At 41.1% G+C, this 55630-nt stretch overlaps 4 protein-coding genes across 11 annotated transcripts in view; 3 read left to right on the forward strand and 1 right to left on the reverse strand.

Moving 5' to 3' along the window:
- tmem47 (transmembrane protein 47) overlaps positions 1 to 625 on the forward strand; it is a 10455-nt gene extending 9830 nt beyond the window's left edge. Inside the window, exon 3 of the mRNA XM_084067688.1 lies at positions 1 to 625. This exon is cut by the window's left edge and continues 2765 nt beyond it. The gene's annotated coding sequence lies outside the window, so the exon portion shown is untranslated.
- The window catches only part of tab3 (TGF-beta activated kinase 1 (MAP3K7) binding protein 3), a 10873-nt gene extending 90 nt beyond the window's left edge, over positions 1 to 10783 (reverse strand). The window contains exons 1-7 of one of the 5 annotated variants that reach the window (XM_084067684.1): positions 10604 to 10783; positions 9683 to 9851; positions 7802 to 9089; positions 4171 to 4331; positions 3307 to 3403; positions 3053 to 3139; positions 1 to 1322 (exon numbers count right to left, since the gene is read on the reverse strand). The exon at positions 1 to 1322 is cut by the window's left edge and continues 90 nt beyond it. In XM_084067684.1, the coding sequence (XP_083923810.1) occupies positions 1177 to 1322; positions 3053 to 3139; positions 3307 to 3403; positions 4171 to 4331; positions 7802 to 9089; positions 9683 to 9784 (1881 nt within the window). In that variant the 5' untranslated portion in view covers positions 9785 to 9851; positions 10604 to 10783 and the 3' untranslated portion in view covers positions 1 to 1176. Of the gene's footprint in view, positions 1323 to 3052; positions 3140 to 3306; positions 3404 to 4170; positions 4332 to 7794; positions 9090 to 9682; positions 9888 to 10432; positions 10519 to 10603 lie in introns of those variants that run through there. The other 4 variants (XM_084067685.1, XM_084067686.1, XM_084067687.1 and 1 more) reach the window with 4 other exon arrangements.
- An 8053-nt stretch (positions 10784 to 18836) lies between these two features.
- Positions 18837 to 33719, forward strand: nexn (nexilin (F actin binding protein); the record flags this gene model as incomplete). 4 transcript variants are annotated; one of them, XM_084067093.1, is made up of 15 exons in its annotated part: positions 18837 to 19054; positions 22218 to 22647; positions 23798 to 23995; positions 24796 to 24880; positions 25027 to 25175; positions 26885 to 27073; positions 27527 to 27715; positions 28510 to 28698; positions 28953 to 29144; positions 29706 to 29750; positions 30350 to 30547; positions 31174 to 31395; positions 31492 to 31680; positions 32338 to 32698; positions 32851 to 33719. In XM_084067093.1, exons 2-15 carry the CDS (start codon positions 22267 to 22269, stop codon positions 32862 to 32864), a joined length of 2601 nt encoding a protein of 866 aa, XP_083923219.1. In that variant the 5' UTR covers positions 18837 to 19054; positions 22218 to 22266. The 4 variants fall into 4 exon arrangements, with proteins under 4 accessions (XP_083923219.1, XP_083923217.1, XP_083923220.1 ...); XM_084067092.1 differs by having other exon boundaries at positions 18841 to 19054; positions 32335 to 32698; XM_084067091.1 differs by lacking the exon at positions 32851 to 33719 and having other exon boundaries at positions 18838 to 19054; positions 32335 to 32718.
- Positions 33720 to 34215: 496 nt separating this feature from the next.
- Positions 34216 to 50390, forward strand: mindy4 (MINDY lysine 48 deubiquitinase 4). Its single transcript, XM_084066438.1, has 18 exons — positions 34216 to 34476; positions 35553 to 35672; positions 36799 to 37022; positions 37427 to 37715; positions 38032 to 38270; positions 38438 to 38496; positions 39261 to 39370; positions 39609 to 39725; positions 39833 to 39924; positions 40133 to 40234; positions 41187 to 41250; positions 41747 to 41812; positions 42532 to 42599; positions 42945 to 43008; positions 43805 to 43966; positions 44442 to 44622; positions 47323 to 47401; positions 47726 to 50390. The coding sequence occupies exons 1-18, from the start codon at positions 34417 to 34419 to the stop codon at positions 47772 to 47774; spliced, it is 2145 nt and encodes a 714-aa protein (XP_083922564.1). The 5' UTR covers positions 34216 to 34416; the 3' UTR covers positions 47775 to 50390.
- The last annotated feature ends 5240 nt before the right edge of the window (positions 50391 to 55630 follow it).

Consider the following 55630-nt stretch of genomic DNA (forward strand, 5'->3'; position numbering starts at 1 on the left):
AATATGCATCAAAGTACCAGGAATATATTCATACGCGAGTCTCTTTAGTGTTCTTCATTCAATGAAAGGAGCTCTTATACAGAGCTAGATACAGTGTACAGTCTACATAATGTATTAGTCAGACCCTACATTACCATTGCATTCATGGTCCCACCGTCAAGAGGGAAATTCATCAACAGTTCCTGGTTAAGAGGGGAAGTGCCTCCATTTTTTGAGTTCAGGAATGGGCGCAGTTGTGTAAACAGGGCAGTCACTCATTCTGCATGGAATGTTCGCTCGGTAAACCAAAGTTCCTCCTCCCTCCACTTCATGATTCTCGTTCATTTAAACTGTTCTGAGGCCCCGCCCACCCGCTGTCCAGGTTGCAGCTCAATACTCCCTTTTTTTTTTATTTCCCACTTGCATCATCATGGGAACAGCGTTCCTCTGTCCTGGAAATGCGTTGCCATTTGCCAATGGAAACGGGTCAAAGTGCATGGAGGTTCCTCCAAGAAGTAGAAGGAAGCAGGGATGTAAGGGTGTGTGGGGGACATAGTGGCTCTTCCTCAGCAAGTAGGAGGGGCTTATACATAGATTAACAGAGGGGAAAGGGTTCTCTAGACATGGGCAGGGAGCTTGTTAAAAAGGGAAATGAGGAAGTGAGGAATTTAACCCATTAAGACCGGGAAGTTCGGGAAAGCATCTGTGTCATTTTAAGATTTCTTTGGCTATTCAAAAATAGCAGATATACAAGCTTGTAGCGCGGCACCGAGTGCCACGTATTTTTGAAAAATCGTGAACATTTGTGCAAATCTTTGCTTCTGGGGATTCTACAAATGTCTTCTAAATCCTAACAGTTGTTTTGAAAAAAACAAAAAAGAAACTGTTGCCATCATATCAGTGGTTCTCAAACCTTGAGACTCAAAGATTTGAGTTAAAAATGTATATATATTCAAAGATTTGCACACATTTTCAAAATTAGTAGATCTACAAGCTCATAGTGCGGCACTCGGTGACGTGCTATGAGCTTGTAAATCTGCTATTTTTGAATAGCCAAATAAACAAAAAATGACACAACAGATGCGTTCCCGGTCTTAATGGGTTAAAGGGTGGCTGGACATATTCTATCCGGTGGGACAGGGTAGGGGGACAGGGGAGGTGCAGAACGGAGCAGTGCAATGCAAGACAGCGCCAGGCTCAGGTACAGCGCGGCATCTCACACTGTTCACAGCGGTTGAGTGCAGGGTGGTTGAGGAAAGTGCAGCTTTCACAGTTCCACTGGGCGCCCTCGAAGTCTTCGTCCCTCTGGGGTGCTACCACCGGCTTGGAGGCCTGCTGCACTACTGAAAAAAACGAAAAGAACAAACATGAAGAAAAAAAAGAGAAAGACCTCCCTTTGTATTGTTATGATATATATTGTGTATTCATTTATATGAAGGGATCATTTATATTTTTATATGTCACCGGTTCCCAACCTTTTCTGGATCTCAAAAGCATTCGTGGGCCTACCCATCTGACCACTGGTCAGGTAGTTGGGCTGCGTGCATTTTCATGTTTATTTTAATGATCGATTGTGTTCCGGCTTGGATCAATGGACCTAGTGTAGTATATTTTAAGTTCTTATGTATCGGTATCACGTTGAAAACCTTTTTATATATTAAAGAAAAGGTCAGGGTATTTATTTGGTATTATCATTAAAATCTTAGTGCTATGCCAATTCTATGGGGGCCCACGTGCAATATCCTCAAGTCCCACAGGTTCCATCTCTGTTCTACGTTCTTCTTACGATAACTCAACAAAAGCCTATTAGACAATCATGAATAAATGAAAAAAGGACGTGTTAATCAGTTTGCTATGTCAAATACCACAGTGACAACTGGAATGCTATTACCTCAATGGTTAAATTAAACCACGGTTGTCATTCGAGAGACAAGCGTGAGGCATGCATTCAACCATCAGGCAATTAAGCTTGAATGTCGGCAGACACAGGAATCCAGCTAGGTTCCTCATCTGGTTTCCACGCCAATGAATTTGACATAGACATACCACGGCCACTTCGGTCTTTCAAATAGAAAAATGACCACAAATAACTCTACTGATGAAAGGTATTACAAAGAATCGAATCTAGCGAGGGAAACAATGCAATTCTGTGTAGGGAAGGAAAATGTTTGTCTTAATCGTCTGGTTTATTTTTATTCTTCTTCTTTTTTCTATAATTTTTGTTTGCAGACAATAGAAAATGCCGTGCATCCCAATTTTGTGAACCCAAGTTTTGTCGTTGTTTCTTTTATTATTTTATAATCTCGACAACCTACCCATTTACACTGAACTAAAATGGTAATGTTTTTCCTTCTCAACTTAAACTGGGAAATTATCAAATGTGGATAGACTCCATAGCACAGGGGTATTCAACTAGATTAGGCAGGGGGCCACAACTGTAAAATAATTTGGAGTCGGGGGCCACACAGCGCAAATGCACGCGCGCGCATGTGCATGTGCGCACACAATTTGCGCAAAATTTTTCGGGTCTAATTCGGGTCTAATTCGGTTCTATTTGACCAATATAAATCAACCTTTTTTCGGGTCTAATTCGGTTCTATTTAAGGTTCTAAGTTAAGTTCCAATGAAAGATGGCCTTTCAAGAACTAATGAAGGATAAATAATTTGTACTGTTTTAACTTTGATAACATAAATCAAAGTTAAAATAAATAATAATTATGAAAAAAAAAAAAAAAAAAAAAAAAAAAAAAATGTTTTTTTTTTTTTTTTTTGGAATATGGCCAGGGGCCACAAGGAAGCTCCTCGCGGGCCGCACGTGGCCCGCGGGCCGCCAGTTGAATATCTATGCCATAGCAGTTCCTTAATAGAATCGAGTTTCACTTCCCGACCCTAGTCAGCTACCAGCATGCCCCCAGACATAACAAAACAAAAAACATTACAGATGCGTTAAGCATAATTTATGCTTTGGCAACAAAAATCACATATTTTCAAAAAGAGTCAACTTTTTTTTCTAGTTGAAAATAAGTTACGTCTATTTCACCAAAACATGAATTAGGCTTTAGAAAGCTCTCACCTTTCTTTCCCGGCTTTGGCGGCATCACCGGCCCCGGCTTAATGTGATCATAGAAGTTGTTCATGGCTTTCGGGTCAAACAACTTCCCTGTAGATAAAAGCAAAAAGCAAATATCAGAGAGACAGTCTGATGAAGCCCCATCCATCACCTTGTTAAAACTGTCCACTTCCGGGCTCAGCTCTTACAAGATGTCGTGATATAAAGATCCGGCACACGCCTGTGGGGCCAGTGTGTGAGATTGTGTGTATATGTACCTTGTACTGACTGCAGTAGATCCATCTCCTTCAGGGTGCAGTCGATATCAATCTGAAGCTGTCTGTTCAGACCTCGCAATCGGGTCATCTCTTCAGGCTACCAAACAATGTATGCACGCACACACACACACACACACACACGAGCACATGCACACGCACACGCACACACACCACTTACAGTTAGACATAAATAGACAACCAAGTTTACTCATTCTTCCGGCTTGTTTGTTAAGACAAGGACATGTATGATTCAGTAGCGATGTGTAACCTGTGTCAATTAGTTTCAATGTTGACTGTGCATGTACAGTATGCGATTGTACGTGCTAGGCGTTACCCTACTGCTAACTGATGTGTTATGTGTACGTGAGTGCACACGCACACATGTCACTCCAGGTGCTATGGCTACACTGATTGTTTGGTGCACTCTCTCTTTGGTGCCTAGGTTCCCATATGCTTATACAAGAGCGCTCCCATGTGTACACTAGAGGGACTCTCCCCACTTGTAGTGGGGAGAGACCCTTGCATTATGAGGCAGACCCCTTGCCTTTGTAAACATGAGTGGCTGTTTTATACAGATTTGTTGTTTACAATGTAGCCTTATCAAGTGTCATCATCACAACATTCTGTTTCGGTCTAATTATTCATGTTTTTTTTTTCTCATTCGGTCAAACAACGAAAATGTGTTTTTATACTTCCGGCCAAATCATTTTGTCCACCTAACGTTCAGTGCCTCAATGTTTAAATTAAGCCACGGTTGTCATTCGAGAGAAAAGCGTGAGGCATGCATGTGTCATTTTGTCCACCTAACGTTCAGTGCATCCCGACAGTTTATATTTCTGCGTGTCTGCGTATGTGTGTATTCACCCGGGGGATGAGGCTGGTGGAGTTGACTCTTCTGAAGCGTCTCTGCAGAGCATCATACTCCATGTCGTTGACGTCGGCCTTCAGCTGCTCCAGCTTCTGTTTCTCCAGCAGTAGTTCCTTCAGGAGACGCTCCATCCTGGCTCTCTGGTGGAGCAGGAGGGCTGCATGGGTGACACACACACCAAAGCCTTGGTAAATACATGTGCAGTCAAAACACACGCACACACAGCCCAGAATTGCTGAGATTGAACCAGGAACCTTCTTGTCCCACACTACACGGCTGACTAGCTTACTTAATGAAAGAAACAGGAAAAAAAACGTCACGGATGTTTAACGAGAGAACCAGGTTTTGCTGCCTTCACAATACAGGCTAGTAACGGAATTGGGAGGTTGCCAAAAACAACATAAGGTCGGAACTGAACTAGCTGACTTAGCACAATAACTGGTGTGAAGGGTGTCTGTCTTAAGGCTTCCTTGTCCTGACTTCTTTTTCATTTTCCCTCCAACCAGCTTCACCCTCTTGTCCCCACCCCTACTCTCAACTTGACCTATACCTGACTTTACACCTGAACTATGGCAATCATTTCCGAATAGAAATGTCTGTTCTATACACTTATTTCTATGCTAGAACACAATACACCAGTGCAGTGGTGCTCCTGCAGGCTTTTCAAAATCACACTGGAGGAAAAGTAATTATAAAGAAAATGTCAAACTATCAAGCTAACTAACTAGTAGCTAGCTCAACTGTTAATTACACAGTTCTTTTTTTTACACGAGTAATTGCAAGTAGCCCCCCCAAGGAACCACCCCACCCAATTGACAGAACAGCTACAGTAGCTAGTCACTAAATGGTCCACGGGCAATTTGATGTTGTCTCTAGAAGGATTTCCGGCTTCATTTACTGTAATTATATCTGAGAAAATAAATAAATGTTTCTGCAAAGCCTGCACTTAAATGTCTTTTTTTATAGCGTGGCCAAAGGTCTAACAGCATTTATCAGTATGTATATCCCCTCACAGCTCAGTTCACTATATGCATAATGCTGAGGAACAGAACCACCTCCAGCCATAAACAAACAAACAGGTGGATGAATAGTTAGTTTTTGTGAGCATTTCTAACGATCTCCGTTTCCATTTTGGCAAGACAGACGTAGACCATCATACACAATGAGGGGAAGGTCTGTGCAACTGCAAAACAAATTTCCAAGGCTGAGTTATTCACTAAATTATTTTTCAAAATACTGTATCAACAATCTAGTCTGTTGCATACATATTACTATACCCAGCAGGGATACCATTCCAGCATTCACATCCCAAATGACAACACACTGAATCCATGTAATGTTTAGAAAAACAATGCAATAAGAGAAAATACTGTACATCGATATCTGATCTGGAAATCTTGTCAAATGTTTAAGGCATTCATTATAGTTTTTGTTACCATACCGGGAGGTGCAGCCCCATCAGCTGTATCCAATAGCCTGAGGGACTGCGCTTTAATTGCAAGATGGTTTTCGAAACAACAGCTGATTGAATAGGCTAACTTAGGATAGGTTAATGCTATTTCAAGGAGAGAAACTCTGCTCAGCTAAAATACTATTTGAACGATGTCTGTATTAATGTTGTGCAGATAGGCTTCATTTACAAACCACACACCTACAGTATCTATTACTTACCCATCAATAGCTTAAGTTTGAACAGGAAGTAGAAAAATACAATTTCACAGTTTTCCCATACATACCCTAGTCCTGCAATACAGAAAAGCTGCTCAAAGGTTACATTATAGAACTATAACATACCCTACACCAGGGGTCTTCAATGTTTTTCAGGCCAAGGACCCCTTAGCTGAGAGAGAGATGAGGCAGGGACCCCCACTACATGTTGTATACATTTTGTTGCAGATAGACTTGTTTGACAGCACTGTCAATGTGTAGCGTTATTTTGAATTCATGTTAATGTGTATTTTCAGACAATTAACGACTTAAACTCTCAATACTTAAAAAACGTATACTTGGTCTGTTTTCTTTTTTTCCCCTTCACCAAACCGCGTTGTGAGCTTGAAGATCTGCTATTTTCGGTTAATAGGGATTCTAGGGTTCAGTGGTTAATGTAAAAAAAAAAGAGAAATCCTATTACACAAAGATTTGGCTGTAGTAACTCTGGGGACCCCCCAGGGGTCCCGTACCCCCTGTTGAAGACCCCTGCCCTACAAGATCCCAGGTGAACTACAAGTCATGCCCATACTGACACACGTCCATCCACACATTGGAAACAGCCAGTTGCATGGCTCCATGCCCTGCTTGGTAGAGCTCAACCCTGCTACATGGCATGAGTATGCTTATTTTAAATGAGTGACTGCAGGAAACTTACCAGAAATAGTGGTAGCCGATCATCGACCATGATGGCGTTTTAACTCTATGCTAAGTCTGATGGCTTCGGATCCATCGTCTCAGTGTTCACTCACGTCTCCTCTCTATGAAACGGGTTATGAGTAGGCTACTTATGGGCTGCAGGGGGAAGCATTCTTATGCGTTTTGTGGAGTAATCACGGAGGGAAGGACATTTGTGTTAGTTTTGTAATTGACTGGGATTGCGTTACTTCCTTCCGTTTTCATTTCCTTGCATGGTAAATTCACCAGCACTTCCTCGTTTCATTGTGGAGTTATTATGGGAAGTTGGGTTTTTTCAGTTTCAGGGTAAACATCACTGGGGAAACACTGGAGGATAGTTAGACGTGAACCCCAAAGTAGAGTTTTTTGTTTATGTAACATGTAGATAGGTCCTTTGTGGGGGTTTAACATTACTAGAGAGGTTCAGGCCGCTATATAAAAGGTTAGGTTTGACTTCTGGTTGAACCACTACACTGGTATAGTATTAGTCTCATTGTATGTTAATCTAAACTGAGAGTACCTTCATTTGACAATGGTCTAGTCCCAGAATACTTTGATTTGTGGCACGTGATACAGTTACAACAATGTAGGAGCTAGATAAAGAATTATACTATATGCATGATCTGGGAACTACCGACACAATGAGTCCCTGAATGTCCAGACTGGGAAAACACAAAATTATTGTTGAGCCTTCTTGAGCTTTCTGGATGTGATGTGTTCCTAGTTCAATGTAATATCCATGACAGGAAAGCACCACTTTACAATGCAACCCTGTTTCCCGACATCCAAGGTTTCCACTTAAAACCTAAGGCAAAACAGCACCACCAATTAGATCCTGCAGGACGATAGATCTTTAGTGCCCTACTTCCATATTCACAGCCAACTACTTATTGCTATGGATACTATAACCAACATACAGCATTAAACAAACGCATCGCCATGGGTTGATTAATTCCTCTTCTGTGTTTGACATGGAAGCAAAGCGTTGGTATGAATGGAAAGTCTGTTCAATACATGTATTTCTATGATTAGATCAGAACCTGTGCGAATGTAGCCTATTTCAGTGATACAGTGTTACTGTGTGATGTCCACATGCATTGATTCATCTTATACTCAGTGTGTAGACACAACCACAAACTGAACGACTCCCAATGGAAAAACACTGCTAGCAGAGCAAGAATGAACACAAACACATGCGCGCGCACATACAAGACTGAGGAAGGGAAAACACTCACGCCCTACCTTGCGTGTAGGCATAGTCATCAGAGCCCGAGCTGGAGCGCCGTGGCATGCGCTGAAACTGGCTTGCGACATTCCCTGGCAGGGCGGAGATGGGAAGGATGGGAGGCGGGGCAGCGTTGTGCTCCCCCTGATCCACTATGTTGAGGAGGGATTCTGCCTCAGCCACAGGCGGGGAGCTGAGTGGCCTCTGCACCTGTCCTCCCGGGGAAACCTTGATTTTGATGTAGGCCGACTGGCCCTGCTGTGGCGAGGAGGACGGCCGCGGCCGCGCCGGGCACTGGTGCAGGTACATGCCTGGGTGGAACGCTGCCGGAGTCGGGGGTCCGCTCATGCTGATGGCCCTTGAGGGCGAGCTTGGCGAGGGGCTGGAGGCCATATAGAGCGTGCCCTGCGGATGGGCGCTGTGCACGGGGGAGTTGCTGCGTGGCCGCGGGCCCTCCAGGGTGATCTCGATCTGGTTTTTGAGGGAGCTCTTGGTCGAGAGGTAGGGCCTATAGAGGGGAGGCTGCTGCTGGGGCTGTTGCTGGTGGTGGTAGGGCATGCTGGGGACGGTTGGCGAGCTAATGGGGTGGAAAACATACTGCTGGTGCTGAGGCTGTGGCTGTGGCTGTTGGGGTTGATGCTGTGGCTGGACCTGATGTTGTGGCTGGACCTGATGCTGGGGGGAGCTATAAGGGGAGCCGTATGTGGGAGTGCTATAGGGGGACTGCTGATGCTGATAAACTGGCGTCCCAGATGAAGGCCAGGGGGGCGGCTGCGGGCTCTGCGAGGGTGAGGGTCGAATGTATAGGGTGGTGTTTCCACTGTTGGCATAGTGCCCGGGGGGGATTTGCAGGGCCTGGGGTGCATTGGGTATATTCTGGGACAAGGTTACCGTTATTGGGTTCATAGTGTAGCGAGGGATGGGGCAGTAGGTGGGGGACATGCCCTGCATGGTGGGGGGAGGGGTGGGCGTGCTGGCAGAGCGGCTCTGATCGTTCATAAAGAAGGGGTTATAGCTCGGAGAGGGGGCCATGGTGGCAGGGGCCGATAGTGGCTCTGGGAAATTGGGCCGCTGCGGTTCAATGTGACCATCACTGGAGCTGTGCACAAGAGAGCGCCCAGCCCCGCCCGCTGCCCCTCCATTGGCCTTGCCTGGCTCTGTGGGTGGGTAGTGTCCCAGACTGATGTGCAGCATGTGGTTCCGACTCAGCCGCACCTCTTCTGGACTGTGGTGGAACTCCCCATAGAGGTATCTGTGACTCTCCTGAGCCAGCAGGCGGCAGCAGAGATCCAGGTTATTGTTGTTCTGAGAGAGATGGGACAGACACAGGCTCAGTCACACGATTTATACCAGTGCGAGTGTTACATACAGATTGCTCATGTGGCTGTCTACAAATGGTCTTCCCATGAAGCCTACCTGAAAGGACAGGAAAAATCTTGGATTGCCAGAGTCAGATGAATACAATAGGCAAAATATCACAACCAAAAGAGCAACTCTCTATTCCAACAGCTGCCTTGACAGGTTATGGTGCCGACTGCTTCTCTGTGAGACAGAGATGCTATAGGGACAGAAATATTTATTGCTTCCTTTGTCTTGGCACTGTGGTTTTGACCCTTGGACTCCTTGCTGCTGAAAAGTTGTGATGTTGGCATTTTGAGGAAATGAAGGTTAAATCAACATCTTCACTCATTGGCCTATAAATTGTTCTGGATAAGAGCTTTGGCTCAGTGTGTAAAAGGCAGCGAGAGACCAATGCCTGACGTATAGTATACTTACACGCTGAGTTGTGCAACAAAAATAGCAGATGTACAAGCTTGGTCGGCTATGTTCGGTGCACGACACTTGGCGTGCAACTACCTATACATTGCACTTAAAAAGTGTACTGTGTGTCTGTGTACCTGCAGAAGGCACTGGGAGACGACTCCCTCTGGAATCTCAGGGAAGCGCTGTTTGAGGTCCTGCAGGATGTGATAGTCTAGCTGAGGGCCTCCCTGCGCCATCCTGAGCCCAGACAGAGAGTCAACAAGCCCACAGCTGCAAATGCTGCACCAACTGACCTCTCATCCCCTGAAGACACCGAGACAGACAGATCATACTGGAACCCTAGTAGTGTCATGAAATGCTTACATCAGTGCTATGGTTAGTCCTGCCATCCAGACTATACTAAAGTGTCAGTTATCAATGTGGCAGTGGTTATTAAAGGGGGTTATTAAAACAGGTGTTTTAAACGTGTCTATATGCTGTCTTCAAGAAAAGATCTATCATCATGTAGTCAGTCAACAAAAGAAAACAAACCCATAGCCGCACAGGAACACACAGTTTATCAAACGCCACAAATCAACACTGCAGTGACACTGTCAACAATCCTCAATAATATACGATTGCTGAGATTGCCGCTGTCATTCTAATGTCTGTCAAATGTGATCTGTTTGTTTAGCCATAATGCTGCTGCTGCACCAAGCAACGACGACATGCCATCGCTAGCAGCAGGTTAGCAGAAGCTTAGCCTATGGATCATATGAGAAGGTACAATCAGATCAAGTCATTTTGCCCCTGCTGTTGCTGCTGGTATACATTCCCACGCTACAAGCTACTGTAGTAGACAGACATGGGAGCAGGCTAGAATAGAAGTGATTAACTTAACTCACCATCTGAGATCTGACTGCCAGCTAACTTAGCTAAAGCTAACATTTAGCTTCCTCCTGTATATTGGCTGGTCAGCTGTCACTGTTTTTAGTGTTTAGGAGTTGATGGATTAGCCAATCTAGCCAGCTAGCCCAAGCTAAAGTTAGCCACCACTACGGCTCAATTCAACTTACCATGGGTTTAGCATCTCAGGCTGTCTCACACCATACCAGAGTTTAGCAGGGCGCTGTCTGGCTGTTCCTGAGGCTGATATACTGACGTGTATTAGGAGGTTTCTGTTGATTAAAACGCTAGTTTCGCATTCCAGAGGCAGGCCCTCCAGGCAGGCTCTCTATCGCGATACTGTCTGCTTGTTAAGGGAGCAGGAAGTTGTCCAAATACGACACTGTCAACACTGCGCATGTTTGTGTATGAAGGCGCAGCCTCAATCCACTGTTACAGTAATCACTTCATAAAATAGATAACACAGCATGCCTCTGATTACAATGGCAGACGAAGACAAATTGATCAGCAGTGGTGTAAAGTAACTAAGTACATTTACTCAAGTACTGTACTGAAGTACAATTTTGAGGTACTTTTACTTTACTGGAGTATTTCCAATTTTTAGTACTTCTACTCCACTACATCTCAGAGAAATCATCATCATTTGAAAACTTGTGAAATGAGACTTTCTGCATAATTACTACTTTGTACTTTAAGTATATTTTGATACCAAAACTTTTTTACTTTTAATTAAAGGTAGGGTAAGTGATATTTTTTAGTTAAAACTAAAAGTATTTTGTTAAAAGGTTAAAGCACTATATTCTGATAGTAATCATTGCTATAGACTGTTTATTCAGCAACAGGAGTCTCCCCGTCTCTCCAGCTCTTTAATAAACAGAAAATACATTTTTCGGTAGGTGTCAAAATCTCAGCCAATCAGGAGAAAGTACCCATTTTAAGCTTCATTTGTATAGTGTTCCAGTTCCAATTTTGCCTGCTCATTTCTTACTCTGTATCCTGATTGAGTTATCTATCCTGATTGGATAAACTTGGAAATGAAACTGAAACTGAAACGAAAATGCATTTTCTGTTTAATAAAGAGCTGGAGAGACAAGGAGACTCCTTTTACTGAACAAACACTCTATAGCAATGAGTACTATCAGAATATAGAGCTATTTAACACTTATTTTAACCAACGCAAATCACTTACCCTATACCTTTAAGTACATTTTGAATTCCGGACTTTTACTTGTGACAGATTATTTCTACATTGCAGTAATTTTACTGAAGTAAACAATGTGAGTACTTTTTCCACCACTGATCTGTACTGCTGTAATGGCAGACAAAGACACATTGATCAGTATCACGTTATAACGTGAAAGGTGTATTGTTATAACAATGTTTTCATGGTATAAGATATTTTCATGTTATGACATACAACCTTAAGTTTGTCTTGTTATAACATTATATTCACTTTCACGATAACATGATATAACTGATTGCCATGATCTCGCATAATTAATTAAAAACACGTTTGGCTGCTAAACACATTTCCAAATGTAAACTTCATTACTTTTATAAAATTAGTGAATATGTGTGAATCAAATAGGCCTATATTAGTCAAATGGGCCAAGTATTCCATGAAACTTTGTAGCCTACTTTACTATAGATAGTTTCTTGGGCATGGCTGGATATATATATGTTTTCATCATGGTACATTGTACTCTCACGTGCTTAGATGGATGGATGGATGGATGGATGGGTGGCCCTCTACACCTGGGTTGGTCAGGTGTGCATAGATGCATAATAGACTATTGCAGAGATCTGCAAACCTTTTGACATGCATGTTTTTATTTTCTTGATAGTCAGTGTGCCAAATCAACAAGTTTAATTATGATACCACATCAAAATATATTTCAAACATATTTTGATTGTCCATATATGCATAACAACCTTCATTTGTTCTTATTCTCCTTATTCTTTTGAACTATTTTCTTTCACATCAGGATGTAATGATCATTAGATTCAGCGCATGAAGCCACGTATCTCCCAGACTCCCTCCCCAGAGTTCAGAGTTTGAATGAATGTAGAATTATGTGCAGGATGTAATTTGCATAGAGATGTGAAGGGACTTAATTTAATTGACCCTCTCTCACACACTTATGCCAGTGATCACCCACCCCTGTGCCAATGTTGGCACCCGTGTCTAAGGTTGCCTACCCCTGGACTATAGTGTAGTATAGAATGGTGTAGGCCACCAGTAGGTGGAAATAGAGGCGTAGGTATTGTATGCATTCTATCATTATGAGAATAGAGCAGGGAGGGGAAAAAAATCAAACATTAAATAAGCATGTCAAAAAGAACATCATTTATTTTACATGTAGCGTGTACGTTGCCTCACAATCTGGGAAGTCAAGTGAAGTAAAACTGTATTATATCCCATTATCACAAAACATGTCCCAAAGGGCTGTACATAAAACAAAACAAAAAAACAATAATAAGTTACAAGAATTAAAACAAATGCAGTGCAATGCAGATACATATGCACATGCAAATATGCACACATACACAAAAACAAATTAGGCGATTGAAGATAACTGACAATAGACTGGATGACTGAAAGCTAGCTTGGTTCAGACTAGACTGAGCTAGGCTCTCAGATATGGATATGGATATGATTCCAGAGATGAGGGGCTTGAAAGGAGAAAGCCACCTACTGTTATTTTATTCATTTTTGGGATGGTTAGGAGACCGGTATTGATCCATCCAGTCTGTGTTGATATATTAGTTGCCTCATAAAGCAAACATGTGTAATTAAGGTGAAATAAAGAACAGGATAGTTTCTATTTGAATTTAATACTTCGCATTACAAGGATGAAGCTCAAAAGACCCATGTATTCTTCAAGTGATATTTGTGCATCACATTCGCTGCACCATATCCATGTGGTCTGTGTTCTTCCAGGCTGTCCAAATGTAATGCTGTTTTTAGTAGAGAAAGTGGTGTTCTTGTACAAACATGCTGTTACATAAGTGTCCTCTACTACCGCATAATGGAAATAATGCTGAAAAAAAACCATACAATCTCTCTCACACGCATAGTTAATTGATATGTAATATATGGGGTCAGTTGTAACATTTCTGCCAACCAAAGGTGTTTGGTTGGCACAAATAGTTAACAGACAAAATAGCTATTGTCAAAGATATTAGTGGTTTAGAATATTTGGCTGCTGAGATTTACTCAAAAATGCAATTCACCCAATTCTCCCTACCACTTAGATTTTTATTGTTAAAATAGGATCAACAGGCTTGTGTTCATGTGGACATATCCAAGCTAAGGCCTGACAAAATGTCCTGTCTGTATTCACTAGGGGGCAGTGGGAGTTAATTATGCATTAGCATTCCTACTATAAACAATGGCAGGAAGGAACTTCCATTGGCCTCTGCAGTGCAGTGTTTTGTATGGTGTGGCATAGGAAGGGTGATAGCATGTAATAGTAATGTAATAGTTTAAGTTTAACAGAGAGACGGTATATCCCAGACATTAGCCCATAATGTGTAAATAAGTATATAAACTCTTGCTAGACCAGAGCAAATGGTACTGATAGTTAATGTTGAATTGTGCCACATGTTTAAAACATTAGAAATATTGCGGTTGTACTGTATGCCAACCAGTTGCCGTTTACATGTCTGTTTAGACTCATATAGTATATGTAGGGAAGACTTTGAAGGAATTTAAAGAATGTGTTTTCAGTCAGTCACAGTGACCTTGACCTTTGACCACCTACTTCTAATCAGTTCCTCCAGTTCGTCCAAGTGGACATTTGTGCCAAATATCATGAAATTCCCTCAAGGCGTTACTGAGATATTGAGATTGGGATGGGGGGACAGGCGGACGGACAGGCGGACGGACAGATGGACGGAGGGAGGGACGTAGGAACAGACAGTCCGAAAACATAATGCCTCTGGCCACTGCTGGCTGGCCTCCGGCCACTGGCTGTGCGCCGGCGGAGGCATAATAATAAAGATTAGTCAGGAATCTCAGTCGTTACAGTGGCATAGATAAGGGGTTTTAGGTCACCAAGGCAGCAGTCATCTAGAAGTGGTAGAGTGTGCAGCGAAGTGCCAGTCTGTGACCCAAATCAGATGTGGATGATGGAAAAGTCAAAGTACTCCAGCAGGCAGTGTGGGCACACAGTCAGGTCTCACTCGTCAGAGGTCCTTAATATAGCCAGCGTCAGTTAACTGATAGCACAGCACTGACATAAGGTGTCAGTAAGTGTAGATAGAGAATAAGGAAACTGGGCCTTTTCACTGTTGGGACCACATTCTGCTCCTGGCAAAAAAAGGGGGAAAAGGTGTTTTTTTATCAACAGTATTTTAACTTTGCTAATCATGAAAAGTCAAAGAAGAAACTAACATCAATCCGATACACCACTACTTGCTGGTTACTTATTACCCTCTTCAAGAACCAAAACCACTTTGATAAGCATTCATCTCTTTACCCTTTCCACGTGGTTGCTTCACTGGTGGGGTTTTCCTCTGATTGCAACCCTGAAAGCTGAGCCCTTTATAAACCACAGCTGGGAACTTGGGATATGGATCTGAGGTCATGGAAGTTGTAGTCTTTATCTGTGTAGTTCAAGACGGGGTGAATGGCAAATAATAAACCACACAGAACTCAGTTTATACATTTCACTTTTCATATTTACATGCAGCAGGTTCACAAAACTGTCTAGCATTTTGGCAGCTGCAGCAGAGAAGAATAAGCAGGCTATAATAGAATATTAAGAAAAGTCCATGCAACACCACTGAAAAGAAATCACTACGCTTTAATTATGATGTATCGATCCGTTCAGTCTTCATCAGACCCATGCTTGGAATGGTAAATCAATTAGAGAATATAGTATATCTGAGCTATATGGCAGGTTATTCATTGCTAGAGTTAAATATATAATATTTTGATTATGGCAAGTTGCCATTCTTCACAAAACACCCATTGCTGGACACGAAAACACAGCTTTGTCTGTTCTTCTTTTAGTCTACTTTGCAGTTTGCCGTGCACCTGAAACAACTGCACCATCGCCACCTTAGTCAATGCAGCTGCTAGGAAGGGGAGGATCTCTAAAGTTCACTGGTTAGATTGGAACTCACAAACCACAGGCAAGAACAACGTTAACTGAACATCTTGACTGTTTCACTGCTTTCAGATCATCTTACAAACAAGCACTGTTGTCTGAGTCAATAAACAGTCCAATAATAGAAAGCTCTTCTCCAGAGCCCAGTGGCACAGTGGGTGACAAACATGAGTGAACTGTAACAACTGATTGATGCTTTGACCCTACGCATTATACTGTACAGCGTCATGACTCATGAGTAATGACAGTACATGCACATTTAGATTTTGATAGATGGCCTTGCCCTGGCAGGAAATCAAACTTATTCTGCAGATTATGAAATGTGTGTGGGTGTCATCATAGCAAGTAATTCTTCATCAGATACAATATTTAATTAATTCAAATGAGGCAGTGAGTTTGCCGGTATCCCTCAACCCGCATTAATTTTGTCGTTCTGAGCTAGTCCACCGGAGCTTCATCAACAGGGGTGTTGTGGTTTCAAAAGGGCTGTACCACACCAAGTATATTTACAGGGGTGTCAGAGCTGAGCTGAGCTGCAGCAGCTGCAGATTGAGGCCAGTCTGACTCAAGCTAGCTGTCTCTATACAGTGTTGATCAGCTACCACAGCTGTGGAGCTATTTAGGGAAGCCCCCCCCCCTTGTTGTCTCTGTTGGTTTCTGGACAGAGGAGTATGGTATGCCTCTGGGATTCACTGACCTGCCATAATCTTGAGGAGCAAATGATTGAATCAATGAGATGGGATGAAAAGAGCGTCTCTTGACTTAGATCATCATCATGTCTACTAGTATGTGCCACCCATTGTTTTGCAACTTAATTCCTTGCAACCAGTGGCGTACCCACCATAGAGGCAGGGCAGGCGGCCGCCTGCCCAACTAAAATCTAGCCTCCCCTAGAAAATAAAGTAAAAGACTGAAAAACAGGCAGTGAAAAAAATCCAAAGACAATAGTGGCCGTCGGACCTCCTCGTCCATTCACGTGGCAGAGCGACGTCGCCTATAGTGATGCGAATGTTTGCCTTTATCTTCATGGGGTGCCAGGAGTGCCAGGTGTGGGGGTCTGGGCCATCACCTGTACTCACCTGGCATAAAAGGGGTTCTGAGAGCAGCTTGAGCCATTAAACTAGGCTACAACATGAAGAGACCACCGCTGAATAATTGATTGTTTGATTATACTTGCATATTTGTATTAACGTTTTTCAGTTTTGTAGTCAGTGTAGTGTTGTTGTTAACTTGTTTCCCCCGAGATTTCCTCCCAAGGGGGGGGGGGGGGGGAGAAAAAAAATCTCGCCTGCCCTAAATGTAATTTCTGGGAACGCCACTGCTTGCAACAGCAGTTTCATTTGTTACTTCAGGAATCAGGAAACTGCACAGCATCATTATTCATTCATTATATGAGTCTATATTCAAATACGTTTTCTCAACCTGTCCAGTTATGTTCAGTTTTCTAAATCCTATGTGTCGCCCTGGCCTCTCAAAATCCTCACTGTATTTCCATTGCTTTCACACACAGTGACTAATGATGCACAGTAGCCTCGCTATCAGATTTCAGTTCTAAACATTAGCTGGTGGTTTGTCTCTTATACTGGGGGTCTGTCCACGGCTAAATGTGTTAATTAGCATCACAATCATTTAACTACTTTATCCATTTATAGGTTGGCTATTCAAAAATAGCGATATAAGCTCAAGAAAAATCTTTAAAGTGCTAAGATAATAATAATTTTGAATTCTTTAACACACATATTTTCTTCTGGGGGTCCCTGGCACAAAACATTTTTAGATGGGGGTCCGTGGCCAAATATACATACATTTTGGGGTCCTTGGCACAAAAAAGTTTGAGAACTACTGCTTTAAGGGCCCTTCTCAACCCAGGTTTGAATCGGCCTAACTTCTCACCCCATTCAACGCCAGTGCCCACAGTATTTTATGAGCAGGGCCTGACCTTAGGAAGTGGGAGTGAGTCAGCAACTGTGCATGATGACTGACAAAGTGTGAATCGTTTCTATTTACACCCACTACAACTGAAAAAACATTTGTTCATCTTAGTTTAAAGGAACATTTGCCTGTAAACAATTCATCAGCGGACCTGCTATTGTGGCAGCCTTTAATGCAAGACCTACATTAAGCGTATTTCAAGAATAGCAAAAAAAAAAAAATGTATTATTATTTTGTCCAATTCGACATGCTCAAAAGGGATACCAGGTTGAAAGTCTATGTGTCATGCTTGTGTGTGTGACTGTAATAAATAAAACCCACTGTTCTGTGGGACTCTTGACATGTCGATATGCCTAGCAGGAGAAAAACAAAAGGCAACCTGGTTTCCTTTTAGATAAGCCAGGCATTCAGGCTCTGACCACCAGCAAGTGGCCTTGATAGTGTATGTCAACTTATAAAGGCATCTCTGTAAACATTAGCAGTCACCCTTAACAGTAGCTGCAAAAATGAGTGTCAAATTTCTCCTACAATTTCTGCCATTTTACTGCCTATTTGTAACCTTTTTCAAATTTATGACTTCAAAAAGTATGACTTTCATCTTCTTGATTTCTTTTTCTTATGCTGTTTTGCTGCATGCCTTTTGGTATTTTAGTGCAGTTATGATCAAATGAGAAAGGTGATATTTCATGATGTACTATAATTACTCCCCCCCCCCCCCCCTCCATCATGGGCCTGTGAAGAAATCATTATCTAGAAGACATCTGTGCAGTATAGCCTTAAGCACATTTTCTAAATATTTTCATGCAACACTGAAGAGATAATTGATTCATGAGAACAAATAATGTGAACCAAGTCAAAAGTTTAAACTAAAAACTTTTGACATGAGATGCATTGTGAGTCTTGTAGATATGCTAATTCTTTTACATTTTGAACTTCTGAAATTGGACATTGCACAATGAGTACTTTTACTTTTGGTACTTTAAGTACACTTTGATACCAATACTTTTATACTTTACTCAAGTACATTTTGAATTCCGGACTTTTACTTGTAACAAAGTATTTCTACATTGCAGCACATTGATACTTTTACTTAAGTAAAACATGGGAGTACTTTTTACCACTACTGCTAACCAGTTCATCCATTGACCACGCGCACGTCGTGCAGGGAACGATTATCGTAGGCCCTACGAAAAACCCTAGAACACACCACTGAGGAAACGTTCATTTTATAAATACTACTGTTGACTTGTTACATAAACCTGCAGCCCAGTGAGCCCATGCAGTCTGACTGATAACAGGAAAAAGGATCAAGCGTGTGTTCATGAACAGCTGAACCTGCGGCTGGTGCGCAGGGAATGTGGGAGACGGCAGAAGGAACGCTACTTTTATGGAGAGCGGTCACCGATACGTAACCTCACCCACTCCACTGTGAACAGCGCGCACGCTGTGGACGCGTCTCTGTGACTTTCCACTTTTCTGGATTGTTCTGCTTTGCACACCAGTTCACACACTATACATCAGCCTGTTCCCTACAAAGGATTCTTATGACAATAAGGAGGACGGCATCATAAAGAGGTAAGCTTATGTCATACACATTTAAAAGCTAGATAGAAGGAAAAAGGCAATAGCCTCCAAACTGCAAATCTCCAGTACACCTATAGCCTATATCTTCTATATCGGCAAGGTCAAAGTTTATGGGGGACATTATAGTGCAGTCTATTTTTTATTTTATTTTGTATAAAAACATAATTGAACCAATGGTGTTTTTTCTTGTAAAGGGCTATTATCTCATTCACCTGTCAGCCATTTGGGTGTAAATTGTTAGATCACGATTTGCATTGGTATCCTCTTAAATGTCTTGAGATAGACTAGTTGCTATACTGTGGCTATAGTATATTGACAATGTTGTAAAAGACACAATGAGTTATTAATGAAACTTTATTCAATCCACAGTTAGTCGACTATTGTAGCCCAGGCAGGCACACTGTCATGATGTCTTGTGCCAGCTGAGTACATTATGACAGCCATAAATAGAACTTCCCTTGGCAGAGCAGACATACATTTATAGGGTTAAAGATGATATGGCAGTTCAAGCTCATGTTTAAAAACATCACAATAACTGGTTTAAGACAACGGTAATGATACTACATGTGTTTTAATCATGTTAGTAGGCTCATTTGTTTTTGCAAATAGTTCTTGGAGTCAGTGGCAGATAGTTCATTGCAGTGAATGTTTAGATGCAAGTGCAGTTCATATATTGATGGAGCTAGTGTTCCCATAACATATACTGTATGTAAGTATATATTATGGTGTGGCCTATTATGTCCAATGGCCTCATGTTGTTTTAAGTACTGTTGATTTTTATTTTTTCTGTCAAGATCTACTTTTTGTAAGTTAATAATATTATTCATCAACGAGCCCCTATAGTTTGCCCCCTCTTGACCTTATTCTCAGGCAAGTATTGGAATGTCTAGATCAGCATCACATTGCGGTTGTACCACTGACACATTATAGGGAAGTCAAAGGAGGCCAGGAGACAGCTAACAGCATATTGCCATCATCCTTAAATTATGTTTTATTTTATCATCCCATCTTTAGTGATCAAATGACAAGCTAGTGGTTCTCAAACTTTTCAGGCCGCGACCCCCCAAAAGAACTATATTTGAACTGGGGACCCCCCACCCTGACAAGCACTTGGAATTGTAGGAGTTGAGGCACTACATTTAGTTTGACTCGGTTCCACAGATAAATATTTTGAAAATAGCAGATCTGCAAGCTCACAACGCCTCGCAATGTAGATCGGCTATTTTTCTTTTTTTGCCTCTTTCTTATAGCCTATTATTTGACAATTTGTCCAATGTTTGACCAGCTTTTATAGTATATGTGTTGATTACTTTAGATGCAGTACTGTTTTTTTCCCTTTTCTTTCTTTCTTATTCTTAAAAAGGTATTCGTATTAAAAAGGTCTTAAAAGTCCATACAGTAAATTGTCATTTCACTGTAATCTGGGGAGTCGGGACCCCCCAAAAAATCCTGTGGGGACCCCCCTGAGGGTCCTGACCCACAGGTTGAGAACCACTGAGCTAGGTCATCTTAGCTCAAAGGTGTAAGGACGGGTAGGGTCACTGCGGGTAACGACGACAACATTGGCAGCTAAATGCCTAAAATAAAATGCTAATTAATAATTGTCACAATTAGAACCCATTAAAGAAATCCTTGGATGAAATCACTGAACATTGGATATGGATTACTCACAGAAATACTGTGTACAGAAGTAATCTAGGTCAGTGGTTCTCAAAGTGGGGTCCCTTGGTTTCATGGAGCTAAATTATTATTGAGAACCAAATGGACCATTATACAGTAGATCCGTAACTCTGAGATTGTACAAATGGAACCCTCTCACTTTGCACACCCTCAGAGTTATGGGGGTCTGTGGACTAATTCATAACAAACTGTGGGTGAATTGAGAAGCCCTGATAAGGTAATTAATTAAATGTATTTAAAGCATATCTCTTAGAAGTCTTTCTATAGCTGAAAGTGGTCATAGGGCTCTGTGATTTATGTGTAATACACACATTGTAGTCTTGCAGCAGTTGTAGCATTATACAGTTACAATAACTGTTGTTTTCTGGATAACAACATACTGTACACTAGTCAATATAAGCCAACATGAGGCCATTCAATGGTGCTTCTGTGCATTAAAATGAACTAACCAATGATCAACACTACAGCTGTTTACTGTATTATGCCACACTGACCAGAGTTTCTAAATACATAGACATGTCTGAATGAAAGAGGTATTTCAGGGCACTGATAAACAGCAAAACATTTTGTGGTGAATGACTAACGGCCAAAACAGCCCTCTCACATTCGATTGTCTAGCTCTAAGTCTGGCCATTTTGTCAAGAGTATGTGGGGGCGACATGTGGGCCCTGTCCAACTTGAGCTCTGTCCAACTGCGTATCACCTATCAGAAATAGCCATGATCACATGTCCTGGACACTGAAGTGGGCTATAATTAGGACCCACAATGTGTTCCGTTTCAGTGTAGGGAAGTGGGGCACCCCTTTATTCCCCTGAACTCTGTAGTCAATAAGGCTATTATGTTCAGACTGGCATCCCAAATCAGTTTTTTTGGGCTATCTAGATTGGATTCAGATTGTTTTTTATCAAGTCAGTGACTTGATTTGATGGTGTACAATACATAACAATATTCATACAGACGTACGTACAAACCCCAACATCTGAACATTTGTTACTCGAAGTATACCTGGAATAGAAAGTAGCTACTACTGTACATCAGTTGTTCTCAAATTATCCTTGGTCCTTGAGGGGGTCCCTAGGATAATATGTTAATTTAGCATCAAAATCAATTTAACCACTTTTACCCTATATACATTGGCTATTTGAAAATAGCCGATCTACAAGCTCACAATGTGCCGCATTGCAACCCGTTGTGAGCTTGATCAGCTATTTAAAAAAAAGTCTTGCATGGTAGTTCCCTGGCACAAAATATTTTCAGATGGGAGTCTGTCCTTAACATGAAAATGTTTTTTGAAACACTGCTGTACATGACAGAAAAGTAATTATGGGTTCTGCCATTAAAGCTCTATCCAAATCTCAGCTGCATTATCATTTGGTGTTTGTCTGACGTTAAAATGTGTCTTTTAACATGTAGGATCTGAAGTGAGAAGATAACTGCTAACTGATACTTGATACATTTCTCTTTTCTTTGCAGGTAACATTTAAAGTGGGCCTGTCTGTCAGCTTGTCACTGTGGCACAAAGATGACTGAGGTTGCACAGGTTATGGCTGATGTCACACACGACACGGACAATATCACCAATGAACATGACGATGACATAGATGATGTGGAAAACAAGGAAGAGGAGGACCCCATGCTTGATGAAGGTGATGAAACACATAATGACGAGGAAGAGGAGTGCGCTGATGAAGGTGATGACACACATAATGACGAGGAAGAGGAGCGCGGTGATGCTGAGACCGACAACACACACAAAGTGAACGGTATGGAACACAAAGACAATGACACAGCCGATGAGAAAAAGGAGGATTCACAAGCAGTAAATGGTGACACAGAGAAGACGGAAGAAACAGAGCCTGATGCAAGTGAACAGAACATTTCTGATGTGGCTCAGAAGCAAGAGGTAAGACCTTCATGAACAAGTACATGTCATTTACCCATGTACATATATAATGTATTATTATTATTATTATTATTATATTTCTCTAGAGAGGTAAGAGTGCAGGGCCTCGTTTACAATGCAGGAAGCTGCAGCATCCATGAAGTAGCTTGGGGTTCAGTGCCTTGCTCAAGGGCAACCTTGGCAGTTTAATTTGTGGTAAAAAGAAAAGAGTCTGCACACTGTAAAATAACTTGCTCTTCAGAAGGCCATTCTGAAGAAGACCTTGTGTTGGTTGAAAACGACTGACTGTAAGCAAGTTATTTTACAATGTGCGGACTCTATTTTCTTACAATTTGTAAATTAAAAAAAATAATAATCTTACTATATTCTTTGATCAGTTTATCCTGCACCAGTTTTTTTTTGTGGAGGATGTGCAAGCTCTTTTCCTTTTGATAGTTAAATGTGTGGACCATAGCTACCCACCCAACATGTGTAGTGTATGGATCTAACTGAACCTTGACTTGACTTTTCAAGCAAATTGTTTTCAAGCAAATACTGTATCATGCAAAAGTGTTTGCATGATACAATTCTCCATATTATTCAAAACTGTTTACCGTCCACCATTTTTCCCCCTCACTGCAAAATGTCATCACATTCAATGTTCTGTCTCATCATCAGTGGTGTAAAGTATTTACAATTTTCAGTACTTTTACTTCTACTCCACAACATCTCAGGGGCAAATAAACGTTTTCTCCACTACGATTATTTGAAAACTTTAGTTACTAGTTACTTTGTAGATTTTGATTATAATTACAAAACATACATTGCCCTATACATTTCGGCCATTTGAAAATAGCCGATCTATAAGCTCACAATGCGTCATGATGTCACGCATCGTGAGCTTGTAGATCTGCTATTTTCAAAAGATTTTTTATACATTTGAAAACTTATGAAATGGGCCATTCTGCATAATGAGTACTTCGTATTTTTGGTACTTTAAGTACATTTTTATACCAATACTTATGTACTTTTACTCAAGTACATTTTGAATTCTTGGGTGTTACTTGTTACAGAGTATTTCTACATTGCAGTATTGATACTTTTACTTAAGTAAAAAAAAAACATTGTACCTTTTCCCACCACTGTCTCATCATTCTGATTTGACCAACAGAAACTCCTCCTCCGGTCCAGGAAGCCAGTGGCCAGGAGCTACGTACCCAAGGACAAGGACAAAGGAGAGGTCAAGAACAAGTTTGAGGCCATGCAGAAAGCCAGGGAGGAGCGTAGCAGGAACAGGACCACCGAGGAGAACAAGAAGAGAAAGGAGCAGTTCACCAAGGAGAGAGCCTATCTCGTCAGGAAGCAGCAGGTCAAAGACAGATAACCCCCCCACTAACCGTCCACTGTGACCTGCATGGCATGATGAGGCATGACCAGGTGACAACGCTTGTGGTTTGTGTGACAATTCACCACATTATACAGAACAACACCAACATCAATCACAGATCATTTTAAAGCTACGATCTGTGAGTTTCGCGTCCGTTGACTCCCTCTCTCGACAGAGAGAAGTAATTGCAACGATGTAAAGATGAAAGATAAAACTATAATAAAGATTGACATTGTCAATACTCATACAGATTGGTTAAAATAGATAAGTCCCAGATTGTAGTTTTAAATAATTTACTAATTGATTATTTTAATGAATGATTTCTTTGATTATTAAATTTACAGAAAATACTCTATGAGTAATGGTTTGTGCTTCATAAATGAACAAAAATAAATAATAACACAATTAATATGGACACTGACACTGAAAGAAACATGAAAGCAGGTACAACTTGATTGGTTGTAGAAGACAAACTCTGCAATAAAACCTTGGTGAAATACGGTGATAGTGTGATGCGAGTGGATTACCAGTGACATACAGAGAGAACAGCCTCCCAGTTCACAGCCGTACTGTATCTCTACAGGAAGGGACACCTGCGCTGATCTCCCTTCCTTGCCAACATGGGATGCTCCAATCAGAGGCTCATCCGTGGGTCACATGACACAGTTATTAACAGGGATTAGGTCCCTGTTCTTGCTGGGACCAGCATGGCTCCTGAGGTGCAAAGCAGATGATCCTAGCTAAACCATTGCCTCACGTACTCTCTGTCTGGTCAACCGCAGATAAAAGAACTCCTAGCCTCCAGCGATGAGGAAGAGGAGGTGAAGCCAGCCAAGGTAGAAAAGTCCTACGTCCCCAAGATCACAGGTATGACATGTGGGTGAATGGGAGGAGTGGAGTCGGTGATAAAGAGGGGTGTCCAGCTGGCCATTTGGTTAAAGAAGTGTAGGGAGTGGTTCACAGCTTACCTCTTGTGTTGTGCTCTTCGCTCCTCTATATCTGGGATCCCTCAGGAAGTGTAAAGGGGAAATTCGCAGAAATGGAGAAGCAGAGACAAGAAAAGGAGAGGAAGAAGGCGGGCGACGAGAGGAAGAGGAGGGTTGCCCAGGATACCAGTGAAAAGGCCAAGATTCAGATAGAACTGGCAAAGAAAGCTGCTGAGGTATGTAAACATGAGGGGATTCCTTTGATATGGAGCCACATGTGAAATGTGCTGGTCAACATTATTTAGCTATAGTACCCCACTGGAGGGAATGGCTTCCAATCATCTGTAATCATTCAGGTAATCCTCAGCTGCTACCCGGATGAGTTATTTTAAGTGCCATTTGAAAGCCAAACAGAATGGGAACAACATGGGAACTTTTGCTTTCATAGCAGTTGCTTTCATAGCAGCATAGAGCCTTTGGGGATTTTAAGACAGATAGCGTAAATGTCTTTTTACTGGATATGACACTCCACATCAACAGCATAGGTTAAGACAAGGTTTGTGCGTTTAGGCTAATTATACCATTAGTCAGAGTAGTTCCTGGGAATGTGTAAATGTTATGTAATGATGCTTGTTCCAGATAAGCAATTATAGGCTTTTAGCCTACTAGCACTAATTCTGGTGTTGCTCAAAGTAATCACAGTTCAGTGAGCTAAATATTCAACTGTGTATAGCCTACATGTATTATTACAACACTCTAACAATGTTAAACTGTTTTTTATCCAGCATTTCATTTGTACTAATACCAGTGCAGTGTTAACCAAAGTCAACAATACTGTAGAGACAACATCATAAAAGTTAGATTAAAGTATGTATTATACTGTAAAGCATTTAGGATGATTGATTAAGTGAGCAGCAATTAGGATAGATCATGCTACTGTATAAAACATTGTCAACAATGCTAGTCCTCATGCTGGTGGATTCACTACAGGTCATAAACTTAAGGTATTACAGTGAGATAGCCAGAAGCCAATCATTATTATTATAGTCTCCCGTAATCATTTATGCCTGAAAATATGACTTAATCAATATAAGAAATGCAGTGTTACTCTAAAACTGTAACCATGTACCGGTATTTACAGTACAATAGTGATATTACTCAATGCTTTCCATGTTGCCCAGGATTTTTCAGTTCATCTTCAATAGAGAGGGAGAGAATGGAATAGTATATTTTATTATGTGTTATATCCTGTATATTTATGTATTGCTACTGTATATATATATACTATATTTATTCATTATTTGTTTTGAAAAGGCACTGACTCAAGTGATCTTGAAACAACTGGGCCAATCTACTTATATTGCTGCCTGGACCACAGACACTGCCAGGTGTAGACAGCATGTGACTGGCAAATGTTTCCCACACCCCACAGTGACTAATTTAGCTCCTGTCCCCTTCCTCACTATGACTGACTTAGAACTTCCTATCTTAGCCTCACACTTGCACTCATAGACTTACGACCTGCTGCAAATGGTGACCATTAGAACCAAAGAGCCCCTCCCCCCTCCTGCAACCCAATGTCCTCTTATCTTCAGTCTGAGGGTGTTTGGGGTTGTTTGTTAAGTGACCTACATTCAATGTATTTTTCCCTTTGTCTGGGTGTCAGACTGACCCTAACCATAACCCATGGAGATGTTTAATGTGAAAAATCTGAACACTCTTCCACTGTCTTTTCAACACTGCATTGAGAACATTCTGGGAACAACGGTAGCATGTTTTGCCACGACATATTCACCTTTTAATGGATCCACTCTGAGATGATGCTTAAAGTCGCAAGCTAGGAAAGTGATACTACCAGATAGGAAAAATAAGCAAAACGAAGCAATGAAAAACACAAATAAACAAAACTCTCTGTGTATGTATAATCTCTTAAAATACCTTCTAGGATGGAGATGATAGTATGCTGATACGGGTGGTGCCAGGGAAAGCTTCACGAACTCCAGGCAGAATCAAGGTAAACTTTGAAGACCTGGAGAAGAGTCGTGAGGATGGCCTGAAGAAGAAGGCAGAAGAGGAGAAGAAGAAACGGTACGCTGAAATCAAGGAAGCCAAGCGGAGCTCAGTCGCTCTACAGGTGAGCCCAGGAGTGTCCATTTCCATACACCCATTGTTTATGGAGTAAACAATTACTTTCTGAATTCCATGTCTCGGTTTCTCTAATATATTGAGGATTATGAGGGTGTTATTCTCTAGGGCCGGGTGGGTGAGTTTGGGACGATTCCCCTTCTCTGGGATTTAAATCCACATCTTTGGTAATTTATTTTCACCTCCAATTACATTTCTAAATGGAATTCTAATAACATTCCACTCTCTATTCTTTTTCATGAATCACACCCTGATTATAAGATATATCATTCTCATCATAATTGTTTAGTTTTCTTCAAATTATTTTGTTGTTAAGGCTATATAGATACTGTAGAAGATGTCCTCTAGAGTCTAGACATGTTTGCACCATTATTTCTAAGACAAATAATGTGCTACTGGGCTGTTAGATTTAAATTCATTGTTTCTCCTCGTCTGCTTTCAGGATGATGATGATGATGAAGAAGACATGAAACCCACAGAGAGGGAGCAGGTGACTCCTGGAAAGTTGAAGCTGTCGTTTGAGGATCTGGAGAAGGACAGACAGGAGCAGAGGAAGAAGAAGGCTGAGGAGGAATCCAAACGCCGTCTGCGGGACGAGAAAAAATCATTTGATGAGGCCAAGCTTGAAATGGTGACGCACCTGGGCATTTCTTTACACATCCCAATGTGATGCACTTCAGCTGTGTGTTCATCTCTATGGTTGATCCATGCTTTCAGATTCTAAAAGTTAGGAGCAATCACAATTTACAATTTATGCATTTAGAAGACGCTCTTATCCAGAGTAAATGGGATGAACCCTTGTCAACTAACGCCAGGGTAATGTAAATAGCATGCAAAGAAAACAATGAAGTGCTACAAAGTAACTAGGATACTAAGTAAACATCAAACCTAGCATCTGTCTAAACAACATCTAAATAAGAAGAGTCTAGGTAAAGCATTTGCCACGGTGTCGTAGGGCAGTGGTTCTCAACCTGTGGGTCAGGACCCCCAGGGGGGGTCCCCACATGATTTCGGGGGGTCCCCAGATGACAGTGAAATGACAATTTAAGGACTTTTAGGACTTAAAAAAAAAAGGGGAAAAAGGAAAAATAGCTTGTAGATCTGCTATTTTCACAATATGTATCTGTGGAACCTAGTCAAACTAAATTGGATGCCTCAACTCCTACATTCCAAGTACTTGTCAGGGTGGGGGGTCCCCAGTTCAAATATAATAATTTTGGAGGTCGCGGCCTGAAAAGGTTGAGAACCACTTCACTGTCGTAGGGAAGGAAGGGACAGATGTCCTGTGTTAGTTTATCTAAGTTAAGGGAAGGGGTGTAGGGTTGGATCATGTCCTGATGGTAAAGGCCTTGTCGGCCATCACCAGTGAGGCAGGACCGCAGTATAACGTAGGTTTTGTATATTCTTTGTTGTTATTCCTCTCAGGCTGAAGATGAGGAGGATACTCAGGAAGGTCTGGAGGAGAAGGACGATATCCGACCTGGAAAACTGCAGCTGAGCTTCGAGGAGTTGGAGAGACAAAGGGTAGAAGGGGTGCGTAAGAAGGCAGAAGAGGGGTACAAGAGACGGATGGAGGAGGAGAGACGAGCCTTCGCAGAAGCCAGGAAGAGCATGGTCAATATACTTTCACTTTGTTTTATTATTATTCAGATTTTTAAAGCTGTAAGACATTACATGTAAATAATTGTCATCGTTCACCCCCATCATTTATATAATACTTATGCACTATTTAGGTGATTATACAGGATTTTTATTGAGCGATGCCATTGTGTGACGAAACCTTAGATGCAAAAAAAAGTTTATGCTGACATGTAATTATTGTACTTATCGTACGATCCAAAGCTTAGCATTTATACTCTTCTACTCAGCTGGTGGATGAAGACGATGAGGTGTTCATGGCCTTGGTGAACCTGGAGGGCAATAAACCAGGGAAGCTGTGCGCCAGCTTCGAGGAGATGGGGCGCCAAAGAAGGGAGGAGGTGCATAGGAGGGCAGAGGAGGGGGCGAAGAAGAGACTAGAGGAGGAGAAGAAGCTGTTCGCAGAGGCCCGCAAGAACATGGCAAGTCTGCAGGACAAACTGCACAGGAAAGATCTGCATGGATATAATACTGACACAGCTCATTTAATCATAGCATGTTCTACTAAAGGCTCCAGTGTGTTCTATTATTCTTCATAGAACATCATGAACAAATAGCGTTCATGATGCTGCTCAATGTCTGGCATGCCACTTTGTTGTTGTCCTTGAGTACTTGTCATCAGATTTACAGAAACCTTTCAGTATGGGTTTCAGCACATTGCCATGAGTCAAACAATCATCTTTACTTGCAGCATGAGACAGCATAGAACATATCAATAACATTTGGAAATGATTCCACATAAATGCTTTCCTTGTCCAGGGCCGTTTTAGAATGCCAGGGGGTCAACATAATACACATTATTTGCCTACTCAAAATTAACACAAACATTAACATTTGATAAAATAAACAACCAAAATTGTTATCTTTAATTCTGGATTCCTAATTGGACATGGATTAATGGTATCTGTTTATGTACAGTATATTATTCTGATATAAATGGCACACCTGCAATGCTGATCCCTTTTCCAAATTAATTCTTGAAGAGCCCTGGACTGGATCAGGAAAGTTCTGCATATGACGATGGAGAAGTAAGATATTCTTAATTTCAAAAGCCTTTTGTATTTACAATATGGTGACTGACGGGAATCATTTTGTCCATATGCTGCTGTTATATTCAATGTAAGTACAATTGTCAGAACCATCCAGAGGATAATATTGCTGATTTGCTGTGATTTGAGTGCAGTCTTTGAAGTGTGTGCACAAGGGTGCGTTATTATTTTATTTTGTTTTAAACGTTGAAATGATCTTCTAGGGTTAGAAGGTTATGTTAGACTTGGTGAGTTGAACTCTTATGGCCTATAATAGAATGCGGCCAATAGACAATTTGATGTTTGCTTGCTTATGTTGCAAGTTGCTGATTGTTGTGGCTATTTTATAAATTGAAGCCAATACTGAAATTAGACATCAACCCTATACTGAAATAGCCTAATTAGTGTTAGGTCTGTGATGTAAGACCTGATCTATGATTTAGTGATTCTGATGTGTGCTCGGCCCAAACATTTTTTTTTTTTAATTTGTGTTGAGTGATACATCACACGCCACTTTGGCACTGAAGCATAAATAAAGCTTGATTTAGTCAGATCACCCCCTTACACAGTTGTCCATCTTTGTACATGTGCCACAACAGGCACCAGAGGAGGAAGAAGCTGGCATGGTCAGAAGTGAGTCTCAGGACGCTTTAAACCCAAGAAAACTGGAAATCAACTTTGAAGAGCTGCTGAAGCACAAGGAGGAAGCCGAGAGGAAACGCAAGGTGGAGGAGCGCAAAAAGAAGATGGAGCAGGAGAAGCAGGAGTTTGAACAGCTTAGACAAGAGATGGGAGAGGTCAGTCTGAAAGACGTGGTAGTGAATTTATTTGTGTATCAATATATTGTGTTTATGTTTACTCCTCACTATTAGTTGAAAAGAAGCAGCTGGTGACACTATGTGTATCAGAGGAGACCCGTGGTCATCCACAGCCAGTGGTTCTCAACCTGTGGGTGGGGATCCCCAGGGGGGTCCCCACATGATTTTGGGGGGTCCCCAGATGACGTGAAGAGAAGTGACAATTTAAGGACTTTTAGACCTTTTCAACACCTCAAAAAAAGAAAATAGACCATTACTGCATCAAAAGTAATCAACAAACTATACTATAAAAACTGGTAGTAGATCGCCTATTTTCACAACATTTAGTCCAACAAAATGTAATGCCTCAATTCCTACAATTCCAAGTGCTTGTCAGGGTGGTTCAAATATGATTATTTTGGGGGGTCGTGGCCTGAAAAGGTTGTGAACCATTGATCACACTCTCCCTTGGCCAACTGGGGCTTAGCAGTGTTGTAGTACTGTATAGATCATTGTTCAAGGAAAATGTGTAACTACTAACGTTCACAGGACATTCAGGACAGAGGTGTTATTTTTCTAGTGAAACCATCTATTCTATAATATTTAAATCTGGTTCATTCTTCTAGGATGAGGTGAATGAGACCTCTGATACAGTGAGCAAAGAATACCAAGAGCTGACCAAGCTCAAGAGAACCGGTTCCATCCAGGCCAAGAATCTCAAGTCCAAGTTTGAGAAGATCAAGCAGCTGACTGATGAGGACATTCAGAAAAAGATTGATGAGGAACGAGCAAGGAGGAAGGCCGTTGATGATGAGATCAAAGAGAGAGAAACAGGGAGATTCCAGGAGGTAAGAGCGCTAGCGTACCTACTGAAACATGAGAATATGAGTGGGTTATTTCAGTGTTTCTCATTGAAAAGATTGTTTTTTTGCCCATCTGTTTAGGAGGATGAGGAAGACGAAACGAGTCCGATGAAGCCTGAGGAGACACCGTTCAAACAGAAGGTGGACATGCGTGCACGGTTCGAACAAATGGCCAAAGCCAGGGAGGAGAAAGAGAAGAAGAAGGTGGAGGAGCAGAAGCTGCAGAGGATGCAGTTTGAGCAGCAAGAGATTGACGCCGCCCTCCAAAAGGTAAATCTCCCTGGGCATTTTTACTTCTGTTAAAGGACAATATTGGTGTTATTGCATGTTTAGCCCATTGAATATAAATAATGTCTAGCTACGTTAGATTTTGGAATAATTACCCAATTTCATTATTTTGCTTAATTAAACCTTTGAGGTGATAAACCACCTTCAAATGGTCTGTTACTCCGGCTGATAGTTCTGTTGCCATATAAGAAGTCATTTGAATCTTTTCTTCAGGGACTATTTATTTTAGTTTTCAACTGCATTAAAACACAGTAGCATAACGTGTACAAAAATAAAATAGAATTCACTGTGTTGGATGGATTACCTATTTCAAGCAAAGCTCAGAAATTGCTGCTAGTCAAAAACCCTTTCAAAAACAGAAACACACACACACACACACACACACACACACGCCAAGTTTTCTTCCCCCTGAACACATCTTTTAATGGAAGTGCTGCGTATGCTAGTAACGCCAGCAACATGATGAGGCACTGAATATCTATTCTGCGCTGAGCAGAGAAATGTTCAACTCAAGTGAAAAAGCTCACCTTGGTGGACACAGCCTATGAGTTGTTGGCTTAGGTTTTCCTGGATCTTAGTTAGTTTGTGTGACTGATGTTTGTTACTGTGTTATTTGTATACATTTTTTTAATTCAGAAGACTGAGGAGGATGAAGAAGACGGAAGCATTATCAACGGCTCTTCTGCAGCCTTCGATGACGAGGAAGATCACGGCAGGTCGGGGGCCCCGTGGTTTAAAAAGCCACTCAAGAACCAGTCGGTGGTGGACTCAGAACCTGTCCGGTTCACCGTCAAGATCACCGGGGAGCCCAAGCCAGAGGTAACCTGGTGGTTTGAAGGCGAGACGCTTCAGGACTGTGAGGACTATCAGTACATAGAGAGAGGAGAGACTTACTGCCTCTACCTACCCGAGACCTTCCCAGAGGACGAGGGAGAGTATATGTGCAAGGCCGTCAACAGCAGAGGGACAGCGGCCAGTACCTGTATCCTCACAATAGAAAGTAAGAGCACCTTGGTGTGATTGCATGCCTCCATGATACACTAACCCGGTTTCTGAACTCTCTATCAGAAGTGGATTGCATGCTCCTCTTCCTCATGGACTTGGACGGAGAGGCACCTGTGAGTAACCTCTCTCATGTTTCTTTTTTTGCAGCTGATGACTACTGATGCCCTCTCGCACCTCATTCTGGAAACTTTCCCTGTTGTCTCTCACTCCTTTTGTAAAATTTTGTCCCTTGCCGTAGGGCCAAACAGTGGAGGGAAGAAAATATGCTTGGCATTCCTAAGGGAGGGAAACACAACACAAAAAATATGCAAGATGTTGTTTACATATTGCTTATCTGTAAAACTGCACTCCCCGCTAGAGTAGAAAGAAACTTGTGCCAAAAAACGACATTATTATTATTATTATTATTATTATTGTGTTATTGTTCCTTTCCTACTGTAGGGCTGCACAACATTTCAGAACTGTCCTTGTTTTATGATGCTAGCTCCTCATGACACATGTGATACCAACGGTTCTTTAACACAAAATGTATACGGTACAAAAATCTGCTCCCGTTCTAACAAGCTAGCAGTATACTCTGTTGTCAGTATCATATTGTTTATTATTGTGACAACCCCATGATGCTGGCTATCATCATGACATTTGTCGGCAAGTTACAGAATTTCTCTCATGGCGAATGTCATAACTGCAGGAACAAAACTATGTGAAATCACATCTAACACACTGTCAACAACATAAAGTTCCGAAATTTGAAACTCTCATTACAGGTTTCTTTTCATGCATTATCAAAAATTGTATTCTAATGAACACTTTGATTTAATTTTTATGTCCCCAAACTTATTTTTCTTTTAATTTTGAGTTTAATTAAGCTCTTGTTACAGTTGTGATATGTAATGGAGAGACTATACGTTATTTTATGGTTTGATAATAGAAAGTTGTTAGGTTAGCTTGAATAGGCTATTTGTGATATGTTAAATAAGTAAATAAAAACCTTTTAATAAAACATACAAAAACTCTGTGTAAATGTCTTTACTGCGTCTAGTAGAACCAACTATCTAATATCAACATATTTGGATACTCACTCATATCTGCAATAAATGTATTTTACTATTTTCTATGTATGTATTCATTCATTCATTAATTGAATCAATCAATCAATCAATCAATCAATCAATCAAAATTCATTCATATTTCTTATACATTTCTTCTTGGTACAGTTACGGTACTGTTGATAATGTAACTGCATCTATTAATTTGTACATATTTTGTTTTAAGCATCCTGATGTCACTTTATAATTGTATTGTTGTGTTTCCTCTGCTTGATGTTTTGTGTAAAGCAAAAGCACATTGAATTGCCTTGTTGTTGAAATGTGCTATACAAATAAAATTGCCATGCCTTGCCTTGCCTTACAAGGTGGTGACGTTTCATGCGGTGAGTGCATGGTGAGCGCCCAGCGTAACTATGGAAACAGAATGACACTCCAAAGCATCTAACTGTGCGAGACATGCGCACTGGCGCAGCTTCACAGATCTCCACTCAAGAGACTCACTGATCAGTAGGCTTCCACACTAGAGTTATAATATGTATGGTCTAGCAGAGCGGACGGCGCACATTTTCTATATGTTGTAGACTAGTTTGTGGTCAACTGCTCAAAAAATGCGCGTAGGTTCACTCTTCACAGTAGCAGAAGACTGATCTCAGAAACCCTCACCATGGTGGCATCAGTAGAGGAGGTTTCTTCGTCGCTTGTGCGGGAATATCTGAGTCGAAAGGTAGGTGTAGGTCTAGTACATAGAATAGGATGAAAGGTATGTGTGTAGGACTGGTGTAGGATCTAGGATGAATAGGATGAAGCTTCATGGTTGACATCTTCGGTTGAAATGCAAAGCAAGCTTTCCAACAGGCTAACGCGGCTAGGCAGCGTTAGCTTGTATCAGGCTAAAAACACAGTGGTGGAAAAAGTACTCAATTTTTTTACTTAAGTAAAAGTATCAATCAATACTGCAATGTAGATATATACTCAGTTACAAGTAGAAGTCCCGTATTCACAAAAGTATCAGCCTCAAAATATACTTATTGTACCAAAAGTAAAAGTACTCATTGTGCAGAATGTCCCAGTGCGTCCTGCACTTTCGCCAGTAAAGCCCGTACTTTTCCGTATGTACACAAATATATATAAGGTGCTTACCCGGTTGCCCCAAATGTTAACTCGCCCTTCGGAGTCTTTGTGCAATGTATAAAACCGTATTTTTCAATAGATATGTGTTTTAATCCCGTCTGTGGCAGATTCTGTCAGAAGTTGCTTGTATCCTCAAAGGGCGGTAGTGACGAGGCGCATCCGGTGAAAGACGGAATTACACTCAATGTAAACAGGAAGTAAACAAGGGGGGGAAATGGCGTTCAGGCACAGACAGGATTAAACACTTCTTTATTGAAAGATCGAATAATACATTGCACAAAGACTCCGCAGCGCTAGTTAACATGTAGGGCAACCGGGTAGGTACCTTATATATTGCGTTTGTACTGTTGTTCGGAAAAATACGGGATTTACGGGTGAAAGTGCAGAACACACTGGGGGTGCTAGCCAATACTAGATATAATAAAAACAAAATCGATAAAAAAAATACATCTACGATAGTCTTGATCCAAGGCTTGTGCCCAAGCAAGCTTCTTCCATCTGGCGGAGTCAGGTTAAAGCTAGTGGAGTAGAAGTAAAAGTACTGAAATTTGGAAATACTCCAGTGTAAATACTCAAGTAAATAATACCTAAAGAAAAGTACAGTACTTGTTGAGTACATTTACTTAGTACACTTTCCACCACTGGCTAAAACACTGTTTATGTATGCAGGGACTCAAAAGAACCATTGGCTGCATGGATGAGGAGCTTCCTCGCACACAGAACAGCATCAACAACAGATCAGACTTGCGAGAGATTCTTCACATGGAAAGTCTTTATAAGAACAACAAGGTGAGGCCACTTAACGTGTAACGTTAAAGGTGCTGTAAGTGTTGTTTTTTATGTGTGCTATTATAAAAAGCAATGTTTATTGTTAAAGCTCTACAGCAGTGGTTGGTTCTCAAAGTGCTGGGGATGGGGGTTGGGTTCCAGGGGGTCCCTAGAAAAAATGTATTCATACAAATCAGTGTTTAAATCCACTTTAACTCAATATAAATCGTCTATTTTTAAAGAGCCTTTTCAAAAGTTAAACATTTTGAATACTCTTGAAACATTTTAACAACATAAATCTTGTATGGGGGTCCCTGGCACAAAATATTTTCAGCTGGGGGTCCGCAGCCAAGTAATACATTTAAGAAACAAAGCTCTACAGTATATTCTGATGTTAAACATTGCTACTGTAGGCCTATGTATGTTCAATAACGGGTCTCTTCAACTCTTTATTGAACAGAAATGTTCAGGTTTGCTAATTTCATTTATCAACTTAAATTGTGTTCCAGTTCCAATTTGATTTGCTCATTTATTTGTTTCATCACTTTCAATTTCACTTGTTCATCCTTTATTTTGTATGAGTTCTCTTTGCTGATTGGATACAATTGTAATCCTGACCTGAAAATGTATTTTCTGTTTACTAAAGAGACAGGAATACCCATGTTACTACTGAACAAACACTCTATTATAGCAATGATTGCTATGGTTTGCTACTTATTTAAAGCAGCACTATCTAACTTTCCTCTTCTACCCCGGATTTGAACCTGGTTTCCTGCTTAAGTGCTGACATTTTTACCATTGAGCTAATAAGGCCGGCCTGCTTGCTCAGGGGTTAAATTGAATCTTGACCATGAGGTCAACATTCGTGTCAGATCCTGTGTCTAGGTGAGACATGACCTTTGACATGATCTAAATGTCTCAATAGAAGAGCAGTGAGACAAAATACAACCACCCCAAATGTATAAGTTATATTGTTTTAACATGCTCTAGTAACTCTACCATACAGATTGGACAAAATTACATTTTATTCATTAAAAGAAAGTTACATAGTGAGGCTTTAACTTATTTTAACAAAAGAAAAAAATGAAACAACAAAGAAATTACATGCAGCACTTTTTAATGTGACCACTCGGTTCAATCATTGCAGGTTCAACAAAATCCTCTAAAAACATTGCTGGAGATTATTATAAAACATCACATTGAGGGACACAGAAATCACAACACAATCTTCAACGACGATCCTGTCCGAGCTGCACGAAATAACCCAAATACCAACCTTACTGCTGTAGCTGGGACAGCAGCAGTGATGAATGACAATAGAACAGAGGAGAGCCCAAGACAGCAACATGGCAGCAAATATGACATATCAAGGTACAGGTTGTTTTTTTCCCCCCATAATATATATATATTTATTTTTTCTAACTTCACTTCATGTTTTGGTAGAACCAAAAGAGAAAAACGAGACGCACACTAGTGCAAATAGCAGATCTACAGGCTCACGACGTGTCACTGTCGACACGTTGTGAGCTTGTAGATCGTCTATTTTCACTACTTCTTAAAAGTTTGTTTGATTTATTTATGGAAAATAAATTATGGTTAGACGTTGACATTTTTGAAAATCTTTTTATGTAAATGTTTTAAATAAATGATGTAGGAAACCAAAGAAAGGGGATATTTACTTGCGCCCCATAAAAATCGGTCCGCAACCCAAAAATGGGCCCCGACCCACTGTTTGGGAAACACCTTAACTCATAAGGTACTTCTCTGTGTCACAGGTCATTCCCAGAGGAGGCATATCCTTATCAAAGCACCATGTCATTGTCTGAGACAGACGGACATACAGGGCACGACCGGACAGATTTCTGGAGCAGTAACTCAGACATCCAAAGAGACCAGCCACTGATGGCTCATCTCCAAGAAAATGAGAGCTTCATCAAGAGAGAGACAGAACAAAGGGCCGGCATCTCAGAGAGCCATAATGGCCTCACTGAGAGTGCCCAAAAGACCAGAACACACCGCATTAGACGTGGTATGATGGCTGGTCCAGTAGCAAGTTCATCCCAGGTAGTCATTCACACTTATCTGTGAATAGAGCCCGACCGATGCCAGATGTTTCTGTCAAAAAGTTCAATATTTTCTAATCGATTTGAGAAATTGAAGCCCTATTCAAACATTTTCAAAAGTAGACACTGTACTGGCTGCACAATTGCTGATATCAGTGTCGTCAAAAAAAGTTAAATATATCGACCAAACAGATATACTATCAGTCTGGCTCTATCTCAATAAATCTGGGTTACTGTAAGCTGAGCTTTTAATACAGTTCCTTTAAAAAATCGAGATGTATTCATTGTCTGTATTTTACTTCACTGATTTCCTCAAGGAATCAAGCAAGAAAAGGCAGAGTCGAAGGGCAAGCATGCCTCATCCCTTGCTTGGAAATGAGGAAGACACCAGCATTTCCAGGAATAGGCCTTCGACGACTGGCTCACATGAAAGAAGCCCAAAAAGTAGCTTAACTCCGCTCCACACATCTAGGTCAACTAAGGAAAGACGACCATCACGGAGCTCACCAGAGAAAGGGTGGAGTGAAGAACATTTTGAGAATGACAAGCCCAGGAAGTAAATACATACCGGTACCTTAGGGGTTTGAGCTGAAGAATGTGGAAAATGTTGTACACTTTCAGAGTTAACTCTGGAATTTGGTTGTGTGTTGCTTAAATCTGAGTGTTTCCATTTGTTTGCTCAGAAGTCTTTATTTTCTTTCTTTATGGCTGCCTTTTTCCTAGAGCAAAGTCATTGAGCAATCAAAACATGGATGACCAGCACCTGTCTGAGATGATTCTAGGTAGGTGCCAGACGTAAAAGCTCTATTCATCAAATTTACTTAAAATTTATGGTGCACTGACCATGGAGTCTAAACCTGGCTCAGCACCTGTGTTTCTCAGTTGCCACAGCTACATCTAATACATTTACTCAAGTACTGCACTTAGGTAGGCTACACTTTGAGGTACTTTTTATGTTACTTGAGTGTTCTATTAAATACTTCTACTCCACTGCACCTACAATATTGGACTTTTTACACTCAAATTCTTTTACAGCATTAGCTACGAGTTACTTTGGAGATTTTGATTATTAATACAAAACATAAAATAACTAATACATTATAATATAGTATTATAGGTTAACCTACTCAGCAGCACATCAAGTAATTAATATCAGCTCCACTGTTACCAGCTGCAACATTAAAGTGATGAATACATGAATGCAGTCCAATAAGATTGTGAAATGAGCCATTTTACATAATGAGTATACTTAACGTTATTGTACTGTAAGTTATGTCAATATTTCTTTACATTTTATTCAAGTAAAATGTTGACTAGAGAATGTTTACACATAACAGAGTACAGTGCAGTTCTACCTTGTGGTATTGCTACTTTTACTTTAGTAAAGAAATCTGAGTGCTTCTTCCACCACTGCATGTCATCCTCTCTCTACCCCTCACTTTAGTGTCTGTCTCCATTGTGCTTACTGACAAGCCTAAAATGCCTCGAAAATAACCTGTATCATGTATCAAATATCATTGTATGTTTATTGTTTATGGATTTCCAGATGACATTGATGATGATGATGAGTTGCGTGAACTCTCCACACTGTCCCTCCACTCTGCCATCCCCCAGTGCAGCTATGACAGCTATCCCATGGACCTGCACACTGCCATTGTAGGGAGACAACAGCCTGATATCATTCATTCATATTTTAGCACGTTTTCTGCACAATCCTTTCAATTAAGCCTGATTTATACTTTGTCATACAACGGAGTAGTTTGCCGAAAATAGCCGAGCTACAAGCTCACACCTTAGCTCTACTACTGTATTTGTGCCGTGGAACTCTGTTGTAAGACTGTACATTTTACATAATAGTGTTAATAGTGTCTTCTCTGCTTGTGTATTCTTTCAGGCATTGAAGGAGACCTTCCTGGGTTCCAGCTCAAGGTGCTTCAGTGCTGAGTGGAGGAATCAGGGTTTCACGTTCTCAGAAACACATGACCTGACATATGGAATTGTACAGAAAAAGGTTGGTAAAATTATTTAATGCAGATCTTTTATTGAATTATGGAGTTCTAAACTTGGCTGGATGCATTGTGTGGAATGCTGTGGAAACCTGACTGCGTTGTTTTTCAGGGCGGTCCGTGTGGAGTGCTGGCTTCCATCCAAGCTTGTGTCCTAAAGAAACTCTTATTTGAAGGGGCCAATGGGAGCAACACAGGCCTTCAGTAAGTCCCTCTCTGATTGAAGCCGCTACCCTATAGGATATGTACATGATATCTCACTATAATCACTTAAATGGTTTTAACAGGCCATTAACTCACATCAAGAAGTACTTTGATTATAATAGACAATTCAAAGTGTTAGAGTATGGATTTTAACTCTACATTTGGATCAGCTAACCGGGATTTAATGTAAACGTTGCTTTGTTACCAGGGGCTTAAGACCTTCCAGTTCCACTCGAAGAAAGTGTCTCATGTTAGCAGCGGCTGAGGTCCTATGGAGAGCTGGGGAGCAGAAACAAGCAACCATTGCAATGTAAGCTGAAACGTTTTTTATCGCCGAACACAATACTACATATTATGTCCGCACACAGTGCACAGCCAAAGTTTGTTCGGCTGGGTAGGCAACCGATAACTACAAAACGACGACATTCAGAACTTCAGCTGGGCCTCTCCGAACTTATTTCGGCTGTTATTGCACCTCCAAGATGATCTGAATAGCCAAAGTAGTTTGACTTGTGTGAACGGTCAGAAGTTGGGCATACTTTCAAGTTGGGGCGTGATGTAGTTAGTTTTGTTTCCGCATACAGCCCAAGGCTTCATTCTGCCAGCAGCAACAGCAGTGATAGTTTTGAATAGAGGTTGGCTGAGGAGAGGTCTAGTCTCAAGAGCCAGCCTCCAGGAGGTATGAACAACCTGAATCACTCTCTGAGTGACCATTCTCAAACACAGCCTGTCGCAAGAAGTGCAACAGGTTGTGTTTCCTTTCCGTACCTCCGTGACAAATTTCCCACAGCACCTGAGGGGGATATCCAGGGGGGATATCCAGGTATTAACACCAGTGCAGCCAGTGGTGTTGCTAGGCAGATTCATTAAGCTATATAGGCAGATTACTGAGTGGGTGGGGTCTGGGGTTCAGTATAAAACAGGTTTCTGTGGCAGCATAAAACACTTTCATCCTCCCTTTCTTCGGATTGCTAAACTGAAAAAAAGTTCTTGTTCGGTTGGGCTCTCTGTGACGTATGCCTTAACAGTACACAGGATCTGATGTAACTATTGAACTATAAGAGTGTGTGTCCAGACTGTCCACCAAAGCGTTTCTTCCCAGCTGAAAACACCGGGCGCTTGTCTAAAAACACTTCGATACACCAGAGTTGAAAATATTTCAGCTCTCGGCAAGCAGATAAAACTCCTCACGTTGTAGCGTGAACACGCGAGCTTAACATTTTAATTAATTTTATTTGTAACTATTTTTCCTTCTTTAACAGAACTTCAGGAAGAAATAATTTCATCCCAACTGTACATTTCAAATCTGAAGGCGTGTTTGAAAAGGTATACTATGACATAACCTGTCTTTGGCATAGCTGGATATTTGTATGTTAACATACTCTATGCTGTTAGTAACATTTTTATTGAATATTAGATCAGTGTAATATTGTGTAATGTAATTGTGTCATGACAACATGACATTTAGACTACAAAAAATATTTTACACTTATCCTGGCATATCTGATTTTGACATAATTGAATAATAGTGTAATATAATTTGATCAATTTAATATTGAAAGTGCTGCAGGTGTCAACTTAGAAAGAATAGAAATATCACAAAGAACACAAATTAGGCTGTAGACTGTCTTAGATTATGCAAATGCATTTGGCTACACCAAATTTCACTTCATGTGTATATATATATATATATACAGTATGCACAATTAAATCTCCAGGTTGCATGGAGGTCATTGTGACATGACCAAGGCAAGGCTGTCTGCCTTCTCAGTACTGCTTTGTAGGAGTCCAAACCATTTAAACATACATTTTTCTCTTATAGGTTACGTGCATCACTGTTGATAATCTCAAGGACCTGCAGTTGCTTCTGGAGCAGCACATTCAGCTGGTAAGCGACTGTACTTTACTGTATGTAAAATTTTGCTCACTTCATCTTTAAACATTTAAAGGGAGTGTATATTGTAAATAAATAAAAAATGGAAAAAGAGCTCCTCAGAGCACATGTCTCCGCCAGGTCAGGTAGGTTATTGTGGGCCAGTAATGTTCGAACAGATCCGTCTTGATCACATGACTACAGAGATAATGTGTACCGATTTACGTGATGTTTGGACAAAATCTGTAGGAGTAACACATGCCACTAGGCATGTGTTCCTCTGCCTAGTGGCAATGTGCGTGCCAAAACATAGTCTCGGCCTGGCGGAGACGACAAAGTAAACACTTTTTTTTTTTTTAAAGTTTAAGCTCTATATTCCAATAGTAATCATTGCCATAGAGTGTTTGTTCTGTAGAATGGTTTACCTAATCTCTCCAGCTCTTTAGCTAAGAAGGGAGAACTCCACAAAGATCATTTATCAGCTTCAATTTGATAGTGGTTTTTTTTGTCATCACTTTCAATTTAGCTTATCCTGCGTCCTGTATGAGTTCTTTCTCCTGATTGGATGGAATTGATATCCTGACCTGAAAATGTTTTTTTAAAGAGCTGGAGAGACGGAGACACCTGTTACTGAACAAACACTCTACAGCAGTGATTGCTTTCTGAATACTTATTTAAAGAGGTCACTTACACTCCCTTAACAATTAATACAATTCAATATTCTTTGCCAACAGTTTGAGAATGGAGCCTTAGGGTGCATGCTGCTCACCATCTCCGCTGTTCTATCTCGATCCATTGAAAAGTAAGAATGCACAATCTTATTTTTTTCTTTTAAGATAAATATTAGAACGGCACTGCACACAAACAATAGTGAAGACTTCAACTTGAAGTTTATTATCACACCACAAGTTTACAGGTGTAAAAGAGTGGGTGAAATTGTCTTCCGTACAAGCTTTACCAATTATACATAAGGTGTATGGTCAAAAAAGGAAATAAAGTGAGGCTGGAATTTCACAGTTAATAGCAGATGTATATATATGGAAGCAGAGTATTCTTCTTCTCCTTATTATTATTATTATTATTATTATTATTGTTGTTATTATGATTAGAGATGATATTCATAGTGATTTTTGTCCTCTTTCTTCAGAGTGAGAGATGATATGGACGTGCCCACTACCACACTCATAGGAGCCCACGGCTACTGCACACAAGTACCACTTGATCTTTGAAATATATTTTTATTCAAATACAAGTTGCAATTATTCAAATGTACTTCTTGTTTTTGTTTTAGTCACTTGAAGAAATGTATTTTGTGTCCTTATTGAGGATATAGAGTGAAAACAGCACTGAGACCAAGAACAATGTTTTGCAGTCCGTAATGAGACACAGGAAGTCAAATTAATTGTGCCAAGCATATGCATTCATACATACCAATGTGATGGACAAAAGAACAACTAAAATGATTAGTTACAGATGGCAGAAGCCTACGCTCAACATATTGATAGAAGACAAAGGTTACATCATGCTATACATATCACCATGAAAATGATTCCCACTCCTGGAAAAGTAATGGCATTTCCAAATTCCATTTCCATCATCACAAATATCATGATCATCACAAATATCTCTCATATTGCACAGTGAAACAGGCCACAAAGTCACTCTTAGCACACAAACTAACGCAAACAAAGCAGATTCTGCCAATATTTGAGTGACATCATGGCAAGGTAACTAGTAACTACCGAATCCAAACCTCTACCAAGCTGTCATTTTGCTTTAAGCCCTATTTTATTCCTCATTGTACAACGATGTCAAGCGGTAAAATTAGCAGTGACGCATCACATTGTTGCTGTTGGTGCTATTTGAGCTTGTAGATTGTCTTTTTTTTTAAGTTTTTTTAGTAGGTTTTGAAATTTGTTTGAGAACATGACTGAAATGGGAATGCCAGGTTCATGAAAAAGACAGGGGACACTAGCATAATGTATTACTCTTCCGTTTCCACCTCAGGAGTTGGTGAACCTGTTGCTGTGTGGAAGGGCAGTTTCTAATGTCTTTGACAACGATATGGAGCTGGACTCGGGCAACGGCAACTTGACCCTTCTCAAAGGCATCAAGGGCCACTGTGATATTGGCCTGCTCTCCTTATTTGAACATTACAACATTTGTAAGGTGAGCCATGAGGCTGTGTGACTCAGCTCCTGCTCCTCTCTGCGGTACTGCAACTTTGGCAACCAACAGACACCTAATAATAAAAGGGTGGAACAGGGTTAACCCAGCCAGAACACAGTTTTGACATAACAGAAATCTTCACAATGTTTTGATAAAAGTTTAACAAAAAATGACTGTATGTTGCTTACAGATGCATTGTTAGGTTATTTAGATGTATGCCGTTTGCTTGTCCACAGATGCTAAGTACATTGTTATTTACACACATGTATGCTAGGTATCCTCCTAGTTCATTTGTAGCACTTGTGTTGGCACTCCAATTACTCAACCACTTACAGTACTAATTATTTTTCTTTTTTTTCTTCTCTTTTTCTAATGTACTCTATTCTGCTCTGCACTGCTTTCTTATATTTGATTGTATTCAATATACTTCTATACTTTTTCTGCTCTATTCCACCCTGCTGTGTTCTACTCCAAGGTGGGAGCACACCTGCAGACCCCTCAGTTCCCTATCTGGGTGGTATGCAGCGAGAGCCACTTCAGTGTGCTGTTTGGCCTGCAGAGGGAGCTGTTGATCAATCAGGATGAGACCCAGAATTTTGACCTGTATTACTATGACGGATTGGCCAATCAACAGGAAGAGATCCGCCTCACTGTCTGTACGTAGCGTTTTCAGTGCTGTATGTTTATGTGTTCTTTAGTTTTCAGAACGTGTAATTGGTGTAATCCTCACTGAAAAGTAAGAAAGCAATTGCCCATTATTTAGCAATCATTAAGATGTGAGCCTACGGAGGTATACAAAAGTGCATACACTCTGCTTACAATCAAGATCTATCTGAGTTTACAGGACGACACATTCAACACATCACTCACGTTCAACATGGTAGATGACTTTGCTGAGAGACTCGGCAATGAGGTTCTAAAACATAACGATCTTGGCCATATTATCCATCTTGCATCAGATGAGTGCCCAATAGCACCAGCCAATTTGCCATGCTTAGAGCCCCCAACAACGAACAACGTAAATCGGCTGATAGAAAATATGTTCATGAACTCATACCCTTCTGGGTGGGGGGGGGGGGGGGTTCTTTCTCTGTGCACTGTGGTGTAGCTGGTTACCAATTACCGTTTCGGGCTCCGACACATAGCGTGCAGCTTGCATGATTTAATAGGTTGTTTAAATATAGAACCTAACTAAGAATGTGTACTGTATGTCAAGGTATCACAGATGTCTCTTGGACATGAGGACGCATTACAGGACTTACAGGAAGGCGCGATTCTGAACTGCAAATAGGCTATGCCAGTGGTTCTCAACCTTAAATGGGAAGAGGAATCGGTATGACTAGGAAGTGTTCCGCTTTCATCACTCCCTCCATAATGAAATCGGTTATTCACTCTTTGGTTCTGTCTCATTTAGAATACTGCCCTGTAATCTGGTCGTACGTTACAGGTTGCTCAGAATAAAGCGGCTCATACAGGACAAGTATTAGCTATATGCATGAATATCTGGCATGGTTAATGGTGGTTCAACAGAAATTATCGGTGAGTCTTATTAGCGCCAATAAGCCGTCTAGCTTGGCTCACCAGTTACAAATGACTTCTGAACATGGTTACACTAGAGGAGCAGCTTCTGGTAACATAAGGACAAGAACAGCACCAATAACTCATTTTCTCACTAACTCACTGGTATATATAGGTCAATAGTACTCTGGAATGCTCTGCCCAAAAACATCTTACTTTAAAAAATATTTATCAAGAGATATCTTGCCAAGTAACTTGACAAGTATGTAACTGTTATTTGTGTATTTGTTTAATTTGACTGGACTGTTGGATCTGATTTTATAATGTTAATTTGTCTTTTTGTATAATATATATTTTGCTTTAATTTGTATTAGTAGTTGTATGTCTGTATTGTATTTGCTTTGTTCAGGACCCCAGGAAGACTAGAGGCTCATTCGTGTGTCTCTAATGGGGATCCTTCAATAAACATAAACCTGTGGGGGTCCCCACGTGATTTAGGAGTGGTCCCCAGATGACAGTGACAATTTAAGGACTTTTAAAAAGAGAAAGAAAGAAAATAAAAATACCATTATTGCATCAAAAGTAACCAAAAACTATGCTATAAAAACTGGTCAAACGTTGGCAAAATTGTCAAATAATATAAGAAAGAGACAAAAATTTAGAAAATGGCTGATCTGCAAGCTCGAGCTTGAAAATCTGCTATTTTCACAATATTTATCTGTGGGACCGAGTCAAACTAATTTGAATGCCTCAACTCCTACAATTCCAAGTGCTTATCACAGGGTGGGGGTCCCCAGTTCAAATATGATTATTATGGGGGGTCACGGCCTGAAAAGGTTGACAACCACTGGGCTATGCCAATGCCAGCAGCAGCACTCAGTTGAAGTCAGATCTTCAATAGTACAGTAGGTGGTCCACCACCTGTTTCCACTATATGTTTTCGGTGAGCGGCAAGCTTTTGTTTCCCTGTCTCCTGAGTCATTATTGCTTTTGGCATTCTGCAACTGCTCTGGTGATGCCAAGACACATGCACAAGGAGATCCGTTATCTACTGTAGGTGCAGGTGCACCTGCCTGCAAATCATTGAATATGTATATATTTTAGCGAACATTTTAACTAAATCTTTGCTTTTGAGGGTCCCAGGAACAAAATGCTTTGAGATGGAGGTCGGCGGCCAAATACATTTTTTTTTTGTTTTTCAGAAAACTGTTAGGATTTAGAAGACATTTTTTGAATCGGCCTCTTAATGGCTGATTTCTTTAATTCATTTATTACACACAACACACCCATGACTAATTCAGAGACTAAATACAACCCATTTGGGCCTCACTTTTCACCCAGAATATATCCCACTGTTGAGTTGGACACGCCCCAAAACACTATAGACCATACAGTAGATGTTTAAATAGGCCCCTCAGAGTTAAAGGAGAGTGCCGGTCATTTAAGGTTGTATGTTTGATGTGTCGCTAATCACTCACCAACATACAAAGGAACGTTGAATATGTCCAGATCTGCCCCTGTTGTCCATTCTGCAGACCCCTTGCAGCGGCATAATGGGAGACGTGTGTAAGAGTGAAAATCGTCTATATTAACCGATGAAAAGGTTTTTTTTTTCTACTACTACTCATGGTGGAGTCTCATGATACTCAAACATGCGCTGAATGTCCCGCATAAGCTACCGCTCATGCAGAAAGACATGGCGCTGGTTGCTTGTTTCTCTCAGAGAACCTGGCGTGTGCCAGATTTTTTCTCCTTTAACTCTGAAGATTTGACTGTGTGAGATACTTTTTTCAGGTATCTGTATAGGTCATTCTGACTAACTGACTGTGTGCTTTTAGCTGTCGGCATCCCGGCCCTTGCCTCCCAAGATGTCGACCCTGACCTCATTCCTCCGCTGGAACATTGCATTCGCACAAAGTGAGCATTCTCTTTTGGTGTTTTGAACCCACACTTTATCTCTCTCTTTCTCTCTCTTGCGATGATCATGTAAAAGATACAAATGTTTTGATTTGTTGCTGACCACTCTTGGGTGACTTTCACGTTGTTCAGAAAGAAATCCCTTTATACATATTACTCAAAATGTTATTTATTTTGTGTTCTTTTAGGAAAGTAAGGAGGCAAAGACATTCTCAAGCTCTTATAAAAATCTATTTAAAAAAATAGAAATAAAGGTCTATTTTTAAACTATCATGGTATTTTGGTCATGTTGACCACCTTCATAATTATTTTTCTTTTACCCAGGTGGAAAGATGCAGTTGTCAACTGGAACTCCACAGAGCCTATTCTCTGATTGGCTACTTGGCTAGATGTGTTGATGCCAAGATGACCCTAAAAAGGACCACATCCAGTTCCTCTCTGCGTAATGGTTGAAGAAGATCATTTTTGCACAAAGTAACTGATCTACATATAAAATAGGTTGTATGTGTATTATCTAGATCGGTGGTTCTCAAACTTTTTAATTTCAAGAGCCCTCAATTTGCTCTGCATTAGGCCACAGACCTCCATTACTAAAGAGAGTGTACAAATTGGTTCCATTTGTACACTCAGAATTACAGACGTGTAAGGGTCCATTTGGTTCCTAACTCCCAACTAATATTGTTTTAGCTGGGGACCCCCTGGAACCCCCCAAGGACCCCATTTTCAGAACCACTGATCTATATAAAAGTATTATATTTATCACTGTCAGAATGGGTATGGTACCCAGTGTTGTCAATTTAGCAATTTGGTTGCTAGATTTAGCAACTTTTCAGACTGCAGCTACCAACAAATTGAGTTTTAGCAACTTGTAAAAATTAAGCAACTTATAAAAACACTAAATACAGAAAGTTTCCCTCTAAATGACGGAACTTTTTTTTAATTTTATATGCAAACGACATGCAGTGATGTGCACTAGTGACATCATACATAATGTGATAATAAACAAACAAATGCTATTTTTCACTGAAATGGCCTGTCAATTTGAGAAATGTCATGCACCGTGCATTCTATGTAATGATGCAGTTTTACGAAATCTCACAATTACATCATAGCGTCTTTTAGCAACATATTCCCCCGCCTCTAACAACTTCCGCTGATAACTAGTTGGCAACACTGATTGAACCCAGAAACTAGGGATTCAAAGGCACACCACCCTACCAACTGCACTACACTGGTACAATTCATGCACTGTTCACTGAGCTCGACAACGTAAAACGAGGATGCAGAGAAGGTGCTTTCCCTTAAAAGTTGATTTTGTGAGACGTCCAGTTCAAACAAGAACCAGGAGGGCAGATCTCTGCCAGGAAGCACGCCATGGTAAACCTACCGCGTGCCTCCTGCGTGTGTATGAAAAGGCAAGGGCTGAAAGGCTATGATAAGGGATGCTGATTGTTAATTCCTTTTGTCAAATATGTTTGTACAGGGGCAGACGGTGAACACAAATCAACCCGGGAATTTAAATGACAGCAGCCCCCATATCTGTCCAATTTGACATAAAAACAATAAAGTATTTAGGGCATGCAGCCAAAGCGCGTCAACCAGCTGATCAGTCAGTCTATGAAAGAAATACAAACTAAAGGGACCAGCATGATAGAACCAGTCCTCTGTGTGTTTTGCACTCCATACAGTAGTGTACTGCACGGGATTATGAAATAAACTCACATTGACGGCACTTGCAGTTTTGCACTTGAGACCAGGAAACTGAGGAGAAAAAAATATCACAAAGAATGTTTAACAGATGATTTTTATTATCCGCTGGCTACGGAAACCCCTAATTACAAAATGTGTATAAAGGCTAAAAGATAGGCTAAATTAACCTAATTTCATATTTCCTGATAGCTTGAAGCATCGGAACATTTCTACTCAGTTTGGCAAACAAAACAGTATGTCTTCGTGAGCCAAGCTGTCGTTCGAGTAGACCGAGTTGGCGGTGCCTGGTATTGAACCCAGAAACTGGTGATTCACAGTCACACTCTTTGCAAACTGAGTTACCCAGGTACAATTCATGCACTGTTCGCTGAGCTCGACATCAAAAAAATGATGATGCAGAGAAGGTGCATTCCCTTAAAGTTGATTTTGTGAGACATCCAATTCAAACAAGAATCGTTAGATGAAATCTCTGCCAGGAGATGGTGCATGTGATGACAATGTTCCGGGGTTGTTCAAGGTTCAAGGTTACTTTATTGTTGCATCTTGTTTACGGTTACATAAGTGTTACTTATTGGGACCTTGGGGGGCCATACCAAACGTATTAAGTCGCCTGAGATAATAGAGGCGATGTTGAGCCTTCTTCACCACTTGATCAGTAGTGGTGGGAAAAAAACGTTCATTTCAGTGAACGAACCATTTCGTTCACGTTCACCACAATGATTCGTTCACATTCTCGTTCAGTAGCGCTATTTTCTAGTGAAAAACACCATCGCGGGAGCGTTATTATTACGTTGTGCGTACAGCCCGCCCTCCCGTCCTCTGTACGGGGGAAGGGATGGGGGGCATGAACGATAGCGTGAACAAGCTCGTTCCAAGGCCCCAGAACCCAGTGGTTGCATTGAAGCGCATTGGACATGCTGGCCATTCATAGGTACTGCAGCTAGGGCCACTGTACATGAACGAGTGAAAACGGTTTCGACCAATGGGCTTGACTCACAAGCTTGCGCACAGGGCTGCGCACCGCGTGACGCAAAACGTGTCACCGAAACGCGTCGCAGAAGCCCCAAATAGGCCTCGCCCATCACATTTCACAACCCGGAAGAAGGGGTGATTTCGGCCCATGCGCTGGGTGAGCAACTCAATGCAAGTGGATGGGAGGGAATATCCGGTGCCCTCTCTATTATTTTTATTAGCGGCGCTAGCCGCTCTATACCTTTAGGTATAGAGCGGATATTAGCCCTCTATACCTGGCTTTTGCGTCAACGTTCTGATTGGTCAGGCTCGCCAACGTTCTGATTGGTCAGGCTCGCCAACGTTCTGATTGGTCAGGTCCGTCAACGTTCTGATTGGTCAGGCTCGCCAACGTTCTGATTGGTCAGGTCCGTCAACGTTCTGATTGGTCAGGCTCACCAACGTTCTGATTGGTCAGGTCCGTCAACGTTCTGATTGGTCAGGCTCGCCAACGTTCTGATTGGTCAGGTCCGTCAACGTTCTGTGTACGTCCCAGGTGAGTTTCTCAGTGATGTGGACACAAGTCACTGACCCTCTCCACTGCGGCCCCATCGATGGGATGGGGTGTGTGCTCTCTGCCTGGCTTCCTGTAGTCCACGATCAGCTTGTTGGTCTTGTAAACGTTGAAAGCCAGGTTATTCTCCTGGCACCATTGTGTCTGATTCTCTACTTCTCCTGTAGGCTGTCTCATTGTTATCAGTGATCAGGCCTATCACTGCCGTGTCATCAGGAAACTTGACCACTAAGTTGGAGCTGTGCTTGGCCACGCAGTCATCAGTGTACAGGGAGTAGAGAATGGGGCTCCTGTGTTGTGAGTCGGGGGGCAGACTAGAGGTGATGGAGCCCATCCTCACCTGCTGGCATCACTCTGACACTATAGGTTTCTGAGCTTGGTCCCCTCCAGCATAGTCTGTTGGGGACTATGCTGTTGAACACTGAGTTGTAATCTGTAAACCGCATTCTCACATAGGAGTTCCTCTTCTTTAGGTGGGAGAGGACCGTGTGTAGTGTTGTGGCTATGGCATCATCTGTGGAGCTGTTATACCGGTAAACAAATTGGTGGGGCTGTAGGGTGGGTGGCAACCTGCTGTTGATCAGCTCTTTGACATGCTTCTCAAAGCTACATGGAAGGTTTATTTATTGTCACATCTTGTTCACTATAGACCATTTAGACCAATTACCTTTCTTTTTTTTCCGGTACTGGAATTAATGTAGCTACTTTGAAACATGATGGTACACTACGCTCTGAGCGGGATTAGCTGTAAATCTCTGTAAAAACTCCTGATGGCTGCGTCACACTTTCTCTGAACACCCGACCTGGAATCCCATCTGGCCCAGCCGCTCTCTGCATGTTAACCCCCTGAAAAACTTTGCTCACCTCTGATTCAGCAATAACTGTGGTGAGATGACATGATCCTTGGCACATAGCCAGATGTTACTGACTGTTTCGAGTCCTTTCGTGTCTCCGAGGGGCACCCCCCCCCCCCCCTTCGCTGTCACGCATGCGTGGACCAGCAGCTGCCGTACCAGTGCCACGGAATGAATCGAGCATACAGGGGAAGGGGGGTTTGTTTGGATTTCCATTCAACACTTTGAATCTGGTATAAAAGCGTTTAGCTCATCTGGAAGTGGTCTGTTGTGTGTGTGTCTGAAAAGGCACGGGACAATGGGGTGAAGGGCTATGATAAAGGATGCTGATTGTAATTCCTTTTGTCAGCGATGTTTGTATAGGGGCGGAAGGAGAACACAAATCAGCCCGGGAATTTAAATGACAGCGGCCCGCATATCTGTCCAAATTGACATAAAAATAATAAAGTATTTAGGGCATGCATCCAAAGCACATCAATCACATGATCAGTCAGTCTATGAAAGAAATACAAACTGAAGGGACCAGCATGATAGGACCAGTCCTCTACATGTGTTTTGCACTCGATACAGTAGTGTACTGCACAGGCTTATGAAATAAACTCATATTGACAGCACTTCCAGTTTTGCACCCTGTAGCAGGAAACTGAGGAGAAAAAGATGACAAAGAATATCAACTTCATGTTAAAATGTGTACAACAACTGGGCTACAGAAACCCTTAAAGGGATGGTTCACCCCCAAAATGACTTTTTTTCCCTATCGATTAGTCACCCCATGGATTCTTGAATTCATGGATATTTTTTGGATTTGTCGCATTCCTAAGCCAATAATTTGATGACCGGCAGCGGTTCCTGTAGGGGACACAAAGAGTCTCCTTTGTGTCTCCTACCGGAACCGATGCCTTCTAGTCCGCTGGTCATCACATTATTGGCTTAGGAATGCGACAAAAACTGTCTCCATGGGGTGACTAATCGTTAGAAAAAAAGTTTGTTTTTGGGTGAACTATCCCTTTTAATTGCACAGGTTGAATAAAAGCTAATAGATAAGCTAAAATAACATAACTCAATGTTTCCTGCCAGCTCGAATCATCTGAACTATTTCTACTCACTTGGGCCTACATTTTGGTGAAAGAATGCCCGGTATTGAACCCAGAAACTGGTGATTCAAAGGCACACACTCTACAAACTTAAGTAGCCAGGTACAATTGTACACTGTTAACTGAGCTCAACAACTAAAAATGAGAGCAGGTGCATTCCGTTGTTGATTTTGTGGGACTTCCAATTAAAACAAGAATCAGTAGATCAAATCTCTGCCAGGAGGAATGGCCTAACTACAGTACCTCCATCTTACTGTCGGTGTGGTGTACAGTATGTGATGATTTGTGGTTGTGCGCGTGTATGAAAGTTAGGGTATGATTAGTCTGGGAGACATCGGCTCAAAGACTGTACAGCAGGGGCGCGGCCTCGGCCTCTGATTCAAATCAATAGCCAATGAAGAAAAGGGGGCGGGATCCACATGCAGTGGGTGTTGCATGTAAATAGGAGCGACGGGAAGCAATTTCCCCTTGAGAAATTGCGGCCGCCATTGTTGTGTACTGCTGTTTGCCTCTCGTCTGACTTTTTAGACGAGTTGCACAGCTCTCAGACCGATAAGAGGCGTGTCCGCTCAGATTCTGAGCGTAAGTTACATCCCGCCCACAAATACTGGGGTCTTGGCCCAGAAGTTCCTCGCCCCTCCCGTTTGTATGCAAGAGCTGGCGAAAACTTCTGGGAACTCAGATTAGGGTATGATTAATACAAAAAAAAATCACTATCTCGATTCATACTTCTATGTGATCTCATTTCTAAAAGGCAATGATTCCATTGATGCGAAGTCAGTGGAATCAGCATTCACGTGCTGATTAATTTGTTTCTGAACAATCTCAGTTGCTATGTCAATCACACTTACACGATGTAAATCAAAACATGCTATTAATTCAACATTCACATCATACAACTCCATTTGTGTTATCTCATCTCTATTCCTCATTGACAATGCGCTTGCAGTTTTGCACTTTATAGAAGGGTGGGAAACCTGAAAAGATCACAAAGGATGCTTAACAGATGACTTATTATCAACTTCACTTTAGAATGTTTACAATTACTAGGCTACAACAAGTGTTTAAAGGCCAATAAACACGCTAAAATTAACTTAACTTCACATTTCCTGCCAGCTCGAAGCATCTGAACATTTCTATGACTTGGGAGTTTGATTTATTGCTCCATAAGTGAGAAAACTAATGTTTAAAGATGCTCTATTTGCATTGACTGCAGTTGTATCCTGATGCATTCACAATACTATGACAATTTTACTTTGACATTCAATGAAAGAAATTCACCAAACAACATCTACCATGACATGAACATTTGCATTAGTTTAGATTTTTTTCATGAATATTGGAGCTTTATTTTAACGAGGCTTTGCTGTAGATGTTTACTGTAGTGTTTTGATGCCCTTTGTGCAAAATGTTTAATAATATAAAACCTTTTTTGGTTTGGTGTCAATTGGGCAAAAAAATTGGGAAGAGATCATGGGCTTAGTTTTATAGTTTGATGGACTAAATTATTCCTACTACCTGAAAGCATATGAATGCTTCAACTCAATTGGGCCTACATTTAACATTTAGATGGTGGCTGTAGCACCACCAATAGGACTATTAGCCCACAATGCCAGTTGAGTAAGTTTGGCATAGGACTGGACCTATTTGCAACGTTTTGTTTATTTTCATGCATGAGAGGCAGATTTCCTGGCAGAAGAAGTAGAATAAGAAGCTTAGGTGAAGTTTATTGCTGCTTTAGATGTGGCCTTTGGTTTGTTGTGGTACATTGTAACAGAACCTTGAGATTTTATCCATATTACTGTAATATTTTAGCGAATAAATTATCAAATATATTGTATATTATTACAGCAAAGGAAACGTGTTAAATTGTATCTATATTTTCTTTTATTGCAAATCTTAAAAATGTACCAACACTGCTTCCGGTGGAACATGTGATAAATGTGATATTCTCAATATGAGGACTGCATTTTCTTTACAGCCTAAAATTGCTTAACATTGCCTTTCCTTATGCACACTTCACAGACATAATTATGTGATATCACATCATTATTGATTATTCATGGCCTTGTGACATGCAAAAGCAGTGCAAGACATGCTGTAAATGTTGGTTTTAAAGTATGTAACGTGTGCGTGGATGAAAGTATGTGACTGAGTGTGAGTATTACACTAAAATGAACTTGAATCATTGATTGACTCAGACTTCCCCTCATGAACTATTAAGAGCAGCCACAGACAGTAGACTGCCTCAAGTCAATGACTTATCGCTCTATCATCACTTGTATGGCTCTCTACCAGAATGGATTAACATACACTTCTTGTAGACAATTCATCAATGCTGTTTGTATTCTATTTAACATCACCCTGTAAAAACATCTTGAGTCGCTTAAGAAATGAAGTTGCAACTCTTCTTAGTTTTTAATTGGTCCTCGAAAAGGCTTGGCTGTAAGCTACAAGTCAGGTTGATTTATTTATGTATTTTTTTTAGTTCAGCGTCGAGGATGATTTGGCAAGCTATATCTCTTCCATAAAGCATGTTTCTTCTCAGCTGAAGCCGCAAGAAATGCATCAATCGGGGGCCCAATTACATTATCAATGACCAATTGTAAGGTAACATATACTGTACACCTGACAACGCCAAAGCAGCTTCCTCACTTTAGGCATATATTTGGAATATTTTCTGATAAATGGACATTGATGTGAATTCTGCACAATTTACCAACAATAAAAAACATTTGAAATGAATTGATGATGGAATTTGAATTTGATTTATGAACTTTATCTCACTTGTATTGTGGTTAAAAATAGACTCATGGGTTAAAAATGCCTTTGAGTTAAGCAGTGATTTTACATTTTAGTGACATCCATGCAAAGCATCGGGGGTGGCAGGAAGACCTACAGTATGCCAACAGACCCCCCAAGCGCTGGGGATCAAAGACACTGTAACTGGCACTGAGATAGAGCTGCAGCGCCTCTTTTTGTGAAACCATCTTGCACAATATGAACAAGAGACCATTGTATCCTTAAGGGGGTGGCGGTAGGGTCA

Source organism: Gymnoscopelus microlampas (assembly GCF_963454915.1).
Source record: "Gymnoscopelus microlampas genome assembly, chromosome: 9".
Taxonomy (NCBI): domain Eukaryota; kingdom Metazoa; phylum Chordata; class Actinopteri; order Myctophiformes; family Myctophidae; genus Gymnoscopelus; species Gymnoscopelus microlampas.

Excerpts from the sequence above, each read along its gene's own strand:
- mindy4 (XM_084066438.1), top strand. The coding sequence starts at position 34,417 with ATGGTGGCATCAGTAGAGGAGGTTTCTTCGTCGCTTGTGCGGGAATAT. Across the intron at positions 34,477-35,552 it reads GGGAATATCTGAGTCGAAAG|GGACTCAAAAGAACCATTGG; the intron begins GTAGGTGTAGGT and ends TTATGTATGCAG. Across the intron at positions 44,623-47,322 it reads AGAGATCCGCCTCACTGTCT|CTGTCGGCATCCCGGCCCTT; the intron begins GTACGTAGCGTT and ends GTGTGCTTTTAG.